The sequence below is a fragment of the Nannobrachium achirus genome, assembly GCF_963921795.1.
Source record: "Nannobrachium achirus genome assembly, chromosome: 12".
NCBI lineage: Eukaryota > Metazoa > Chordata > Actinopteri > Myctophiformes > Myctophidae > Nannobrachium > Nannobrachium achirus.
The window spans coordinates 51288849-51344813 of NC_137832.1; the positions used below are offsets into that span (position 1 = coordinate 51288849).

The following is a 55965-nucleotide window of genomic DNA, read 5'->3' on the forward strand; positions in this document are numbered from 1 at the left end:
TATCTATCGAGGTGCCAACTTGCTCCTTGGGCACAAATAGGAAGGCCATGTATGGCCTACTTGTGCGCCAGCAGAGCATGCCATGAGGTGCGCTCACCACTGGCATCACTATGCTGGTTCCTCATTTTCTTGTTAATGATGACGTTGCCAGAAATGATGGTCCCTGATTGGGCTACGGGCTTAAACACACACAGCTACCTACGGTACCTACCTACATACAGTACGCAGCCGAACGCAGTACTTGCGTGCTCAGCTGGCGAAAGTAATTATGGACCTTGATATGAAATGGATAGAAAACCACTGTTTCAAGTGAATGTCAGAGAGTCCACATCGACCACGCCACAACTATAACGACAACAACATGGATAACAATAGAGTTATATAAATGTATGGATAGATATTTACAGCACATCCCTGTTCAGTACAATACAGAATGTTCCGCTGATAACGTGCACACAGTTGACCCTGCAACGTAAGGACACCGTTCAATAGGAGGATTCTGCGTGCTGGGGAGATTTATGTAAGAAGGATGTACTGTAAGGCTTAACACATCCTGATATAAGACTCCCCTCCGCCCAGAATCTTCTTATTGAAAACGTGTCCTAGTTTTACCTCATCTGTATTAAAGCGGTATGTATTATAATAATTAATTCATAGCATTGCTGAGGTCTGCTTTAACAAACACGATGAGCCCCAAAGTGCCAACACTACACAAAATCACACAGGTTCACAGTTGAACACGTGATATTATTACTGTAAGATGTCGGCACTCGCTGCACATCAGTGATTTTCAAACCTTTTCATTTCCGGGACCCCCCCAGTTTGATTAGACCAGTGGTTTTCAAACTTTTTCATATCAAGGTCCCCCATTAGATTTTTATCTCTGGTCTCTGCACTGTAAAACCCTCAGTGTTAATGTGACCAAAAGGACCCAAACCAAAAGGACCCGTAAGGTTCCACTGTATTGCTGCCTTACAGACGTCACTCATGGAAAATAAGGAACCTTATACAACTGGGATGTTGTTGCATAAGGTTGGGGGAGCGCAATAAGAACCCAAGTGCCAGTCATGGTTAGCCTCCATGAATAGACATTCATTGTTAATTACACTGGGGAGTGTGCAGCCTGACAGGCATTAAGTGAGACAGAATGAGCTCCTCTGTATTTTTCCACAGTGGTAGTGTTAAGTCATCAGCAACAGAGCCCAGCACATTCACCCTTCTCAAATGAACATAACGAACAACTTTCAACTCCAGGTTGAAAGTGGCCCTATAGTTTGGGCAAGTTCATTGTAGTTAATCTTTTTAAATTTTTACAAAGAATCTTTCTACAACTTTCCTAAATCTAACACGCTAGCTGTGTTGCTTACAGGGCGGCAGCGGTTCATGCTTACAGGGCGGCAGCGGTTCATGCTTACAGGGCGGCAGCGGTTCAGGACGCAGAACGGTCGCTTGGTTTTGACCCCGGGCTGGGCTCTCTCACTGTGTCACTGTCGAAGTGTCCTTGAGCAAGACACTGAACCCCTAACTGCTCCCAGTGAGCAGGTTGTCGGTGCCTTGCAGGGATGTGCAGGGGGTCAAGCCCCCTTTGATGTCTATGTGTACACGCGCCTGGTGCCTTGCATGGTTTCCTCTGCCATCGTCGGTGTGTGAACGGTTGAATGTGAAGCATGTTGTAAAAAGTGTGGCTATTTTTTAACAAAGTAAAAAATGTGGCTATTTTTTAACAGAGACAAACAGAAGCAGTCCAAATACAGGGCCAATACAGGGTCCAGTTTGCTAAAGTTCAGACTAGAGGGTTTAAGTGGTTGAACAGTGGAGCTGTTTCATTTTCAAAGGCTGTGTAAAACTGAACGTTAACTCTGGACAGATGTCCCTCACAGACGCTTTCCGCTCCAAGGTGGCACGCTGAAAAAACAACCCAGTATTTCAGCTAAATGGCTATAATAATGTTATTGTTGGGAATTCCTTCAGAAATCCATAATATCCTCAGATTCAATGTTGTTGCTTTGGCTCCCTAGGGTCGAGGTCACGGCTATGGAGCCTTCCAATGGTTCCTTGGGGCTTTCAATTTAGAGAACATTGGCTTTGTGCGGTAAAACTCTAGTTGGAAAAGTGCATTTCTCTCAAATAATTTCCCGAGGGAAAACATTTGGTTAACACTCTTCCAAACATTCCTGATCCTGCCTTGAGGGAGGATCTGTGAAATCCCTCATATCCTTTTGGAATGCTTTGGACAATTAGATGCATATGTAGCCTAATATCAGTGTTTCATGTCGTCGCTGTTGGGTGGAAACGTATATCCTAATTCCTAAATCCCTTACTTTACAGGAAATGGCAAAAATAACCTGTGTTTGATCCAATGTAGTTATTATTTACTCACAAGTTCTATTCTCATCATGACCATATGAGCAACCATCAACTGGGTGAAGCTGAAACAAAAGTTTCCTCACAGGTGTTTTTGAACATTTTTAAACATTTGTCACAAATTTGCCCAGATTTTACCAGGCTTAATGTACTTTTAGTTTTTATTAAATTGTCATATTATTAAACATACAAATTCCCTAAATGAAATGTATGTATTTAATTCAGTCAAAAATAGAAGCAGGGATAAAAAACATATCCCCACCGGCCATACACAAAACATGAATGAAGGGGTGTGTGTGTGTGTGTGTGTGTGTGTGTGTGTGTGTGTGTGTGTGTGTGTGTGTGTGTGTGTGTGTGTGTGTGTGTGTGTGTGTGTGTGTGTGTGTGTGTGTTTGTGTGTGTGTGCGTGCGTGCGTGCGTGCGTGTGTGTGTGTGTGAGTGAGTGGAGGAGGGGTATCAAAAGCAGAGGCATGGACCCCCCTCCCCCGAATCCAACCCTGATGTAAAGTAAATGGAGCATGTTAACAGCATGGGCAGCATACTTTCATGTTTACAGAATGCTCTCTCTCTCTCTCTCTCTCTCTCTCTCTCTCTCTCTCTCTCTCTCCCTCTCTCTCTCTCTCTTCGTCCCTTTCTTTTAATTGAACAGAGGTGTTCAAAATGGATGCCATCTGTTTGGGTGAACGGTGCCAACGTCTGGCGCGCTTTGAGTCTTGTTCTTTTCAAAGGCGTCTCAGTCTGAGACACATGTTGAACAGTAAGGTACGCCTTCTGAAACGTGGCTTGGCAAGAGGCTCTTAATGTGGGGTTTCCAGGGGCTCCCCAGCTAAATGATTGATACTTAAGGAAACAAAGGACCCTTATGGGTCTCTGTGACTCTGAGAGTTAGATTTAAATTTAGATTTAGATTGTTCATTTCGATCCTCATTAATTGTTCATTCAAAAATACACTGTATACAAACATTATCTATTTCTCGTTGTTTTATTTATTTACTTTTAATACGCAATATGTTTAACACTACCGCATCATACCATACCCCTTAATCCATCAATTGCGTATGTTCTCCCAAATCTTTATGTTATTGTCCTCAAAACTGGACGACAGTACAAAGGCAGGGCCTTTAGCCAATGAGGGAGCAGCTTTCTTGGTGACATCATCAAACAAGTGCGACTTGATATAAATCACAACAACATCCACGTGAAATCTTTTGTAGTTTTTGAAATATTTAACTTTAATCACCCAATGCATTTCCAATGGGAAATTAGTCTGGAGAGAGAGGAAGAGAGAGACCCATTGACCCAATATAGGAGTCTCAGAAGTATTGTTGGAGTGCCCGTTGGGAAGATCTTTATGCTCATATATGGTGTTCCATGGTGGGGTGCCTGTAGGGTAGATCTTTATGCCCATACATGGTGTTCCATGCTGGTGTTACATGCGAGCCCACACTGTTTCGTAGGAACAGTATTTCTAGTAAAAGAATTGTTATTTTGATCAACGTTTGCCTGTTATCTCTCCCATGGTACCACAACAGTACAGCATGGAATTGTGGACAAAATCTTATCCAACAATAACAAAATATGCAAAGCTAAATGTCATCATGGTGGTCCGTGGCTGAAATGCTAATAAATAATGGACCGTGATATGAAAAGGGTGAAACCACTGACTTACAATATACCTTTAACACCAGATTTTACTGTTTACTCGCAGTTCTCTCTATTCCTCCCACTCCCTCTATTCTCCTGTGTGTCTCTCTCTGCCCGTCTGTCCTCCTCAATGCTCTTTTCAGTCTATCTTTTCTTTTATTTCTCTCTCTTCTGTCTTTGACTGTTTATTCTCATCTGTTCATGTGGGGCTGCGATAAAATCCTGAGTCCATCTGGACCTGTTGTGGCATGCCATTTGGCACCCTGAGCACAGGCCAGCCACAGGCCGCCATCTGTGCCACGCTTTGTGGCAGAGGCACCACCGTGGGGGCATGGCACATAATCCCCCCCCCCCCCCCCCCCCCACACACACACACACACACACACACACCCACCATCCAGCCTGCCGTCCATCCATTCCCCCGAACAGAAATTCCAAGACACAGACAAAAAGAGAGTAAGTTCTCCTAAAAGGAGAGGAAAGGAGAGGAGAGAGCTTTGACAATCCTGTGGGGACCAGTTTCAGCTTCATCCAGCTGAGTGCTGCTCTCAGAGCGTGGAGGGTGAAGCAGTAAGGGGTCAAGTGTCTCGCCTACTTTACCCATTGGTCTATAGCCAATTATAGACCATTAGATAAAAGACCAAGATTTTATGGACGATTAAAACGAGCAGTACTGAAAAGGAATATATATTCGTCCAGTTCGTCTAGTTTACTGCAGTGGTTCTCAACCTTTTCAGGCCGCGACCCCCAAAATAATCATATTTTAACTGGGAGTTGAGTTGAGGCATTACATTTTGTATAACACAGTTCTATTGTGAAAATAGCAGATCTAGATGCTCACAACGCCTCGCAATGTGAAGATAGCAGATCTACATGCTCACAACGCCTCGCAAGGCATTGTGAGCATGTAGATCAGCTATCTTCACAATTTCTGCCTCTATAATATTTGACAATTTGGCCAATGTTTAATTTGTCATTTTAGAGGTATTAAAATGTCCTTAAATTGTCACTTTAGAAATGTTCAGATACCCTCTATACACTTAAACTTTATGTTGGTTTGTTTACTGTTGAGTGGGAAAATAATGTTGCACATTATGTTAATCATCTGGGGACCCCCCCAAATAATTTGGTGACCCCCCCACAGGTTGAGAACCACTGTTTTACTGGACACAACTTCAATGCACGGCTGGGATATCTTGGTGATTCAGTGTCCACTCAGCCCACCTCGGTTTGGTATCTCCAGATCGCAACATCTCCATCGTCACTGCAGGAAGCCAGAATCCCTGCCTCCTTCGGGTGCCAGCTAACACAGTTGACGTCTTGCTTGTGGGCCTTGGCTGCACGGGCAGCCAGGGAAAACACGGGCTGCTCTGGATCAGTGCAGGGCTCGTCTTCTCGAAACACACGCACTGCGTCGTCACCACAGGCAGTCGCCAAGGCACCGGTCAGCCCGCACCAAGATACGTCATACACTGCCCGCGCATGGAACCCAGACAGAGTGCAAACACACTTCCAGGGCTTGTCTGCGTTGCCGTCCTCCGACCGACTCTCCCTCCAGATCTTCACAGTGCGGTCATCGCTACAGGAGGCCACTCTCTCTCCGCCTCGCTCAAAGGACAAGCTCCACACGGTGGACGTGTGTCCTTCCAAGGTGGCCCTGCATTTCCAGTCGTCGTCCTCTTCCTTATAAATACAGATGTTGTTGTCGTAGCTGGCGGAGGCCAGGAGCTGCTGGGTAGGGTGCCATTCGACATGCTTGACATCCTGCGTGTGGGAGTTCACTACGGCGACACACTCGCACTCCTCGTCCACCTCCCAGACCCAGACGCTCTTGTCTCGGCTGCACGTGGCCAGCAGGTTCCCTGAAGGTGCCCAAGCCACACACTTGACCTCGTTTTCATGTCCTTCCAGCACGGTCAAGCGCTCAAACTCGTTGTTTCCCTTTTTCCAGATACACGTGGTCGCATCGAAGCTGGCAGAGGCGAGATAGGTCCCGCAGGGGGACCATGCCACTTTCCTCACGGTGCGCTGGTGTCCGTCCCCGAGGACCGTCTTGCATTGCCACGAATCGCCTTCTCTTCCCCAGATCCGGACGGCCTTGTCGCCTCCGCACGAAGCTAGCAGCGTCCCGGCGGGGTTCCACGCCACAAACCAGCAGCGAGAGTCTGGATGTGCGATGAACCTCTGGACGAGCACCAATGCATCCTTCATATTCTACCTGGTAGCCAAGTTAACAGCATAATGCTGCCAAAACCTTACAGATGCCTGTTTGGAAACGTACTAATCTTCAAATACACTGAATTATACTGTCCGCCAGTTAAACGCGGACAGAAAAGCTATGTTAATGATATTTTGCCACTCGACTGAAAGCAATGCCTAATAATTTGTACCCATTTTGTGATAAATATCACAAACTTCTGTCCTCGACATTGAGTTCTTAACCACATTGGCCAAATATGGAGATGACAGACAACATAGTACTGATGTCATACATAAATGACTGAGGTAATAGACTGGCCAGTGGCCAGAGATGTTGTGACTAGACTACCCACACCCAGATTCGACTATGTCTGTGTGTGTGTCTTTGTAGGCTATCTGTGTCTAAGCCATGAGCCCATAGTCAATCAGAGAGGGGCAAAGGGTGACGTCATAACATCGAGGCATATATGGGCCACGAGAGGGGCTGTCTATGCCCATAGCCAATCAGAGAGGGGCAAACAGAGATGTCATAATATCGAGGCATATATATAAGGGACACGAGAGGGACGGTCTATGCCCGTAGCAAATCAGAACCGGCTTAAAATTCCGAGATACGGGGGGAGGGTGTGCAAACCTCTGGTAATTATAAACCAGAAAGATGGAATTGGAAATTGCAAGTGTGGTTGCCGACTTGCAGTTGACTCTAATGTGGAGCCATTTTGACTCTAATGTGGAGCCATTTTCTCCCAATACTTCAACATCAACTACAGTCTGATCGTATACGTATATGCCTTGATATTATGATCTCACTCTCTGATTGGCAACCACAGCCAACCTTCTAGTTCTTTGTTTTTTGACCACGACATGCCTGTATGTATGAGTACGGCCTCAACAGCTGCAATACCACTGGGGGACCTGTCTTCAAGTGGCGCTGTTGAGCAGCCTAAGGCACCGCTCACTCCCATTCGTGGGATTTTTCTCCAACTCTCAGCTTGAATTACAAGTCCCTCATTGAAGGCCTGCAGGCAAGGTTTGAAGCCCCTCCAAATGATCCAGAATACCAGGGCACACCTTCTCTTCAACCTCCATACATTTTAACCTTTGCCCCCTTACAGTGTTCTCTTCATTGGGCTCCGGACGCTGCCCGCACCCAGTTCAAAACCCTGCTGTTGACGTACATTACAGTGTTAATCACGGGCATGGCACCACTGTACCTTCATCAGGACATGACTCAACGTTACACCCATTACTGCCCGCTTAAATCTGCTAACACAGGAAGGCTGTTGGTCCCGTCCCTAAAACACTAAAACATTTATTTTGTGATTATTCTATCTATTCATTTTATGATTATTTGAATATTTGTGAAGCGAGTTTAAACTAGACTGCACTCTGTCGAGGTGCCAACTTGTGCTGCGTACCCTGACATGTATGGTCAGCAGAGTACTGCAGTGCTGTTCGGTACCCTCTGTATATTTGTGGGTGTGCAAATTGGCACTCTGTCGAGGTGCCAAGTAACTTGCGCCTTGTTATTTATATCAGGTCACACTTGTTGATGGGGCATCACCAAGAATGCTGGTCCCTCATTGGCTACGGCTTGGACCGCTGCACGTCTGCTCTCGTCCCAAATCCTTCCCAAAGATGACAGCCTGGGGCTTGGGCCATGGTTCACAGTGGTCCAGGCACAGAAGCACAGTGCATCGCGGGTTCGACTCCCATTACCGACAATCTTTATACTGCACGTCTCTCCCTGTCCCTCTACCCCTGTCGATCTCCACTTTCAAACTGTAAATAAAGGCAGAAAAGGCCAAAATAATATCTTTTAAAAAATATGGCAGTCTGCATGGGAGGATGGGATGGGACAGGACAGGACGGGACGGGACAGGGCGGGGGGTCCTTCAGCCTGGGCCCTGCTCTCCGCTCAGCGAGGAGTTACATAAACTGTTGAGAGTTACATAAATGGAAGCTCTCAGACACTAGTGTCCAGCCTCTCTCTGTGTGGCTTCGTGACTGGCCCGCTCCTCTGTGTCAATCTGTGTCTGTGGGTATGGCTGCATGGCGGGAGGAAATGTCACCATCTGGACAGGCTCTTATGTAATCCGGACAGATTAGTGTTGCGTATAGGGTGCCAGTCAGCTTGTTGTAGATCTGCTATTTTTGGCGCGGGACACGCGTTTAACAATGGAAGTATTTCGAGGCATTGGGGCTTTAATTGGTAATGTGATTTAGGGCTGGAATTAATCTATTAATCACTACCTGCAGTCTGTCCCTGAAATGTTCAGGAACATTTCGTCGCTGTCAGTTGAATGCTTGTATATCTGCTGTTTTTGAATAGCCTGAGTATAAAACTTGGATAACGTGGTTAACATTATGGTGATGCTAAGTTAACACATTTAGCTGGGGACCACCTGGAACCATCGGAAGGACCCCTGGGAAGGACCCCTGGGACCCCTGGTTTCTCAAAGTTCCCACTTTGAGAACCAATGCCCAAGAGTCCCTATTGGGCATGTCATAACGGGCAAAAATCCAGATCAAGATGGATCAACAGAACATTTGGCGAAGACATCTAGCTCGCAACGAATCACATCACGATGTTCGTTATTGTAATGATTATTAGACTACCGTATCAGAAAATGGAGTTTTAACTTTCGGTATTAACAAAACCCCTAAACATTTTAAACCAAGGGTCCATTTGGTTCCATTTGTACATTCTCAGAGTTAAATTAACATTAACACCGAGGATTTTACAGTATAGATTTTTTCAGAAATTAAAAAAGGTATCAACCTCCGTGGTCTGGGGTGGGGTCCTAGAGATGAAGAAGGTTGAGAATCACTAGAAGCCTGAACACACAGAGACCTTGACCTTCGACCCGTCCTTTGTCTGTGGAGGGAAGAGGTGCCGTGGGGGGTGGGGGGGGGGGGGGGGGGGGGGGGGGGCGGGGGGGGAGGGTTCAGAGGACAAGTGGGGTGGGGGCAGGGAGGTATGTCTGGGTGGAGTCCCATTGTTTCTCTGGCTTCCTTTAAAGTCCCTCCCACCAAACACTCTCTCTCTCACGCACGCACTCATTAACACACTCTTGCACCCACACACAAACACACACACACACACACACACACACACACACACACACACACACACTCATTTGATTGATTGATTGATTGAAGACTTTATTAGAAGTTTGCATAGGAAAAGGTACAGTTTCATGACGGTTTCACGTAAACTAAAAGGAGATCCTAGTAAGCGTTTCTGCTTATTTGCACAGGAAACCATTTAAGAATCTCATATAAATATATTTCATTCACGCACTCAGTCATGCACTCTTTCATGCAAGCATGCACACACTCATTCATGTACTCATTCACGCACTCTTTCATGCACGCCAAGCACGCACTCATTCTCGCTTGCACACACGCACTCAAGCACACACTCACTCACTCACTCACTCACTCACTGATACTATGAAATGGTATTTGAACTGTGGACCTCAATGTCCCTTTGAGAATAAATAAAGGTTTGAATGATGCAAATTCATTGAGTTATATAGGTCTACTTAGTTGCGTGCTAATATTGCTCACGGATATAGCCTAGAAGATTTTTGTCGCCTTCCTAAGCCAATAATTTGATGACCAGCACTAGTTTCCTATGGAGTGTGTCCATAGCAAACCACAACAAAAACATAAAGATATCCATGAATTCAAGTCTCCATGGGGTGAGTAATCGATAGAAAAAAGTATTTTTTCGGGTGAACTATCCCTTTAACTGCTCAAATTATTATTTTTATTTAATTTTTTGTCATAAAAACAACCATTTCTCTATTTCCTCACATCATGTCTATTTCTCAAATTCAAGGTCATCAAGGCCCTCACAAGAAATCAGAAACAGAGTCAACGTTATAGTGACAACATCACAGGTTTACAGATGAAAAGAAGTGGGTGAGATTCTCCTCCGTCGCTTGTAGTTTTCAGGAAAGGTAAGAAGAATGCCTGGAGATATTTATATAGAACGCAGAAAACAAGGGCAAAAAAACAGGTCAGATATAAAAATATTCCTGATATTGTGTACTACAAGCACATAGCTATAGTAATACACACACACACACACACACACACACACACACACACACACACACACACACACACACACACACACACACACACACACACACACACGTTTGTATTAATTACTATACTTGTGAGGACCTCAACATTTTAGGACAACATTGAAAATAGACGAACAATAGCTGAAATATAGCAGATATTGGCCCTATTAGGGCAGATATTGGCCCTAAAAACAAGGCTCCAAACAGCCCAAAACAAACTAATTGGGGTCCTGCTTAACCTTCCTCCTCGGGCTCACCTCACCGCCATTCACCATTCAAGTGTGGGGTGGCTCAAAGTAGATGACAGAGTACAGCATCTTGCAATGGGTATGGTGTACAAGATACACAACACCACTAAGATACCCATGTAACTGACAAAATACTTCCAAAACATGGACAAAACATTAAAAACAAAACTGTTTTGAGAAAAACTGTACTCACAATTCTCATATTCTACTATACTTTTCATACATTTGGTGCTCACAAGTATAGTAACATGAAAACACACCCACCCACACGCGCGTGACCCCTCCCCCTCCCCCCTGTACGCAGCTGCTCAGGTAATTAGGGGTGCCCCCGTGCAGAGCAGCACACCAGGCAGCCCCTGGGTGCACCTCTGTTGTCACACAGCTTAATGACACTGTGTGCGCGTCTGGGTGCCGTTGCAGCTGCTAACTCAAACACCGGTGGTGGCAGGTGGAAAACTGAAAATGACGCACGCACACACACTAAATGTTTATTTACAAGCTAGTCGGCAGTCTGCCTCCTACGCCCATGACCCTTAAATTGTTATATTTTTTTACTTAGCCTATGTTATGGTTTCTGTTAAGTACTGTATAAGTGGCCCGGATCACTGTTTGCGGTCCGGGCACTTTTGCAGAATGACAGCGTGTTGCGGGTTCTAATCCCAAACCCGATGACCTTTGCTGCGTGTCACTCTCTCCCCATCTCCTGTCAGTCTACTATACACTAAAGGCAGAAAAAGCCCCCAAAATAAAATAAAAAAAGTAGCAATACGACATGATTGTAGAACTCCGTTAGAAGTAAAAGGCCTGCGTTAAACATTTTTATTTGATTATTATTATTATTATTTTTTTAATTGAGTGCAAATAATTGGCATCAAAATATAGGCCTACTACGTAAGAAGTTCAAAATCCACAAATAGCCGATAGTGCTGCGATTTGATACGCGCTGAGCTTACGGTACGTCGACTATTTTCGAATAGTCAGAGTGTAACATAGGGTGTAAGCGGTTAATATATGGTTTTGTATTATTTTCAACAATTATAGTGGTATTATGGTAGTATCAAAACTGGAAATACCCAAGTAGAGTAAAAGTGCCTTGAAATTGTATTTAGGCCTAATACTTGAGCAAAAAAAATAAAGCAATGTTACTTTCCACCTCTGAATGACGCGCACACTAAATGTTTATTTACATTGCAGTGAGGAGTCTGTCTCGTACGCCATTGACCCATGCATTATGTTTAAATTGTGTGTACGTTGTAAGCTCACATGGGGACCATCTGACCAAGTACATACATAACATATCATTATATATACTGTACATACTGTAGTGAGTTAAACCCTATATCGTTGGTGTTGGGCAGAAGCTCTTATCTCCATATTTTAACAAAAGCAGAGGCGTAATTTCAGAAAGAAATGGGGGTTGTCAAAGATTAAGTTGAGAGCTATTAAATCGACTATTTTCATTATTTGTTTGGGGGAGAAAAGAGAGAATGTTTGAAAAGGTTTGCCTATAATGACATTCCCAAGATAGGTTTGCATTTGATTAATAAATTAATGGTTGCAAACACTTGAAATCAGATTAATCTGCTAAAACAATTCAGAGTTAGGGACAATTTGCATAAAATATCTGAATTTAAGGTAAAATGTGAAAACTAATGCTCAAATGACATCCCTGCACGAAAGCATCAAAGTAGCAGATCCACAAGCTCAAAGCGCTGTGCTACTTTTGCTACTTTTGAATTTGAATCATGAAAAGTCTCAGTTTTGGATATACAAGGTTTCCACCCGACAGCGACTATATACTTAGTCAACCGGTGTCCCCCAGAGTTCTATACTAGGCCTCCTCCTGTTTTCACATTTACCTCTTTAAATACCTTCACCGAAAATAGCCAATCTACTGTACAGTCCAAGCTCACAACGCATTGCGACGCGAGGGGTTGTCAGCTTGTAGATCAGGGGTCATCATCATGCTGGCTTGTGGTGGACATTTGTTACATTTCTATTTTTGCCACGGACATACAAAATGAGTACACAGACACATAAAGAGCTAGAGTGCACAAATAGTGTCCAAATAGTGTCAAAATTGTCCATTTTTACACTCTCAGATTTAGGGTGGTCCTTGGAAATAAAATGTCTGAGAGCTGTCCTGGTGGACTCATAATGTGCCATACATACTTAGTATTGTGGTAAATCAGTGTCATACATATTCTGAAGAAAACGTGGAGACTGACATTCAGTAATTGGGTCAAAATAAGAACTTTATAATAGCGTGTAAAAACTAAATGTAAAATTTGCTACGGACGCAGCCAAGTCTTTGCCGCGGACACATTTGTCTGTGTACGCCTACAGACATGTTGATGACCCCTGTTGTATATAGATCTACTTATAGATCTGCCTTTTGTACCAAATGTTCGGGTATTACAACACGAAACACAGCAAATAAACACAAAGGTTAAACACAAAATACATTCAATAGCTTACATCCTCTATGCAGTGCGGCTCGATATCTTTAGCTAACACCAGTGACTGTAGAGCTCAAGACCCTGGTGTTATTGATAGATAGGAGAGTGTGGAGGCAGCGATTCAGGAGTCTGACTTGGTGTTGATTAGAGACCACTGTTTCCCAACACTGGGTCAGGAGCCATTTGTTTTTATGGGACACGACTCAAAAAAATTCCATTTTCTTTTCCTACATTAAAAAAATGTATATTTTTCAAAAGATTTTTCTTGTATTGTATACATTTTAAAACAAACAAAGAAATGTAAGGAATACCATGAATAAAAAAATACTGTAATAATAATTAAGACGTAGTGAAAATAGATGAATTACAATCAACCTCGCGTCGTGCTATTTTCACTAGTATATGGTAGGTCCCGGGCAAATGTCTAATATGTGGGAATGGGTTGGTCCGGCGATTTGTCCAGAACCAAAAAACACATTTCTCTGTATCTGTCAGTCCGAGATAAATATTTAACACAACAGTCTTTGTGTGTGTGTGTGTGTGTGTGTGTGTGTGTGTGTGTGTGTGTGTGTGTGTGTGTGTGTGTGTGTGCGTGCGTGCGTGCGTGCGTGCGTGCGTGCGTGCGTGCGTGCGTGCGTGCGTGCGTGCGTGTGTGCGTGTGTGTGTGTGTTCTTGTCCGTATTTGGGAACAAAATTTCCTCCAATGTGGCACATGTCAGCAAAAGCTGTCAAATTGGCGGACAAAATTAGCATCCCCAAATTTTTACTGAATGTCACAGGGTTAGGGTTTGGGGTTGGGGTCACCCAAGACCACCGGCTCAGTGGCCTGAGTGTCCACTGTTGGAGGGTCGGGGGTTCAAGTCCCGACCGGGTCATACTAAAGACTATAAAAATGGTGACCCTAACCATCCCTGCTTGCCTCGGCACTCAGCATCAAGGGTTGGATTGGGGGCAACGTCGTAGGTCTATCTATACAGTATCTGTGTGCATGGGGGGTCTACTAGTGCATCATGCTGCCTCATGCTATGGAAAAAGGAGATAAGCTCCTGACCTGACCTACAGCAATGGTTCTCAACCTGTGGGTCGGGACCCCCAGGGGCGTCGCCAAATTATTTTGGTGGGTCCCCAGATGATTAGCTTAATGTGCAACATAGTTTTCTCACTCAACAGTAAACAAACCAACATATAGTTTAAGTCTATAGAGGGTATCTGCACATTTCTAAAGTGACAATTTAAGGACTTTTAATACCTCTAAAATGACAAAATTAATCATTAGCCAAATTGTCATATTAAAGGCTGAAATTGTGAAAATAGCCGATCTACATGTTCACAACGCCTCGCGTTGCAAGGCGTTGTGAGCATGTAGATTGGCTATTTTCACAATAGAACCGTGTTATACAAAATGTAATGCCTCAACTCTTAGTGCTCGTCGGGGTATGGGGTCCCCAGTTATAATATGATTATTTTGGGGGTCCCGGCCTGAAAAGGTTGAGAACCACTGTACTGTACTAGTGCATCATGCTGCTTCACGTTATGGAAAAAGGAGATCCTGACCTGACCTACAGTATGGGTCAAACGGCTTGGGAACCGCTGTTTCCCAAGGCTCCTTTTAGGGTTTGGGTTGGGGTCAGGGCATGGGGATACACATACACATACAGTAGCCTACAATGAATTGTCATTGCATTTTCCAGAGTTTGCTCTGTAAACATGTGCGTGTGTGCATACGTGCAATCACGCACACAATCAATGGGTATACATCAGATAGCGTTGTAGAGATGCGTGAGTGTGTGTGTGTGTGTGTGTGTGTGTGTGTGTGTGTGTGTGTGTGTGTGTGTGTGTGTGTGTGTGTGTGTGTGTGTGTGTGTGTGTGTGTGTGTGTGTGTGTGTGTGTGTGTGTTAAATGGTGTTTACAAGTCTGCAGGAACATTGTGTTAACTTCATGGGAGCAACAGCTGGACAAACAAACAAGCTTGCACTGTAAAACCCTGGGTTTAATTGAGCTCTGAGAGAGTACAGATGTAACCACTGCAAGGCTCTGTTTTGGTCCATTTGTAAGGGTCCATTTGTATATACACTCTGTGTTACAAATGGACAAATTAACACCCATTACACAAAACTTCAAAGCATTACTTACATACACGCACGCAGTACACACATACATACAGTACATACATAATTCACAGATGTCTTTCTCTCTCTCTCTCTCTCTCTCGCTCTCTCTCTCTCTCTCTCTCTCTCTCTCTCTCTCTCTCTCTCTCTCTCTCTCTCTCTATCTATCTCTGTTCTCTTCTATTACATAATAACAACATTGCACACAGAATCTTAACTCTCCTAATTCTGACATTCAACCGAACCACACGCGATTCTGAAGTTATGTCATAATCGATGCCTTTGATAACGTGTTGTAGAGCGAAGAGAACATCTCGTGATTCTCGTCCATCCATCTTTCTGTCAAGCTGTCTCCCTTTCTTTGTTTTCTGTTTCTCCCTTTCTTTCTCTCTCTCTCTCTCTTGTCTTCATGGCTGACCTCTCTCTCTCTCTCTCTCTCTCTCTCTCTCTCTCTCTCTCTCTCTCTCTCTCTCTCTCTCTCTCTTGTCCTCAAGAAAGCACTGAACTCTAACATGTACTGTAGATGTTTGCACACCCTCCGACAGCACATACACACGCACGCACGCAGCAAAGCAGCAGCAGCAGTCTCATGACCGTATAGTCTCTCATGCCTGTTACTTCACATCCTGTTTTTCTGCTCCGGTTCTCACTGCACAGAACATTGTGACTCTGGTTTGACCTGACCTGATGCTACCATGGGCCTCCAACAACATGTTCTGTATTGTACTGTAGCTACAGAGTACCTGCTGAGAGGGAGGGAGAGAGAACAGCTCAGTCTGTGACAAACATCCAGCTAATATCATACAACATCCCAGCAGTTTTTGTTGTTGTTGTTGTGGTGGTGGGAAATAAGTGATTTTTCAGGTAAGTAGCAGATCAGTGGTTCTCACCCTTTTCTGGGTCAGGGCCCGCTTCGAAAAGCTCAAAGGCGTTCCGTGGCAGCCAGTAAGTGGTCAGATGGGTGGGCCGTGTGCATTTTCAGAGTATAATTATTTTAATGATCAATCAGTAATACTATTATACTTTAATTTGTTATTTCACTGTATCACTTTTGAATATTAAATATTATATCTGTTTCTATGAGGCAGTGGTTCTCAAAGTGGGATCCGGCGACCCCCAGGGGTCCTTGGAGAGGTTCCAGGGGGTCCCCGGCAGAAGTAGTTCACATAGTAGAGTGTCCCCCCTGTGCTGGGAGGTCGGGGTTCGATCCCTGGTCGGGTCATACCAAAGACTCTGAAAAATGGAACCCATGCAGTGCCTCCCTGCTTGGCACTCAGCATCAAGAGTTGGACTGGGGTTAAGTCCTTGCGACATACTAGTCCAGAGGGTGTACTCAAGCAGAAACAGGAGAAAGGCTCCTTCCCGATGACCCCATTCATACGTTGGATATTCAAAAATACCAGATCTACAAGTGTGTACATTTGCTATTTTTCAGATGGGGGTCCGCGGGAGCAAATACATATCAATTTGGGGTCCTTCCAGGTTTGAGAACCACTGCTGGATAAGTATTATGAGGGACGTGGTTGAGTGAATGTGTCCCTGCCAGAACGCTGTCACAGCACTTCGTCACAACAACACGCGTCACAGGCTAGCGTTTCTCCGCTGTCATTACAGTAACATCAGGGTGAAAGATCTCTTTCATCCTTAATGATGGCTAGTTCGTTTAGTTTCACCCCCCTGGGGGACAGTGTCCTCGCTGTCATCATCTGTCACGCGGTTCCTGTCATCGAGGTCTGAATGATTAGCTTGTCAACGTGGGGTAACACCGCGGACCCCCAGAGGGGTCCTTGAGGGGGTTCCAGGAGGGACCTCGGTTAATTGATTGATAGTTGTATAGGAACCAATTGGACCCTTACGGGTCTGTTTACAGCTCCGTGAGTGAGAGTGTTAACTCTCAGAGATAAATGAACACTGAGGATTTTACTTAGTGTGGGTCGGGGGGTCCCATGCAGAGATTGTGTCAAATGAGGCGAAGCGCCGTGTTTTGAGCTTGTAGATCTGCTGTCTTGGAAGTTTGGGAACCACTCGTCTAGCTCAAAGCTCTCTGCAGTGGACATGATGTCCTAAGTGCTCCGTCGCTTTCTGTTTCCCCGAATGTTGTCTTCAATTGGACTGAGCGTTTGAGCTCAGCTGTAATCTTTAGTCACTAAAGATTATAGCTGAGCTAAAGTTTAGTGTGCCTCTGAACATGAAGCTTGGAGGTCCTTTTTCATCCACATGCAGCAGGCCTCATTACAGGCCTCCCTATCCACATGCACACCAGACACCACATCACAAGGTTAGAACGTTGTCCCGTTTGGGTTTGAAGTTTTCTCTTTAGCATACAAACACAAAAATCTATAACCAGTCTATAAGACATGTAAAAATATTTGTACTGTTGTTGAAACAATGAACATGTTTTGTACGTCTCAAAATGTAATAAGAAAAATTGAAGGAAAGAGAAAAGGTGAAACTAAAATTGTTAAAACTAATAAAAACTAGAACTGCACTCGAGGTGCCAACTTGCGCCTCACGCTCAAGCAGGCCACACATGGCCTACTTGTGCGCGAGCAGAGCGTGCCATGAGGTGTGTGCTGCTGGCCTCATGTCCCTAATGTCTTCGCCCAATAATGAAGACATTACCAAGAGCGACTGACTTTAATGTGGTCCTCTCCAACCTGTAAAAATATTTTGACAATATGTTTTCTGGAAGGGTCCGCGTCAATGTGCCAACGGGCCAGTGTTCCGTCCACCTAAGCCTAACTTTAACCCTAACCCTAACCTCAGTAAAACTAACACTGGGGAATGCTAACCTGGTGAAATGCTAACCTCGGAATTATGAGAGGACCCCCTTATGGATGCCACAAGAGAAATAGAAAAGAGGCAGACCAAGAAACACCTGGCAAAGACATCTGTAAAGAGATCTGATCATATGATGGGGAGTGGGACGGCTGGGGAAACCAGCCTAGGACAGAGATGGATGCCTATAGACTAGAACTTGTTCACAATGCTACAGGTCAGGCACATGCACACATAGACATAAAGGGGGCTTTAGCCCCTGCCCTTTTATTCTTCTGTAAAAAGTGCCCTCTCCAGACCACGAATGCAGTTTTTGCTATGGTGAAAGAAATGCAAATGCCCCCTTTCCATGCAATACCTGAAGAAAGAATTGCCCTCTCTGTGTAGAAATCCATGCAGTATGCCACATCTCCGGACCCGGTATTGGCTTGATTATGGTTAGTTCAGTGGTATCACGCAAACCTCCAAGCAGACCTCCAAGCTCACAGCGCTTTGCACTGTGACCCGTTGTGAGCTTGGAGGTCTGCTATTTTCAATATTTTCGCCAAAAGGCCCTTTAGGAATTTCAGCTATAACATTCTCTGCACGTCCATGCTACAGGTGGAAGTAAAAGTGTACTTAGGAAGTAGGAAAACTTGGATCTAAATGTAGAACAAAGACACACCAAAGACTGCTAAATACATTACATGTATTTCTGTCACATATCTGTGAGTAAAAAACAAGACCAAACTAAAAAAAAGCTCTATAGCTTCCTTATCCTAAGGTCACATTCCTCAAAGCCAAGTTCCTTTCTCTTGTGGCTTCTTATGGAAGCCACAAGAGAAAAGGAAAAGCGGCAGACCAAGAAACACCTGGCAGAGACATCTGTAAAGAGATCTGATCATATTGAGAGTGGGACAGCTGGAGAAACTGGCCCAGGACAGGGATGGATGCATGTAGACTTTAAAAAGTGCCCTCTCCAGTTCATGAATGCAGTTTTTACTATGGTGAAAGAAATGCAAATGCCCTCTTTCAATGCAATACCTGAAGGCAGCATTCAAGAGAATTGCCTTGTCCAAACTCTCCTGAACTTGAATGCAGCATCTTATGTTAAAAGAATTGCCCTCTCATTGTAAATACATGCCATACGCCATATCTCCGGACTCCGGTATTGGCTTGATTATGCTTAGTTCAGTGTGGTATCACGCACCGAAAATAGCAGACCTCCAAGCTCACAACGCGTCACACTGCGACGCGTTGTGCACGTCCCTGCTACAGGTGGAAGTAAAAGTAAGTCATCTGCAAATCCAGAGTGACTGTACACTCATTTCCACCTTGGATTCCTTCCCCTTTGCCCAATGTGGGCCGAGTAGGAAACATGGATCTAAATGTAGAACAAAGACACACCAAAGACTGCTAAATGCATCACATTTATTTCTGTCACATATCTGTGAGTAAAAAACAAGACCAAGACAAAAAAAAAGCCCTATAGCTTCCTTATCCTAAGGTCACATTCCTCTCAAAGCAGAGTTCCTTGCAGCCAAAACGAGGTCGTGAATTCTTACGTAAGGCCACCAGTGATTGTTTACACGGAGGGAATAATGGAATCAGGTCAGTACGGTCTGCTGAGAAATTGCCCAAAGGCTCTCCAATACACATAGAAAATCCTCAGTGGCAATTCATTCATTGGTGACTCAGAGAGCAAACAAATGGAACCAAATTGACCCTTATACGGGTCCCAGGGGTCCTCGAGGGGGTTCTAGGGGGACCGCATTTAAATGATTGATAGTCGGGAAACCAAATGGACCTCTACTGGTCTGTAACTCCAAGAGTCTATGCGAATGGAACCAAGTGGACCATTATACGGGTCCATTTGGTTCCATCGGTACCCTCTCGGAGTTGAGTTTGATTTTTACAGTGTGAGCTGTGCGAGTTTCGGGGCTGATGGCTGGTTATATCACAGGGTCAGCAGTAAGCCAGCAGGACACCATGTCTAGTAGGTTAGATGAGACTGACTGACGGAGTGAATGAGTTAATGAGAACATCATGAATGAATCCTTTGTCCGGCGTCCTGCGCTGTAGGACCCACCACGGAGGCTGCTGCACGGAGGCACGTCACATCCACGCCACTACGGTCAGTGACTTTTCTAAAGTGGCCCTGTTAGAGGACTGGTTCTCAAACAGTAGGTCGGAACCAATTGTGGGTCACGGACCAATTTTTATGGGTCATGAAATATCATTTTATTACTTTTATTCTGTGATAAGAGTTCTCAAATTCTTCCTGAACCCGACCCAACGTTTTCAGGCTGGGTAGGGCCTAAAATGTATGCTAATTCATTTTCAGGCCCGTTGAGAACTCTACTTGTGAGACATGGGGACTCCGTTCCACTCACGGAGGGGTTTCCCCAAACGCCATCTTGTCTGGGTCTCCACTAAAGGTTTATCTGCTTCAGTAAATCATTCCAAGGTTCCTCTATTGTCACCATCACCCAGCTCACCCCTCGAAGACCCCCGTCCCCCCTTCCCCCTTCCCCCAACCCCACCTAGGGATGTAACTAACCAGTTTGACTATTAACCATGATGTAAAACGTCATTAAATTAATGATTTAACCCGGAGAGGCTCGATATAACCAAAAACTTCTCTACTCGGGTCAAAAATAAATGTCGATCTGAAAATACTTTACAGTAGGTTACTATTTTTGTTTACTTACAAAGAGACGCGTTTTGTTTGTTTTTATGTTTTATTTTGTAATATTCATTTGTGTTTTGAAATGCAGCAACCGTTTAAAAGAAAATGCCAACAAAGAAATGTTATGGGGAAACATAATATAAGTAAAACCTCTAATTTGCTTGCATTCCTGTGATTTCATTCACATCCCTAGTGGTAATGACAACAACACAATAATATAATCATGGCAATAGTGAAATCGTGATTATTTATCAGACTAAAATCTCCCCTCCCCTCCCCTCCCCTCCCCTCCACACCAGGGACGTGCAGAGAATGTTAGAGTGGCAGGGGCTGAAATATCCAAAAGGGCTTTTTGGTGGAAGCACCGAAAATAGCAGACCTCCAAGTTCACAACGTGTCGCGCTGTGACGCATTGTGAGCTTGACACTGGAGATGTGGCGTAATGGCATGGATTTCTACACAGAGCGGGCAAGTATTTCAACATAAGATGCTGCATTAAAGTTCAGGAGAGTTTGGACAAGGCAATTATATTGAATGCTGCCTTCAGTTATGGCATGGAAAGAGGGCATTTGCATTTCTTTCACCATAGTAAAAAACTGCATTTATGGTCTGGAGAGGGCAGATTTTACAGACGGATAAAAGGGCAGGGGCTCAAGCCCCTTTGATGTCTATGAGTGCACATGCCTGCACCCCACCCCCACCCCACCAACCCCTTTCCTTTCCTTTTTGGATTCCCGGGAATTCTCAGCCCAGGACGTCATGTTCTCCTCCATCTCCGGGGCAACCTCCCTTTAGTGGTGGAGGTATGTGCCTTCACTCCTTCTGTACCTCTCTCAGTGTGTTTTCTCACTGGCTGAGTGGCTGTCTGGCACATGAACGTAAACCGATACGTATATAAGAGAAGAGACCACACAAGATGAAGACCCCCCTAACACCACCACCATGCACCCCCACCTCCGCCTCACCCCCATCTCACCAGCTAATGTCAATCAGTCGTCTACTCTAGATCACTATCAGCTCTCAATCATTTTCCATTTCAAGGACCTAACAATTTGACCCCAATTGTTCTTAGTGTAAGTCTGAGAGTGTGCAAATGGAAATCAAATGGAGCCCATTTGTACACCCTCAGAGTTACAGAGTGTCTGCTTGGTTCCTAACTATCAATCATCTACCAGAGGACTCTGTTGAAACACATCAAGGACCACAGCAGTTATATTAGGAAACAGTGCTCTGTCTGGAATCACCGGCTCTCTGCCTTTTTATTTCAACGACCCCCAGTTTGATAATGCAACTGGACCCATGTGGACCTGTAAGAGTCCATTTTGGTTCCATTTGTTCACTCCCTGAATTACAGACCCATAAGCGTCCATTTGGTTCCGTTTGTTTACTCTCCGAGTTACCCATTAAGGGTCCATTTGTGCTCTCTGAGTCAGTGGTTCTTAAAGTGGGGTCCGAGGACCCCACAGGGGTCCTTGCGGGGGTTCCAGGTGGGTCACAGGAATAATGTTTTAATATCCACCTGTTTCCGCAAGACTTTACTGTAGCATTATCTGCGGGACACTTCCGGTTAACAGCAGACATAAACACATCGCGTCGCAGATGCAACCGTTGTGAGCTTGTAGATCACACTCGGCTGCGATGCTGGAAATGCCGCTCGCCTTCTGCACAATGCAATAGCAGATCTACAAGCTCACAGCACGCCACTTAGTGCCACGCTGTGAAGCTTGTACACCTGCTATTTTAGAAATGTTTTGAACAATAAACTGAAATGTTTGGATTGTGACGGATGCGTGCACGCACCCATGTGCGCGACCTCACCTCTTAGGGCGAGGCCGCTTCTCGCCCTTAGGGTGTCTTACTGTCTTTTATAATGTTTTTTGGGGGTGGCTTTTATGCCTTTATTTGATAGGACAGTAGACTGACAGGAAATGGGGAGAGAGATGGGGAGTGACACGCAGAAAAGGTTGTTGGGATTGGGACTCAAACCCGCAACACGCTGTCAGGCATCGGAGCCTATGTGGTTTGCACCTGGACCGTTAGCCCAGCAGGCGCCCCTTTTATAATGTTTTTAATAAAAATCCTCTCTTGGCAAAACCCTTTCAGATGGGGGGTCTGCAGCCAAACACATTTCAGTTTGGGGGTCCATGACATGAAAAAGTTTGAGAACCAATTTGCTCTGAGTTACAGATCTATAAGGGTTCATTTGGTTCAATGTCAATGATTTACGGTAGCTGCGGGCGCCCTGGAACATCCTCAAGGACCCCCTGGGGGACCCTGGACCCCCATTTGAGAAAGGGGGTCTTGATGCGTGGCTTGATCAAAACCACATGGGAGAAAATACGTCTGGACCTTAGAACCTGCTGGTTTCAATTGACCCAAGAAGAATGTGCTTATTATATAAGAAGTGTTAGAATGCATGGGCAGATCTCATAGGGTTGGATGGGGTATTATTTGGTCCTTCGTGCCGACTAATATTACCGACCATAGACTGAGAAAGGATGGTCCTTGATGGGGTTCCTTCAGAGTTAGGTGAACGATGACGTTAGTCATGTTCAATACGGACCTGTCCGATTTTTCATATTTCATCCTGATGAAATGTTTGTGTTTATTTTGAGGACTTTGTTCTTTCCTTGCATAATGAAGCCATGGCTTGTTGAGCAGGTACGTGCACACATAGACATTATTTATCCGTCTGTAAAAAGTGCCCTCTCCAGACCATGAATGTAGTTTCTACTATGGTCAGGTGAAAGAAATGCAAATGCCCTCTTTCCATGGCACGCAGCATTCAAGAGAATTGCCTTGTCCAAACTCTCCTGAACTTGAATGCAGCATCTTATGTTGAAAGAATCCGCCCTCTCTGTATAGAATCCATGCCGTTACACCACATCTCCAGTGTTGACTTGATTATGTTTAGTTCAGTGTGGTGTCAAGCACCGAAAATAGCTGACCTCCAAGCTCACAGGCGACGCGTTGTGAGCTTGGAGGTCTTGGAGGTCTGCTATTTTCGATATTTTCACCAAAAGGCCCTTTTAGACATATCAGCCCCTGCCTCTCTAACATTCATTGCACGTCCCTGGTCTTGAGATTGCTGAGACTGTGTTGGTCTTCTCCTGCATTTTCCGCTGGGTGTGTGACCTTATGTAAGAATTCACGACCTTGTTTGGTTGTAAGAAACCTGGCCTCTTGAGGAATGTGCCTTTTGGATGTTTTTACCCAAACATATATGACAGAAATAAATGTGAGGGTACAGTACCCTGCCCTGTACATACCATCCATAGATAGTGTGCCTTTGTTCTAGATTTAGATCCAGTTTCCTACCCGGCCCACGCCAGACAAAGGAGAAGGAATTCAAGGTGGAAATGAGTCTACAGTCATTCTGGATCTGCAGATGACAGTGACTCACTAAAGGCTCACGGGGTTAGTGATGTGACTGCAGTGTGTGTGCGACCAAGCACGATTCTTTCCACGGCTCGGCCTCAACGGCCACTGATAAATTATAATTGTCTAATGACAGTGCAGCTATAGAATATGTCAAAATTGTGTCGAGTGTGTGTTAGAAATTTAAAGATATCCAGGCATGCTCTCATTGTGATCCTCGTCTGAGTTCTGATAAACAACAATGCCTCCATGTTCCTTGCTCGTCTTTCTATCTCTATTCCTCCTTGCTTTCCTGAAAATGATGGAGCTTGTACAAAAAAAGAGAATGTCACCCACTTCTTTACACCTGTAATGCCTCTTTTATATATACAGTATATATAACTTTTATCCTACGATTTTGTAACCCATTTTCACCCATTGCCAAGCCCAATTGCCTATGTAATCCTGGGCTCTGCTCTCCCTCTGCCGCGCCTGCAGGGAGACAACGGACTATGACCTCATGCTTCCTTCTATGCATGAGTAGTCCAAGTTGCTTCTTTTCACCTGACAGTGGGGATTTCCCCGGTTTGGACGTAGCGCGTGGAAGGAACACGTTATTCCAACCAGTTCCTTTCCCCTCCATCAGGTGCCCCGGCTGGCCAGGGGGAGGCATTATAGAGACCTGGATTACTGCATGTTTTTGTGAGGGTATCTACCCTAGGAGACACAGGGAGAACATGCAAACTCCATACAGAAAGGCCCTTTCGCCACCTGTAATGTCTCTTGTTGAGATTCTGAATTCTTAACCCCCCTGACTCCCCATCCCCTTTGTTCAGTGACTGATTAGACCATGCAGGACCAAGGGTTTATGATCCTTTGAATAAGGAGTTTGTTACTTGGTCATTTGTAAATTTCAATACATTATTTAGTGAAACTTATTGATGTATTTAACTGATAGTTGTAATTCAATTCATTATTTCCAATAATTGATTTATTTAGCTAGTGGCTTTGCTGTCCTGGCATATCCTAAAAAAACACCAAAGGCCAAGAGTCGGTGGCCCTAAAATGATGAATGCCAGGCCTGATATTTTGTATTAGCTTTACTGTCTTTTGCTCTTGTTTCCCTTTGTTCTTTATTTGCTGAAGCAAGCCAAACAAAAATAAGTGTGTGTTGTGATGTGTTACACACATCTGAAAGTAATGTGCGTTTTCTGAGTGTTTCTGGCCATGGGATGCTTTTCCCAGAGGGCTAACGGTACTGTACTGTACGTGGTATAGCTTATAGGATGCACCGTGAAGAGCTTAATGGTTTACCATACATTCGCTGTCGGTTTAAAATGGCCTCAGCAAATTGGTGGCTACTATAAAAGTGTGAGTCAATTAGAGGGCGGAGGGTTCTGTAATTGGGGCAAAGGGACCATGAAATAAGGCTGACTACTCTGGAGGCGGAAGGCCTCGCATTCCCACATCACAAGCTCAGAGGAGCCCTTTTTGGGGGGTGGTGGTGGTGGTGGTGGGGGGGTTCTGATAAATGACCTGCAGTACTCTTCGGTGTTCGGCCATGTGTGTTTTCTTGAAAGGTTGTGGTTATATCCTCCCACGCTGCGCCAGGGCTGTATGTTTCACAGCTGCAAAAAACTGATATGGCAAAGTGCGCATTTTCTGGATGGCTTGCTATACCATCAAACCATAGTGGTAATGCAACTATGAAGAGCACAATTTACAGCAATCACAGTTTGCAATTTAGAGGCAATTTAGTGGACGCTCATATTCAGATACATACAAAAGAAAATAATAAGCAGAGTAAGCATGAAGTATAAGCAATCAATTCCATTTTTCTATTTTCAATTCAAAAGAGAAAAAAGAAGAAGAAGAAGAAGAAGCTTTATTGGCATGAGAAAACCCTAACCCTAACCCTAACCCTAACCCTAACCCTAACCCTAACCCTAACCCAAAGCAAGTGTCAAAATATAATAAAAACTGTTGAATACGGTACATGAGTTTACACAATACTGTAACCCCTCCGACGCGTTAGCATAGTTTTTCTTAAAGCGATTCAAAGAAAAGCTTCCGATTTGAGATGTATTTAAAGGTAGCAGCTCTGTTTATAAGTGCAGCAATTACAAAGTAAATAGTCACATGGACTGCAGATCAGGGAGAACAATGTAGTCAGTGAATCAAAAAAAACTATAGGGTAGCAGGTAAACAATGAACCTAGCATCTGTCTAAATCACATTTTAACATTTGTGGTCCAGTGAATAAAATAAAACAAACAAAGTGTAAAAATGGAACCATGTGTGCCATTTTTGAGCGGTGGTCACACCGTCTCCTTAGCGTGACTGTGTGTGTATGTTTGTTAGTTTGTTAGTAACTTTGTAGCATGAGCTGCAATACCGCTGTTGAGTGCACACGCACGCATGCACGCACACACACACACAGCCACAGGGTATACCGTAGATTAACTTAAGGCCTGTCCATACTTTGACCGAAACCGCCGTTTTCGGTCAAAAGGTCCTTTTCTACCATAAAATTATATCCCTCGGGACTTCTGAAAAGCATTGGACCGAACGAGAGTTCGGAAATTTGTACGTCGGAAAACACAACTCACCGAACATTTCGGTCGAAGTATGTATGGAGAGGTCTAAATGAACTCACATCCACCGCTCACTTCAAACTTGGTTTGATTTTTTACAGTCTTCATAGTAGCAGAAACACTTTTGCATAAGGTTAACAACATGGCAGGCTAGTAAGCAACACAGCTGCAGCTATAATAAAATTAATAATCGGTGTGTTAGATCTTAGGTGTGCAGTGTGCTAATGTGCAAGCACAGACGGTAATAACGGTATTGTCAATGTTAGCACATTAGCACATCTAACACACCCATTATTAATTTTATTAGGTGCAGCTGTGTTTTGCTTACATTATGGTGTTGTTGCTATAAGGTCAGTCAGCCTGCTACAACCAACTACAAACTCAGCCTAGGGATTTTCATACCTCGGGGTCAGGCAGTGGTTCTCAACCAATGGTCCAGGGACCGCCTGTGGTCCTTGTGGGGGTTCCAGGTGGTCCCCAGTTAAATGATGGAGAGAGAGTGGAGGCTGAGAGGCTAAATCTCATCAAATGGTGGTCCGTGGCTCAAATTCCAAATTCCAAATGGACCAAATGGATGAAAAAGGTTGAAACCCATTGGTCTAAGGCTTGTCCCGCATGCTATAGAGGGATTGTGATTACAAACCGAACCATCTCCCCTCGGCTCATCATGCATGATTGTACATCTTCCTACATCAGAGGTTTCTGCAAACCTGAGCGAGCGCGTGCTTCTGCAGATAAATGAACCAATTTGGCTGGATTTGAATTGGAAATGATTGCTGGGATTCTGTTATGTTTCTGCAGCTTGAGGTTAGTTTTGGGGGGGAAGGGAAGGTGCAGGCCAGCATCCAGACACTGCACAGGGGCATAGCTTTTTAAATAAACTTTATTGAGAATTTGCAGTTTTACAGTCATTTGTTTAAGCATTTACATTCATAGGAACAAATCATAAACAGGCATGTCAATACATTAGGGTGTAATTACATTATAAGTACCAAAGATATAAGGGCATTACTTTTCTTTTTTTTTTTCTCCCTCATCCCTCACAGGGGCATAGCCACCTCCAGCCTGTGCTGACATAATCGGGCGCGTAGTGATGTTTATATGTGCCGTTGTTTAGAGCAGTCAGTAGCCTAGTCTGAATCGCTGGTGAACGCTAACCTGCCGTTTTGGGTGAACGCTAACCTGCCAACGGCTAACCTGCCAACGGCTAACCTGCCGATGCAGGTTAATGCTAACCTGGTGAATAAGTCTAAACTTTAACCCTAACCGGAGTACTGGGGATTCGAAACAGCGGGACAACGAAATATCGAGATGTTGCCGACATGATCTACCTCCCTCTTATTAGGAAAGGAAAGGAAAGGAAAGTAGTCAGTATTTTCTGATCCCATGCAGGGAAGGGGAATTTGCTTTAAAAGCTGCTCAGATTTATTTCTTTATTTTTTTACACAAAAAACCTAAATAAGTAGAAAACTAAAACATCAAAATAAATGAATAAAACATAAAAAAGGATAACGTCTCTTGCTCAGGGACACTACAGCGAGTAGGTTGAGCCAGGATGGAGGAATCAAACCGGCAACACATTCCCAGAACGGCCCCTCTCTACCCACTCAGCTATAATAGGTCGCTGTTAACTGTTAACTGTCTCTCAGTTTGAGCTCATTAACCTGCTCTCCTGCATTTTTTCAGATCCCAAGATCTCCAAGCTGTCTGTCTCCACTTCAGAGAGAGGGACAGACAGACAGACAGACAGACAGACAGACAGACAGACAGACAGACAGACAGACAGACAGACAGACAGACAGACAGACAGACCAGTTTTCCCGCACTTACAGATGCCAAGATCTCGGCACTGTCTGCCTCCACTTCAGAGAGAGGGCGGAGCAGAGGAGAGCACAGTGTGCTATAGCAGATATTACAGGCCTCGGGCGCTGACGTTTATTACAGTCATATATTACATACCCAGTCACCGGTGAGGGAGTTCTCACTTGTTTGCCAATTCCCCTCTTTTGTTGTCATGCTGATGTTGCTATCCATTATCCTTGTTTTTTTTCCTGCTTGCTTTCTCTTATCTTATCTTTATTCTTCTTAGCTTAATTATCGCTGTTGTTAGGTTGATGTTGCACAGTAATTGCAGACTTCACTCACTTGCATTTCACTGCCTGCCGTACCGGTGCAAGTAGTGAGTAGCAATTTTAAATTCTTCTTCCACTACACAGTAAATCCCAGAGTGTTACTGTAATTCAACTCAGGCCCTTAACAAGTCCATTTTGAGTCTCAGAGTTGGCATTGTCAGTAAATTCACTCTCTCCTGGGTAAGGGTCAGAGACAATTGCATGCTCTAGTACAGTAGCCTACTAATAAAGGTGCAAACAAAGGTGCAAATATCCACGGGCCTTCTCACTTGATATCATGTTGATAGCTGCAGGCAGTGATTTAATGAGGAAAACTGTGGATTCTGCTATCAAGTCTGCTGTAGATCTGCTGTTTTTACAAGACATGTGCATGAATATGGATGCTAGAGCAGGCACGGCACACATCAAAGGGGGCTTGAGCCCCTGCCCCGTCTGTAAAAAGTGCCCTCTCCAGTCCAGACCATGAATGCAGTTACTTTTTACTATGGTGGAAGAAATGCAAATGCCCTGCATGCCATACCTGAGGGCAGCATTGATTGATTGATTGATTGAAGGCTTTATTAGAAGTTTGCATAGGAAAATGTACAGATTCATGACGGTACAGTTCACTGGTACAAGGTCTACTAAAAGGAGATCCATGAAAAGACTAAGCTTATTTCAACAGGAAACCATTTAAGTATCTCATATAACATTGAATGACAGACAAATAGAACACAGTACTATGCAGTAGACATGTAAAGAAAAAAAGAAAGAAAAAGAAAACAGTAGGTCTATACAATCAGTAAGTACAGTATATACAATATATACAAGGAAGGGGCAGGTAACAGTAAGTCTAAACAATCAGTATGTACAGTATATACAAGGAAGGGGCAGGGAGGGTAGGGTTGGGCTAGGTTTTTACCAGTTGTGAACGGCTGCTGCCTGTAAGTGATTTTTTAGGGCAATTTTAAAGGATGCTAGTGATCCACACTCCTTTATGGCCTTCGGTAAGGCATTCCACATTTTTGTGGTATAGCAGAAGAACGAGTTCGACCCTTTCTTTGAGTTGACTCTGGGTTGAACGTGATCTGTGGCACTGCCTCTGGTGTTGTAATTATGGACATCCTTAACGTTTATAAAGTATTTTGACAGGTACTTGGGTATCATAGTATATCAAAAAGTTAGTTTAGTATCAAGTACCAAAAATAGCAAGATAGAAGTAGAAGAAGCGCTACGTGGATCCGTAGGTAAAGCAAAAAAACTGTAGTGTGGACAGGTGCTCTTTGGAGAGGGTATAATGATGGACAAAAAAATCTAGTTCCATTCCATTGTATAAAAGATGTGTAAAGATAAGATGGCGAACTTAGACAAGATCCAAGGCAACTCTGTTACTTGCAGGTAGAAAACTATTTTATTTAAATCATGGCAGCAAAGTTAAAAAACGACCGAGGTCTGCTACCAAAAATGGAGGTCTGCTACCAAAAATAGCAGACCTCCAAGCTCCGAGCTTGGAGGTCTGCTATTTTCGATATTTTCACCAAAAGGCCCCTTTAGAACATTCTCTGCATGTCCCTGTGCTAGAGTTTCCCAAAACAGGTTCTCTAGATGAATGATCGTTCGATAGCTAATTTTTTTTTTCAATTTTAGTAAGTGATGGTTATTTTCTTTAACCATAGCGCATAGATTTTTAAATAACTATAATTGAGCCGTGCTAAGCGCTCTAATGCGTGACTTTGTGTGTATGTTGTATCAAATACTCATGTTATATATCCCTCTCCGATTGTTCTGATTGAACAATATAATGATGAGCACATCTATTAATTCAATTCATCTTAGTGTGCTACTCGAGCCCACACTGTTTCTTCAGGAACAGTATTTTCTACTGTGAAGTGAGCGCCGCTCACTTCACACCGATGCGATTCTTTTTTTCTCACATGCTGTTAGCTGTGAATGTGTTAAACACTTGACTGTCTGAACCCTGTGTGTGTGTGTGTGTGTGTGTGTGTGTGTGTGTGTGTGTGTGTGTGTGTGTGTGTGTGTGTGTGTGTGTGTGTGTGTGTGTGTGTGTGTGCGTGCGTGCGTGCGTGCACAGTACAAGCATGAAAGTGGGTCTCCCAGTGTGTGTCCGTATATCTGTGTCAGAGTGAGTGACGTCACCAGGTCGGAGGTGTCATGTGATTGGTCTAGAATGTGTGTGTGTGTGTGTGTGTGTGTGTGTGTGTGTGTGTGTGTGTGTGTGTGTGTGAGTAATGACTTGAAGGGCCAGTCAACTATCTTGCCCTCTGTAATTACCTACGCTGTGCCATCCTGTGCGTACGTGTGTGTGTGTGTGTGTGTGTGTGTGTGTGTGTGTGTGTGTGTGTGTGTGTGTGTGTGTGTGTGTGTGTGTGTGTGTGTGCACGCGCGTGCATGCGTGCGTGCGTGTGTTTACTAGCAATTATCCCTGTGCTTATTGTTGCATAAAATAGAACCCAGCTTGCAGTTTCAGGGTCTATACATCCTCTCACTGATTGGAGGTCTACCTACTGAGGAGACAAAGTCACAACGAGGCCATAATATTTTATGGCGCCTCAAAGCAAAGGGTTTCTGCACATTACCGTTAATTGACTCGAGATATATTTCCCCGAAACATGAATGTTTTTTAAACACCAAGAAGACACAAGAAAGTGGTAGATGACTGGTGTCAATGAATTGAGTACAAAGGACTCCAATGTAAACAAGCCATAGGCCTAGTGCTTTTTTGCGTTTAAATCATATTTGTAGACCTTTGAATGGTCATGTATTTTCCTTTGCGAAAGTATTCAAACAATCAATCAATCAAAACGTGAAGAATACACTGAATACAAAACCCTGATGCTGGCCTTCAAAGCAGCCAAAGGTACGGCTCCTCCATACATCCAAAGCCTGATCAACCCCTACAACCCCACCAGTTCACTCGGATCAGCCAAGATAGAGCATCGCAGTTGAAGCCCCACCCCGTCCTCACTCTGGTGTCGGAAGCGTTTTCCGTATTCATTTCTTCCATAGACATTTCATAAGTATTTATTTAAACGTTTTTAAGCCTTGGACAAAGCCACCTCGGCTGGAGAGGGATCATGTCAATATTCACATTTTTTTGAATGCAAAGATTAATTAGAAAGCTGAAAAAAAGGGCAGGGTACAAGACTGTGTACATCATTATTTTTTTAAATTGCGGAAACTACACTCCCAGAATGCATTGCGAATGTTGTTGTTGTTTCCTGAAATAAAGCCCTTAAATCACGCTCAGTTTAGTTATCGAGGCCAGCATATGGCCTGAAATGTAGTGATTGTCATCTCTGTGGAGGCTCTTATCGTCATCCTTAACATAGTGCATCATATTTGTAAAAGAAAGACGATCGCTCACGGAGTTCTGCTGAAGTGCAATAATCCGCCGGGAAGACAGGGGGCAGTAGCTACTTCCGCGGTAACCGCAAGATATGTGAAAGAAGAAGAAGCTAGACCAATCACAGACGTCGATTTCACCGGATGTACATGTTTAGCAGTATGGGAAATGCAGTTCTTCTCCGTGCGATCTTGATTAAAACGTGTTTTTACTAAAACTAGAGTGATTGCATACATACTCGGGGGTTCTACAGGAGCATATAGAACCATTTTACAACCACCAGCCTAGTGGTAAGTGTACATTGAATTGCTACGACTTTGTGGCTGATAATGAAAAACCCTATGGTGAAAATGAATGGAAAATGGACTTCCGACACCTCACTGCGATGCTCTATAGGGATGCTGACAGAACCCTCACTAAAAACCCAATGACAAAAGTCCACTTGTCCTAGACAATTTGCCCTCCTGGCCCCCAAACTGTGGAATAGACTCCCTGTTGCACTTGTACGACAGACTCACTCCATAGCTTCTGCTGTGGCCTGAAGACTCACCTCTTCAGACTTCACTTAGGCCCATAGCACTTACCTACCCCCCATTGACCATACATGAAAGCTACATAGTATTTTTATATAAAGCTTTTTTATGGACTAGGTGCTTGGTCTACCTACAATATTTTATCTAGATGTCTATGCATTTGATGTACTGATGTTGATGTATTCATGTATTACCTTGCATATTGTATTGATGTATCGTATTGACGTATTACCTTGCTTATTGTATTGATGTACTGTATGTATTACCTTGCTTATTGTATTGATGTATGTATTACCTTGCTTATTGTATTGGTGTATTTATTACCTTGCTTATTGTATTGATGACGTTACCTTGCTTATTGTAAGTCGCTCTGGATCAAGCCGCCCTAAGAGTGCCTGCTAAATGCCTAAACTGTAAACTGTAACGTAAGTTAACTGCAAGTGTATTGTACTTCATTGGCTTCCGAAGTACCACAGGACCATTGGATCAGCACTTCTGGTTCTGGCTGGAGCAGCTCCTCTTGTGACTGTGTCCAATATGGGATTATTTCCATCATAGGAAACGTTGCACTTCATACTCCATTTGACAGCTTTAGTTATTTGCAAAGGTGCCAGACGTAGATTGTTTTACAAAACATACATTAACTGATGAATCATGTACTGTATAGGTTAAGCCCAGCAGGTTAAGCTACCCGGCTTAGGTTAAGCTACCCACCGGCTGCACATTTTTATTCATTACAATCAGACCCAACACCTTTTCCAGGTGCAACGTTAAAGTGATGAACACATTAGTGCATTGCTAATTACAATCCAATAATATGATTGTGAAATGGGCTGTTCTGCATATCACATGCTTTTATGTTTGGCACTGTACTGTAATTATAGGCTATTTGATGCCAACATGCATTTTAGTGCACTACTTTCACTCAAGTGACATTTTATAGAACCTTTACCTGTAACAGAGTATTTCATCCTGTTGGTGTTCGTATATCTGCGTTCCTACTCTCACCTATGGTCATGAAGTGTGGATCATGACCGAAAGTATAAGGTCGCGGGTACAAACGGACAAAATTAGTTTTCTCAGACGGGTGGCTGGTACAGTATCTCCCTTAGAGATAGGGTGAGAAGTTCAAGCACCCGAGAGAGACTTGGAGTAGAACCACTGCTGCTACACTTGGAAAGGAGTCAGCTTAGGTGGTTCGGGCATCTAGTACGGATGCCTCCCGAGTGCCTTCCTAGGAAGGTCCTTGATGCACATCCCACTGGGAGGAGACCCTGTAGCGGACCAAAGACCAGATGGAAGGATATATCTCCAAACTGGCCTGGGAACACCTCGGTATACTCCCAGAGGGAGTGGAGGAAGTTGTTCAGGATAAGGACCCGATTCCGGATAAGCGATTGAAAATGGATGGATGGTGTTCGTGTACTTTTACTCAAGTAAAACCACTGCTGAGAACAGCATCGGTTTCAGACCGGAACATTTAAGCTTGACACTACAATTGTATTGGTGTTGCTGAGAATAGCAGATCTATAAGCTGTGCGACGCGTTGAAACCTTGTAGAATGGTAAGTTGTGAGCTTGTAGCTCTGCTATTTTCAGCATTAGCAGCACTGTGGAGCTCCCATTAAAACCCAGGAAAGCGTCCGAGTCATTTCAGAGTTTTGGCTATGGCTATACACAACGCCCGGGATATGAACTCGAAGTCCAACATTTTAACCACTATACCAAAGGGATATCCCTATGGCCAGGGGAGATACTAGACTTTTGAGGACATCAGGCTGAGGCAGTGAGTCACTTTGCTACAAAAATAGCAGACAAGCTCACAGCGCGTCACTTGATGCCAAGCTTGTTGTACATCAGCTATTTTTGAACATTTTTAAAAAAGATCTCGAAAGAACTACTGGTTTAGAAGGCATTTAGTAGAAACCGGCATCACGTCTGGGTTAATTGCTGTGTGTGTTTGTGGATGAAAGGCTGCGGCAGCGATGCAGTGACATGGAACAGTGGAACAGCAGGGCTTAATGCCCTGGGCAGACAGTCCAAGAATGCACCAAATGAGCTCTGCCTTCAGAGCTGTTTTGCTTCTGCTGTTGTTGTTCGAAGATGGGAACAATTTGTGTATTTTTCCTTATTTTGTTTCATAGTTGTTATTTGGCATCTATTGATTTGCACCAGCAATTCATAACTAGAAAGGTGCAATCCTGGGAAATTGCAAGTGTGGTTGCACTGATGCACTGAGTCGCAAGGAATCCGCTGGGAAAATAACGTGTATTGTTCCTGATGAATTCCGTCATTTATTGTGATGTCACATGAAGCTTGACCAATCCTGTCTGTCTGATATATTTTCAGATATATGTCTGGATATTATATTGTCCAGTCAGAAAAGGAACAGAAAAAGTCCATTGAACTCAATGGACCATTGGGGTTACAAAAAAGGTTACAGAAAAAGAAAAGGTTTACTCTAGAAATAAAAATGGACAAGAACAACAATAGTCTGGTGGCCTACAGAAACCACACTAAATACAATTTACAATTTAGGCATTTAGCAGATGCTTGTCAATAAGCAAGGTAACACATCGTCGTTGTCGGGTGGAAACCTTGTATGTCCAAAACCGTTAGTTTTGTATTTATAATTTTTAAAATGATTTAAACTAGTGAAAACAGCCGATCTGCAAGCATTCTAGATCAGCTGTTTTCACTATTTTTGTCCGACGGCCTTGTGTGATGAAGCAGTGCTTTACTTTGCGAAAACATTTACAAATTTGAGACTTGGAGATACGAGGTTTCTGCCCGACAGTGACGACATACCTCAAGTGCAGAGAGACAGACAGTTTAAACTTCAGTAAACTATAGGAATTAGGAACACACAGGTAAACCAAGAACCTCAACCTAGCACCAACCTACCAGCACATGACATGATGACACAGTAGCAGCAGCCAATCTAATCTTTTGAAAGCAATTTAGCTGTCAAAAAGATTACATTTTAATCGGATTAATCACATGTTAGCTGTGATTGATCACTAAACCTGCTCAAAATATGCCCATTTTCTCTAGTACTGTTGTGGGAGTTTGTTTATTATGACGTGTGCGTCCTTGGTTGTGCTACTGAGGGAAAAGGGATAATTGTGAGGTTTAACTAGAATACTTACTTATACAGTAGAGAATGATGAGAGTGTGTGTGTGTGTGTGTGTGTGTGTGCAGCTGGATTTGGCGTAAATTCTGACTGGCCGGACTTAAATGACTTATGCAACTGGAGCGACGTCTCCATTCACTGGAGACGAGACGACGCGGAGCCGGTGCGCGCCACGGAGGCTGTAATTACTGACCAGGCAGTTTCTGTGTGCGCAACAGTGTGCCGGGACGACGGCACGTCGTGCGCTCTGCCTATATTAAGCGCGCGCGCGCATCTCCTTGCGCAACGGGAACAAAAGCGGAGACAGCGCTGGACGGGACTTCGGCTGCAGGGGAAGGTTGCCTGCCTTCAATCAGCCGACCACTCAGTGTCCCACTCATTCCTCAAAAACGCAGCTATTGATGAGGAAATCCTCATCTTCACGGTGAAAGCACGTCTCCAAGTACTGCCCACCAAACTCAACCTTTCCATCTGGTATCCCAATAAACATGACTCTTTCTGCCTACATCATGGACAGCAGCACATGATAGAGTCTATGTCTCACATCCTCAATGGTTGTCACTTTTATAAAGGACTTTACACAGCCAGACATGACAGAATTGTCAACATAATAATGAAATCAGTTTGTTCCATCTCTCCTCCTGCTGTGTTCCACTCTAACATCCCAGTGAAACCACACATGTTTGAAAATAGTAACCCCCATGCTTTTGTAAATATTTCTGCTAATACACCTGATATAATCAAAATTGATGAGGAACGCAGGGAAGTCGTCCTACTGGAAGTAGGCTGTACTTTTGATTTCAGCCTGGAGGAAGCCTTCCTCACTAAACAGCTGAAGTATCAGCCACTAGTACAAGCCATTACTCAGATGGGTTACAACTGTCAGCTTGTTGTCTTTATATTTGGCAGCCTAGGCCATGTCCATAGGCTAGTGGTCAGGGGCCTTAGGATTATGGGGCTGACCAAGTGCAGAGCAAAGCAGCTGGCTAAGTACTGCTCAGTCTCCTCCATTATAGGCAGTCGCTGCATTTGGAGGAGGAGGTGTTTTTTGTACCCATAAAAGTGATGTTTTCTTTCTTTGGTAATTGCATGCAAATATCCTGCTTGATTGAAAATTGCGATGCATGATCTTAATATGAAGTATACTTCATCAGGCAACTGAAAGATTTGAGACCTTGTTATGTATTTTATAAAATGTGGACTCAAATAAAGAATTAAAATGTGTGTGTGTGTGTGTGTGTGTGTGTGTGTGTGTGTGTGTGTGTGTGTGTGTGTGTGTGTGCGTGCGTGCGTGCGTGACTGCGTGTGTGTGTGTGTGTGTGTGTGTGTGTGTGTGTGTGTGTGTGTGTGTGTGTGTGTGTGTGTGTGTGTGTGTGTGTGTGTGACCCCTGCCCCTATTCTGGGTTAGGGGTCATCACCATACCACATCTGTTTTCTATTTTTTGATGGACATACAAATTAAGTCAATAAGTCAGTATGAAGCATACTGAGCTATAAATGTAGTAGTGGATGCATAATGTGTGTAAAATCACACAGAGCGGTGCCTTTATAGGCTATACATGCTCAAAACACATAAGGACGGACATACATACACACAAAGCCAGATGTAGGAGCACTAAGCACCGCTCAAAAATGACTTTATAAGGTTTGCTAGGTAGTATTTTTGTATTATTAAGTTAAATAGCAGTTCATATCTGTACAGTAAATACTTTCATCGCAAAATTAGGCTACATTAACAAAATAAGAACATTATAAGTCTTACCACGGCCCGCCCCACGGACACATTTGTCCGTGTCTGGGAGCCGCGAATACTCACCTGTCAACGAAATATGTCAGGTTTGAGTGGTTGGATACTTTTATTACCTCCTAAAAAGAAAAATAACAAGGTTCAGAACAGTATTGATTGAATAGCCTACTTTATATTTGCAGTTTGCATATCGCCAAAGAAGCCTGGGTTTCCGAGGCTATTTGCATAGGAAAAGCACACAGATACACGGTCTATAAATAGGATTTAAACCCAAGAAGAAAGCACCATGCTGTTTACATTGGGGTCCATTGTACTCATTTCATTGCGATATTAGATGACAGACAAATACCTATGTCTTTTGACAATTTTCGAGTTGCACTGCAGTCACATACAATATACAGCATGTTTAGTATTTTAACAAAACAGAAGATAACATTTAGAATACAAAAACACCAACATTATGAATAGAATATGATGGTGAAATATTAAAGTTCAACTTGCTCCTCGTGTTGTCAGGTATCCATGGCAACCATGGAGCGCTCTCTCTCTGCTCTCTCTCCGCGGTGACGTCACGCACACAACTCCAGTCAGACCGGAAGCAGCAGGACTCACTGTGGGTGGACTGTTGATATTGTTTAGATCTGTGCACATCAGTCAACATGAACCCTCCGATCTCAAACAACTACAACAACTCCGTGTCGACCTCTTCCAAACGTAAGAACGTCAACAACGCCTCTTTTCTTTCGCTGTCTGTCTGCAAAACAATTGTGTTTAGTTTGTGTGGAGAGTCACACCATGAGTCACACACAAAACAACAAGCCATGCATACAAGCGTTAGCCATATGCTGCTAACTGCTAACAACACAGCTACAGAAGACAGTGGTTCTTGAAAACACGTTCATGTCAAAGTCAAGTTGATGTCATATCTATGGCCGTGGACATGTTGCAAGAGAGAAGATTTGTGTTGTTATTAATCTTTTCAAAATTACTTTTGAGAATAGACAAAGTATAGCTAAGTTAAGCTGATTTTGAGGGTAGTTTTTTGTATTAATTTAGCTAGCTAGCTACATAAACCTTATGGAATCACCTCAAAGTGTGTGTGTGTGTGTGTGTGTGTGTGCGCGCGCGCGTGCGTGCGTGCTTGCGTGCGTGCGTAGTTTACAGACATACTGTACATAGAAACATTCACACACACATATACCCCCCTCCCCCACCACCATTAGATTTTTTTATTTTGACATTGTCAAAGCTATACGAGTAAAAGTCAGACTAGAGAGATAAAATACCTGATCCACAGCTATCACCAAGGACCCATCATCCTTACCCAGTTTAATTTGTACACTGACTTTCTGAAAGTCACAGAATGACATTAATGTCACCATAGAGCGTCGCAGCGGAAGTTGATTCCTGGGGTCACTTAATATTCCCCATTCATTTTCGCCATAGACTTTTACAAATATATTTATAACAATTATGTTAAGCCTCGAACCAAGCCATCCAGGATGGAGGTGAATCATGATCATATAACCTTTGATCCTATGTGAAAACATATTTTAATATTACATTATTTGATATACTACATTTAATAACTACCCTTTGTTTAGCGATTTTCAAAATGTTCTTTTCATAGAAAAAAAGGTTATATGATCATGATTCACCTCCATCCTGGATGGCTTGGTTCGAGGCTTAACATAATTGTTATAAATATTTTTGTAAAAGTCTATGGCGAAAATGAATGGGGAATATTAAGTGACCCCAGGAATCCACTTCCGCTGCGATGCTCTATAGCTGTCATACAGATGACAGAGAGTATAGCTGTGTTCTCCTATCTATACTATGAACCATCTATATTATTCAGTGTCTCGTATAACGGTGGTTCTCAAACAGTGGTTCGGGAAATGGAACCAAATGGACCCTTACAGGTCCATTTGGTTCCATTTCATGCTCTCAAGTGTTAAACATTTAGGTTTCACTGTTATCTACTATTGGTACCAACATCAATACAGCATCCATGGACTTGTGGACAAAATCCTATCTGAGAGGCTAAATCTCATCAAAATGCTGGTCCGTGGCTCAAATGCCCAATTAGGGGTAGGCGATATGGAAAAATACAATATCACAATATTTTCCCTGTATCACGATACACGATTTTATCACAATTATTTTTTCACGTTTGTTTTTTGGTTGTTTTTAAAGTTACTTGACAAAAACTAGACTCTCTGGGTTCCTTTTGGGAGGTCTAAATTGAACTTTACAAGTATGTAACTCTGACAGTATACAAATGAAACCAAATGGACTCGTAATACTGTCAGAGTTAAGTGGAGACCTTGACATTTTAAGGTTTGAGAACTACTGATTTAGACCAAAATGCAGGTTTAAATTGAATTCTAGAATAATTCAGTAAGCCCAATAAATAATGGACCTTGACATGAAAAGGGTTGAAGACCACTGTCATATATCGTCATCACGTTTGGGGCTTGCCAGGAGGGTGCCAGCCATGCCCAGTTGCCCACATATACTGCAAAGTCCCCTGGTTCTGTTCCGTGTTTTTCTTGGAAACCTGTGATGCATGTCACACCACCCTAGAACCCCCCCTAACTTCCTGTATAACTTGATATTAAACTGTTGTTTAGGTGGGGGAAACCCCATCTAAAAAAATCCTCTTTTCTTTTACATCTCACGCAGGCCAGAGGCGACTCTTGGAAATTTGACCCATAAAAGCAGGAAAGCACCAAGTCATTTTAGATTTCTTTGGCTTTTCAAAAACATTTTGCAAATTTGTGCGAATCTTTTAATGTGTACATGCTATATGAATATATTTTACATTTTTAACTAAAATCTTTGCTTCTGGGGGTCCCTGGAACAAAATATTTTGATATATGACACTGATATATATAGTAAAGTGACATACGTTTTTCTGAAAACTGTTAGGATCATTTAGAAGACATGTGTAAACTTAATGGGTTAAGCCAGTCGTTCTCAAACATTTTCATGTCAAGGGTCCCCGAAAGCATTGTGTATTTACCTCCTGAGCCCGTGCTGCCCTGTTAAAGGAGAGTTAGAAAATGAAGGTGTATCAAAACAAAACCGTATTGATGCTAAAGGTTTATGGATATGTTATGAAACAGATCCACTCACACACAAGGAGAGAGAATGAAATGAAAGGGGCTTTTTATTGTGTGTATCAGATCGAAACTACGGTTGGGAAATTACATATTTACGGAGGACAGCTGTGCCCACACCTGAAACAGGGGTGTTAAGTTACAAAACCCAGACCGAAAGAAACAAACTAACAAAAGAAGGTGAGAATGAAAATGAAAGTAACCTTCCCGAATGTCAGAGCATAAACCTCAAACTTGCAGCCGATCTATAATTTCATTTTGGGAGTCCTCCCTCCTTGGCACAAACAAGGTTTGAGAACCACTGGTTTAGAAGGCATTTGTAGAATGGGCCTCTTAACAGGTTAATAGTTTACTCATTACGCTAACCTAGTAACCCTATTCTTACCTCTATCATTGTGTTTTCATGCTTATTGCGGGCTGTGTGTGATGACACATGCATCCCCCACAGGGATCAATAAAGGTCTGTCTATCTGTCTCAGACGTTGACACAAAGGGCCTATGCAAGTATGCATAGTCCACTTTTTTTTTTTTTTGAACTTTGTTTTTATTTCAGTTTTGGCAACTTGTACAAATATAATAAACATATTTTCACAACTGTTTTTTTTTGTTTTTTTTTTCTTATACATTTTTCAGCTGTATACCACTTGTAGAAAAAAAAAAGGAAATAGAGATTATTTGGCAAAAAAGCAAACGAACAAACAAACAAACCAAAAGCACACTCGAAAAACGCACATTAGGAATAGATGATACAGTAGAACAGTGTATTCTATGTGAATTCTATGTGAATATGGCAGAGGAGAGAGAGTCTAAGTGGGAAGGTATTGAGAGAGCTGGGGCAGAATGAGAAATCAAAACATTTATATTTGAGGGAACAGAAGAAGTTTGATCCATCAAAATTGGTGTAGCTGGAGTCCATCTTTTAAAGAACAAGTCCGATTGAAGTCTTAGGGCGTAAGTAATTTGTTCCACTTGATAAATTTCACGTACCTTAGCCACCCACATGTTGTATGTTGGAGGGTCCGGTTTCAACCACTTAATTGTAATACATTTTATGGCCGCTGTGAGTAGTATATGGAGTAAATATATTTTGGCTCTGCCCTCTATTCCCTCAGGTACCATTCCCAACAACATTACCATGGGATCTACATCAAAAGCTTGACCAAAGACTTCCATCAGTGCCTCAGAGATCTCCTTCCAAAATAGTCTTAACTTGGGACAGGTCCAGAATACATGAGTGTGGTTACCAATATGTGCCCCGCAGTCCCTCCAGCACCTATTAGAATGAGTCGGTCCCATTTTAGCCATAATCACCGGCGTCCTAAAAAATCTAGTTATCACTTTCCATTTAAATTCCCTCCAAGTATTCGAATTAGTTACCAAGTGTGCTTCACTGCATATCTCTTCCCATTGATCTGATGGTATGTCTATACCCAATTCGGCTTCCCATTTTTCCTTTATATATATGGAATTGTTAGGAGACAGATCTAGAAAAAGTTGATAAAAGTCTCTAATTACCCTCCTCTCCTCATCAAATTCAAATATTAACAGAAGTTCTTCTATTGGGGTGGGTTTCATGGCATTCTTCCAATCTTTATGATTTGTTAAAAAGTGTCTTAGCTGCAGGTATCTATAGAAATCCGTCTTAGGGAGGTCAAATTCAATTTTCAGTTGTTCAAATGATTTAAGGCCATCCCTCCCACATAGTTGGTGTATACTTGTGAGACCATGTGCTGTCCAATTTCTAAAACCTGCATCTAGTTGATTGGGTATAAACTCCTTTATATATCCAATATGTGTTAATGAAATGATCTGTCCAGATACTCCAAAGGACGATCTTATTTTCTTCCAGATTTTAAGGGTGACTCTAGTCCATTCACTCATTTGTTCCACTTTCAGTGGGGCCTCTAGGAAGGGCATAGCGTCAAGGGGAACCGTACAGAGGCTCTTTTCAATGTTCAGCCAACGGGTATATGTTGCATCTTGGAGCCAAATGGTCAATGGTTTCAATTGTGCTGCCCAGAAATAGTGCCTTAGGTTTGGGAGTTTCAATCCCCCATTCTGTTTAGATAGTTGTAGTGTTTTTAGTCTTACTCTTGGGCGTTTCCCCTGCCATATACATTTTGAGATCAGTCTGTCCAATTTATCAAAAGTAGATTTAGGGATATCTAAAGGGAGCATCTGAAATGGATAGAGCAGCCTAGGCAAAACGTTCATCCGTATACTTTCTATTCGACCCAAAAGTGAAAGGGGAAGCACTGACCATCGATTTAAATCTTCACTGATTTTCCGAATTAATCTTGTATAATTAGTGTCGTATAGATTATCTAAGGATATTGGAATATAGATTCCAAGATATTTAATGCCATCACTAGGCCATCTAAATTCGCTCTGAGTCTTGAATATTTGTGAAATTTTTCCACTAATATCCATCGCCATTGTTTTATCAACATTTATTTTATATCCTGAATAATACCCGTATTTGGAGATAAGTGTTTTTAGATATGGAATTGTTGTTGTAGGCTCTGTCAAGTAGAGTAATACATCATCGGCGTATAGTGATATTTTGTGTTGTTCTTCATTAATCGTTACCCCTTTAATACTATTATCGTCTCTTATCAACTGCGCTAATGGTTCAATACTTATCGCAAAAAGTAGAGGAGAGAGGGCACAACCTTGTCTGCAGCCTCGTTCTAATGTGAATCTGTCAGCTAAGAAGCCATTAACTTTGACTGCAGCTTGTGGACTAGAGTATAAGGTTTGTATCCATTTTAGGAAATTAGGTCCAAAATTAAATCTCTTTAAAGTTTGAAATAAGTACTGCCAGGAGACCCTATCAAAAGCCTTCTGAGCGTCGAGGGACAATAGCATCACTTCTTTTTCCTTTACTTTAGGGTATGTCATTATATTTAGTAACCTTCGGATGTTATCTCCATAGTATCTTCCATTTATAAATCCTGTTTGATCAGGGTGGATAACGATATTGATAATCTTGTTTACTCGTCTGGCTAAGATAGTCGTTAGTATACGCATATCAGTATTCAGAAGTGAGATAGGCCTATATGACTGGCATTTAGTAGGGTCCTTGCCCTCTTTATGGATCACAATTATTGTTGCCTCTCTCCAGGAGGGAGCCACCGTTCCAGATTCTAGAGCGTGATGATATGCTTCTAATAATAGAGGTGCAACAGACTCCTTAAACGTTTTATAGAACTCATTAATGTAGCCATCTGGGCCTGGGCTTTTATTATTTTTTAAAGTGGAGATTATATCCAGTACTTCCTCTAACTCAATTGGGCGATCTAATTCTTTAGACATGTAGTCTGATAACTCTGTTAGTTTTATATTTTCTAGAAAAGTTTCCAATTCCTCATCGTTTTCGCATGTGTCCGTGTTTGTATACAACGTTTTATAAAATTGTGCAAATGCCTTTGATATCTCATCTGGTTTTGTGATTGTTGAGTTTCCTTCCTTCAATTTCTGTACTATGTTAGTCGACTGTTGTTTTTTTAGTCTTATAGCCAGTAATCTACTGGCTCTATTACCAAACTCATAGTACTTTTGATTTGTAAATCTTAAATTGCCCTCAATCTTTTCAGAGAGAAGGTTATCAAGTTCTCTCCTTGTTTGGTTGAGACTGACTAAAACATCTGGGTTGGGTGCTCTTTTATGTTGTTGTTCAAGCTTCTCTACCTTGCTCTCTAATTCCTGTCGTTTCTGTTCCCTTCTCTTTCTCTTTGCGCTAGCATATGAGATTATGTTGCCCCTAATGTATGCCTTAGCACAATCCCACAATATGAGAGGAGATGTCTCAGGAGAAGTATTCACTTCAAGATATTTCTTTAGTTCAGAGTTAACAAGGGCGACAAAGTCCTTATCATTTAGAAGTGATGCATTCAACCTCCACTGTTTTGTAGTAGGTCTATGGCCAATGTCCCACTCCACTGAGACAGGTGCATGATCTGAGATAGTTATTGGTAATATTTTTATATTCACTATCCTGTGTATCTCTGCTTTGGGTGTGAAAAAATAATCTAATCTAGAGTAGGACAAGTGCCTGTTTGAGAAGAAGGTGAAGTCTCTAGTTCTAGGAAACTTACTTCTCCAGACATCTATTATCCCTGTCTCTGAGGACATGTGTTTTAGCATTTTGCTCATTCTAGAGGGGGGAGTTTTGGGAGTAGGCCGTTTATCCATAAACTGCGACATTACACAATTAAAATCTCCACCCTTTAAAAGAATGCCAGTGCTATATTGCAGTGCCGTATTGAATATTGTCTTAATAAAATCTGGGTCATCCTCATTAGGAGCATAGACATTCATGAGAGAAATTTTTATCCCATCAATGGATCCATTTAATAAAATAAACCTTCCCTCAGAATCTTTGTGAATTGTATCTAATGTGAAATTTATTTGTCTGTGTATTAAGATTGCTACACCTCTTTTTCTACCGGATTCATGTGATGAGTAAAACACCTTATCTGCCCAAGATTTGTTTAATTTTTCATGTTCAATGTCTGACAGGTGTGTTTCTTGTAATAATGCTATTTGGCATTTATACTGTTTTAACTGATTTAGAATTTTCTTTCTTTTCATAGGACTGTGGAGACCCTTAACATTATAGCTAACAATATTAAGTAACCCCATCTGTTGTTGTGTTAAGCTGTAGATCTGCTAGCATAATTATTATAAATATAGGTGGGACTTTGCAAAGTAACTGTGTAGTAAGTGTACAGTATATGGGGCGCACATAGGGGGGGCCAGCTAAGTTACATCGATTATATGTAATCGGATGATATATATACTCTTGGTTGGAGAAGTGAGAGGCAGAGAAGGAATTACAGTGATAATCAAAGGATACTATACAAGTATTATCTGTATAACATAATGATTCTACAGTTAATATAACAGCTGAATTATTTAAGAAATTATTAGGTGACAAAAATGAGCAAATCTTCATATATAGTTACAGAGTAAAGACAAGGATTTGTTGTTGCCATCAATCTTACAATGAAAACCCCGGGGAACGTGGGGGTTCGAACAAAAAGGACTGAACACAAAGAAAAATAGGCCCTGCACTCAGACAGGTTCAATGTCTGGACAGTCCTTTGGGACCGAGTCCCAGGCTGCAAGGCTAAACAAGCAGCTAATCGAACTAAGGTGTTCGGCATTGCTTAAGCAAAAACCCAGAAGGTGAATCAAGGGTTAAGAGCACTCAGGCTCCCACAGAATCAATTAAACTGTGAATTTAGGTTATTACGGCAAACAAATATCTATACATTTTGTGGGTGAACGAGAGATTATCAAATTTAGATTACGGTAGATGGGTCAACAAGGCAAGGAAAGGTGGAATGAACTGATAGTAATAATGACAGCAAGAACAAAACAATATAAAATAAAATAAATAATGGAATGGATAATTGAGTAAAAAAAACACTACTAATTATATAACCGTATTAACAATAACAGACAAAAAAAGTGTTTACAATGATTGGCTTTGAATGGGAAAAGAATGATAACTCAGAACATCTAATCAAAGTAATTCCCATAGAATATATGGAGAGATGGACAAGAGCCCACTCTGACAAATATAAAATAAAATAAATAATGGAATGGATAATTGAGAAGAAAAAAATAAATAAACACTACTAATTATATACGGTAACCGTATTAACATTAACAGACAAAACAAACAAAAAAAGTGTTTACAATGTTTGGCTTTGAATGGGAAAAGAATGATAACTCAAAACATCTAATCCAAATAATTCCCATAGAATGTATGGAGAGATGGACAAGAGCCCACTCTAAATGATGCCCAAACCCCCCCACCCCCCCCCCCCCCCATTCACAGTACACTACAGTAAAGAAGCGGGGGTGGACTCTAGATGTGAGCGGCCCGAAGGGCCGCGAGCCTCCAGTAACGTACAACCACGACACACAAACAAGCACACACATAGCCCCACACATAAGTACGCACGCACACACACACACACACACACACACGCACGCACGCACACACACACACACACACACACACAGACAGACACCAGCAAACACACACACACACACACACACACACACCCACCCACACACACACGCGGTCGTACAAAGCATCACTCGCACGCCCGTTCCCGTGCGTGCGCGCGGCTCCACGAGAGCGCGCCCACACTCACCCAGCACCATTTCGAGGGGAGAGAGAAAAGAGAGGAGAGAGAGAGAGAGAGAGAGAGAAAAAAGGGAGGATGAAAGATAGCGCAGCAACACTAATCTGCTGTTGATCATAGTTTACCGTTATGAGTTTACAGAACTAATACAAATAGCTTAAGATAAAAAATAAAGAAAAGGGGACAAGCAGAGGAAGGATCAGCATTAAACTTGTATCAGTAGACCTTATTAATGAAATCAAATATGTAAAAAAAAAAGAAAAGAGACGTTCTGTCTACTCCCTTGCTGTTTAAAAGACAGCCATAACCACAGTGGATATATACAATAGACACTCGTGGGAGTAAACATCGTGTACTAAGCGTTATTGTTGGATTTAGTCTCTTTTATAAGGATACATAGTTTCATACTGTACTTCAGGTAGACGCGGGCGGGGGTGGATCGTCTGCTGCTGCGTTTGCAGCGTCAGTGATTGACTTGGCATGGGTCATAGCTGCAGATGCGTCCAAGAAATGTTTCTCCACATTGTTGTGTGTAATTCTGAAAGTAGCGGGCCATTTTATTCCGTAACGTACATCGCTGCGTCCTTTCAGCAATTCGCGGACCGGTGTGAAGCTACTTCTGGCTTTAGCGATGATTTCTGGATAGTCTGGGAACACTGAAATAGCCCTGCCTTTGTACTGGAGCTTTCTCCCGTCCCGAGCCTTCTTCAGAATGTCCTCTGCATCTCCCTCGTCGTTTAGCCTTGCGATGATCATCCTTGGCTTGTCTCCTGGCTTCTTCTTTGTCAGACTTCTGTGTGATCTTTCAACGCGGATATCTCTATCAAGTTGAAACACTTCTTTTAGTAGCTTAGCTACTTCCACGGGTGAACTTGAACCAGGCGTTTCTCCTACGTTTAGTATGCGCACGTTTCCCCTCTTCATGCGTGCCTCCATTAACACATAGTTCTTACTCAAAGTCTCCACCTGTCCTTCAAGCATATTAACAGTGGATTGGAGAGTAGTAACTTCATCTGACCACGTAGATAGCCCTCCCTCGACGTCCCTGACAGTTGATTTCACTGAATCAAGTTCCGCACGAAAAGCACTGTGACTGTTTGTAATTTCTGTTCTAATAGCCTGCATTTCGTTTCTCAGTTTATCAAAGTCATCGGACAGGGCACTCTTTATCTCTTCCCTTAGTATCGTGGATATATCACTTCTCAGGGCGGCGATGATGTCCGCTTTTAGCACTGTGGTATCCATGGCCGAACCTTTCTTGGGAGTGACGGCGCTGGGTTGATTGAACACGGTGTGTGGGTCACTTTGATCCGAGGAGGCGTCCTTGCCTGCAGGCCGCGGCGCAGTCGACCGAGTAAACTTGAATTTCCTCAAATCATACGCCATTCAGGACACTTTCCCCTCCACAAACTTGACACTGTACTGTTAATAACTCTGTTCAACAAAAGTTTGCGTCCTAAACGCCGTTTAAATATATTTTTTGACTAGATTCTGCGGGAGCTCTGACAAACAGGTCTTACTCTGTACGTTGCTCCATAGCGCCCCCCATAGTCCACTTTTTGAGCCGAATTTATTTTGGTTCGGTTCGGGGAGTCACAAAATCTTGGCTGCACTGAACAGCCGAATTAATGACGGTACCTGCCCCCCGAACCTCTGAACGACATCATATTGTAGTTTAGACAGAGCCAAACTGAAATAAATGTATTTGGCTCTAAACGTGAACGTGAATGTTGGTTGCCCGTCTACCCCTGGCAGGTAAATAAAAATTTCGGGCAGGTGGAGTTTGAGAGGAGACACAACTCTATAAACACAACACGAGATGTCTGTCTAAAAACACCTGAACGTGGCCAGAGCGCTCTGTCTTCTGGTCTGTGGAATGTAAAATAAGAGCACTGTTTACTACTTATGTGCTGTTTTCACTGTTATTACACTAAAAATATAAAATAACAAGTGTGAACCCATATTCATAGCTATTTAGGTATTTGGCATAATATTTGAGGTATGACATTTTTTAATCGCATAGTCCCAGAAAGTTCAAAAAATAAAAAAATGAATAAATAATTGAACGGTAATTACATTTTTACCTATAATTCCATAATGGACGATTTACTTTTCGGGCAAGTGGGCATGACCTGTACTTGCCCGATGGGTAAGTGCCTCTGAGACCTTAGTGTCGACCCCTGACTTTCTGTCTGTTGTCACGCAATACTGCAGGGAAGCGCGAGGCAGAGCGCTCCGTCAACTGGACCATGGAGGAGACCCAGGTGCTGCTGTGTGCCTGGAGCGACGAGCGCATCCAGAAGAGCCTGGCGGAGAACCTGCGCAACCGCCACGTCTTCAAGCACCTCTCCGCCCGCATGTGCGAGCTGGGCTTCTCCCGCAGCCCGCACCAGTGCAGGCTCCGCGTCAAAACATTAAAGGTAGGCCAACAGACAGATAATAATGGGGTCAGCTTCAGATGTATGTATTGTACGTATATACTAACTATCCATTATATAGGTCAACAATATGATTTGTATTTAAAGTATAATCATATGGATTATGGAAATGACTTGGAAAACACAGCCACTGCCAGGTATTAATTAAGCGATTCATCCGCCTCTGCTTTCGGCTTTTCTGTGTTTTTACCTTTTTTTTTCCTACCGGCAACAGGAACGCACCATGCTGCCAGGATGTAAACAAAGAGCACATGGCCAGGGCAGGCAAAGCAGACTGTTTTTTCCTTCCTCTTCTTGTGTTTAAGAAAAACTATCTACATGATGCGTTCCTTAGTTAGTTGGGGTCCGCAGAAAGAATCTTGTTTGACCAAAAACTAAATCTGGGAAAAGAATTTGAGATAAATGGATTTTTCCTAATCCATTAACCTGGAAGTGAATGAGTGAGGAATTAGCATAACTAGCAAATTTCAAAACCTTTTTTTAATGCTCTGGCACGGTTTCAGCTGTTAAATATGACATGTTGTTTATATAAGCCAAATTATAATATACTGATCAATCTAAAAAAAAATAGAATATTGTGGAAACGTTATTATTTTCCGTAATTTCATACGAAACAATAACTAGATACATTGTGCATGCAGTGAAATATTCAAAACCTTTTCCTGCTTTAATTTTGATTTGTATGGCATACAGCACATGAAAATCTAAAATCCATACCTACAAATATTACAATATTGCACACGACCACTCAGCCTCCTGAAGTCAGAGTTGCTTGAAGTCCAGTGTAAAGTTTCCGCAGTCAGTGATGATTTGCGGGCGCTATACAATATATATATGTTTTTTCTTCATTTTTCTTTTTTTCAGATGGACCTACTTACGTTTTTTCACATTATTAGATTTTCCAGCATTTATACACTGATCTTTTCTGTCTTTAAAGGCCAACTACGTGCGGGCCAAGCTGCAGCAAAGTGTGGACCGCTCGCAGCCCTGCACCTTCAAGTACTTCGCCGAGATGGACGCCGTCCTGGGGAGGAGGTCTTCGGAGGCGACGGGGGGACCCGGCGGGCGTCACCCCCCCGCTCCCATGGAGGGCTTAGTGGTGGCATCATGTCACTTGGTGAGCTCCGCTCCAGAAAGGACAGGAAGTCTAGGCTCAGACGCCGCCAGCAGCCCTAGGATAGACGTAAGAGGTGGCGGCCATTTTGTCTCGTCGTTGGGGACAACAAACGGGAGACAACATTTGGGTTCTTTCGAGGACAAAGGGGGCGGCGGTCGCTACTCGTGGCCGCTGAACTCGGAGGTGAAGCTGGAGGAGGACGACAGGGAGGATTCCACTGAGGAGTTTGAGTTCAGCGACACAGGGACGTCGCAGCCCCTCCGAGAGAGACGCCACAACGCGTTTCTAGAGTCGACTATGCACCGTGAGCCTGGGGGTACGTACTGTGTGTGATGAGGTTTTATCATTCATATTTCATATCTCTGCTGTCGGGGCAGAAACCAGCTGGAGAAAACTCAAAATGTTTCGTTTTTCAGGAAATTAAAAATGTCCAGTTCAAGTGGAGTTAAGAGGTTTTGGCCGAAGTGCTTTTTACTTTACTTTTTATTGGTTCAAAAATTTTTTTTTATCAACCCACATACGTAAAGGGTGTTCAATAGCACTCTAATGTATGAAGAAAAAAGTGCTTAACGGGTGGAGTTAGCTGTTTTGAGAGACCAATGGAGTTCAGTTACTAGCTGGTTTAGTCAGAAGCGCTTAATACTTTTCATTGGTTCAATAATATTTTATTGAACCATACAGACGTAAAGGGTGTTCAACTATATACAGTATATATAACTGTGTGTGTTTGTTTTCCTGTTACTGTTGCTAACCCCATTTTGCTGCCGTTGTTATTCCTTGCAACACCAGGTAATCCTCAGGAAGATGACCTCAGTACTCCCTCTCCGCTTGAACCTCCACCTCCTCTTCTTCCACCCCAGCCTGGGTTTCCTCTGCCTCCGCCCCCGGTCCACCCCATCATCCTGGGGGGCTGCCCTGCCCCTGCCCCCCCTGCCTCCTCCGCTCCTGGCCACCACCAGCCCCTCCTGCCCCAGTTCTCCTCCTCCTCCCTGGAGCCCCCGCTCAGCCACCTGGCGGAGGTCTTCCAGGGGCTGGTGTCGGAGACGCGGGGCCTGCTGCTGCAGCTGGAGGGCCAGAGGCAGGAGCAGGCGCGCTGGCACCAGGACCTGCTGGCCCACTGGCTAGAGAGAGAGGAACGCAGGTATGGGCCAGGTTTTGTTGTTTACGACCGGAGGCCGATTCTACCGCGCGTGTGGGTTTCCCAACTGGTCTGAGCACAGCGGTGGGGGCGCGGTGGGTGTCAGATGTAAGGGAGCGCTTGTTTTCGGTGGAGACGACATAGACACACCGTCTCAAGCGAACTTGATCCACGTGAGACACCGCCGACGAGCAAGCTAAAGCGAGCGAGTCGCCGTGTCGAACGCTGCAAAGTCCGCTTGAGCCGACTCTGCGCCGTCCGAGTTATGTACCGATAGGGACAGAATCGAAAATCTTCGGCCCCTGACTTTCGGCACCTCCACACAGTCCAAGTGAACACAGCGGAGCGCTCCCTACCTCCGGTTCAGCTAAGACCTGTTGGCAAACGAAAGGTCCCGTTTCTACCATAGACATAGAAAGGTAGACGCCTCTTCCAGCTCTGGGGCGTCTCTGTAAAAAAGGGAAGGCAATCTTTAAGGCAATGAGGTATCTAGCTTTTTATTATATCTATGGATTCTACAAATGCCCTCTAAACCAGTAGTTCTTTCTGTTTAAAAATAGCAGATGTACAAGCTTGCAGTGCAGTACAAATATGTATATCTGCTATTTTTTAATAGCCAACACTAAAATCTAAAATTACTCTTGATGCTATGTTATTGCATACTTTGGCGCACAGCTATGCGCGGTGAAAACCACTCCTACGCTTTACTTTGTGTGTGTCAGCCAAATAAAAATACACACAAAGTAACTGACGTCAAGGACTGAACCGCCCATGCAAGGAGATATGCGCGTGTGCTCATTTCGCACAGGTGCGATATTCTTAAAAAGATTTAAGGATTTCCGCCAAAAATTAATGCCCAAAACAGGGATCGATTATTTATTCCATATTCATTCTCGAAATGAGCGACAACCGATTATTGTTTTTAGTCGGGATAAAATGATGAGTTCAATGAACTATTGCACCCCCTCCCCTGAACGCAGGCAGCGGGAGGCGGCCGACAGGGAGGAGCGCAGGGAGAAGGCCCGCATGGAGCATGAGATCAGGGTTCTGGAGCTGCTCACAGGCCTGGCGGTGCAGCAGAGGACGGCCGGGACGGACCACCACTGCAGGTGCAGCGCTGACGCCCACACTGTAGCGGAGACAACAGCTGCTCCTCATCATAACACTGAAAACTGAATCCAAGGAGTGTCAGCAGGTAGAGCGGCCGCTTGGGAACGCGCAGTTCGATCCCGGACTCCCCCAGGGTTAGTGTCGAAGTGTCCTTGAGCAAGACACTTAACTAATTGCTCCCGATGAGCAGGTTGGTGCCTTGCATAGTTTGGATGGCCATCAGTGTATCAATGTGTGTGTGAATGGGGAATGAAATGCACAATCTATGTGCTATGCCTTGGATAAAGGCGCTATATAAATGCACCATTTACCATTTTACTGTGGAGCTAACAACACTACAGATCTCAAGACCCTGATGCTAAGACAGGAGGGTGTGGAGGAGACCATTGATTCTGGAGCCCAGAGTTGGTGTCGGCTAGTCCGCTGTCGCATCGCATTATAAAAGTGCAAATACACACTCACATACAGACCGACGGTCGCTCGACAGTCGACAGCAGTGATGGCCACAGAGGTTCGGGTTGAAACATTTGCCCGCAACCCACATGTCTCTCCTTCTCATTTGCATTAATTAACAACTTAATTATTAATTAACAAGCTCTATTATACTCTGTCAGAAGAACCATAGCGGCCTATGAAGTGCATCCTCTTCGCAATCAGTAGACACTGGTCAATCTTCATTCTCTTAATTCCAAAATGATGAAGCCTATTTCAACACCCCATAACCGGAAGATAGGGTCGCCATGTGTTTTGAAAATCCAGCAGAGGAAAGTCGCCACCGTATTTTACATTTTTAACACGCACAAGCAGAAGCAGACTACGCAGAGAAGACTACTTACACCACAATGCTCAGAACCGCAGCTGGCGTTGTCCTGGGCTATTTTCCTCAACGGCTTTATTTATTTTTATTTTTAAACCCCCGCCCTCTCCGCACCCCCCTGGTGGCCCCCACATTGAAACTATACTGAGCTGGGTGACCATGCAATATCTGTGAGGGAATTTCTTAATTTTCGACATTTTCAACCGATCTTCGTCATATAAATTGAAAGATGGCATAATTTCTGTCCACTCACTAGTGTCTCAGAGGAGGGGCCGTGGACAGTTCAGAAACCTGCCTACCTGTGGTACCCGTATCGTCAGTTGGAAGGTTTATTAATGCAAGAACAAATGTCTTCTATTTCAGCATGCTAACTTTCCAGGAAGAGAGAATGTCTGTAGTTTCTATTAGCTTGGAATCCCCATCAATGATGCTATTTTTAGTCCGGTTTCTGAACTGTCCATAGTCCACCGATGAGATGCAGAGTTAGTGGACCTTATCTTGATAAGCAGACCTTTTATGAAGATGTGGTTGAAAATGGTTGAGGTGCTCCTTAAAGCTAAAACTAAAGCTAATGTTAGTACTGTACTGTCTTGCACTTTTATATAAATAAAAGTGATATTTAATGTTTCCAGGTGGTGTTGTTTTGTTTTGTCTTGGTGAGTGCAGCCTTATCAGCTCTGATGGATCAGTGTACAGCCGTGATGATGCCTTCCTGGCTGGTCGTCCCTATTCAGGGGCAAACAGAACCCATTGCAGTACAGTGGTATACAAAAATAGAAAACTATGCTCTCGGACACTGTGTGTTTTGTGCATGCGTGCGTGCGTGCGTGCGTGCGACAAATGGATAGGTAAACCTACAAGTAGCACTTCTACTACAACAGTATGTGTGATATTGTCTCTATCGCGAGGAGCCTTCGTGTAACATGTTTGGATAAGACAGGGGTCTTCAACAGGGGGTCCGGGACCCCTAGGGGGTCCCCAGAGTTACTACAGGGGGTCCTCCAAATCTTTGAGTGATAGAAACTTTTTTTTTATATTAACCATTTGAACCCTAGCGTCCTATCCTGAGAACTTTAGCCAAAAATAGCAGCTCAAGGCGTTGTGAGCTTGTAGATCGGCTATTTTTGGCAAAGTGCTTTGGTGTAGAGGGGAAAAAAGAGCAGACTAAGTACAGAGTGAAAGGTCATGTTTTTAATTATTGACAGTTCAAGTGGTTAAATATCGGAAAACACAAATTGACATAAATCCAAAATACACTGATGATTGTGCTGTCAAACAATGTAATTATATGGAATCTGAAAAGGTTGTGGGGGTCCCTGCTTCATCTCTCTCTCAACTAAGGGATCCCTGGCCTGAAAACGTTGAAGACCACCGGGATAAGACGTTCACGTCCCCACTCCCAGTCCAGGCTTGCGGGGAAAAAAATCCTTTTATCAGTTAAGAATAATGTATTTATTTACAGAATACAAGTGATATAGTGGCGAGAAAAAGAACTTCTGGGAACTCAGATTGCAAGTGATACAATCGCACAGAGGTGCTGTCTGCTGTCCGCAGAGACAGGCTTATTCTGAAGATTCCTCCCTTATACATTGCGAGCCTGTTGGTGAAGCAGTGACTGGGGGCGTCAACGTTTTACCCAAACCAGTTACACAAAGGCTCCTTGTGTCTCTTATCAGGCAGAAATCATATCTAGGCCTGTCACAATTATTACATCATCGTCTAATCGCCAATCGACATAATCTTAATTATTTTGTTATAATCATTTCCATATCGAAAAATGTTCATTTATTTGAATATTTAGGTTATGTGCCATATCTGCCATGTGCAACTTCAAAGACTACATGCCAAACAGAAATGTAATTGTCAATGACAAAAACACAATTAAATCACAATTATTTGAGTGACAATTAATCGTTAATGTAAAATGTCATAATGACAGCCCTACTCATATGTCCAAAATGGTTTACAGGAAATGGAGAAAAAGGATGTGTGGTCCAATGGATATAATGTAGTTATCAGACCTACACCTACAAGCCAAGGTTACGACGCGTCACAATGCGTGCCTTATGAGCTTTGTAGATCAGCAATTGTTTTGCCACTTTTGTGTGACACTGTAGTTTGACAAAGCAGGGCATTAAAGTTCAGGGCAAAAAAGAATGAAATATAGAGAGACAAGATATGTAAATCAAACATTTTTTAATTCCCCATTCCTAACTAGGGTTGACAGGATTACAAATTTAAGTTGACGATTAATTTTCACTGAAATAATTGCGATTTAATTGTGTTTTCAGCATTGAGCATTGGAACATATGAATACAAATGTAATTTGTTCCTTTTGGTTTTTAGGCTTTATAATCACACTGGGCAAATATGTTAGATTACTTAAATATACAAGACATTACTGACACTTTCAATAATATACTTCAGCTCTTCAGATCAGCTCTATTTCTGCTATTTTCTGGAAAATGTTTGAACATTTTTCAACATTGAACCTATTTAGATGATTATGCAAAATGATGATAGATGATCATCTCAAATAAGTGCGATTAGGTGATTATGTAATAATTGCTACAGGCTCATTCCTAACTGGTATATTTTGGGATGCATGGGGAATAGAATAATATTGTTCAACGTGTTGTGGTTGTCAGAACTCTTCTG

General features: G+C 43.2%; 3 protein-coding genes across 3 annotated transcripts in view; 2 read left to right on the top strand and 1 right to left on the bottom strand.

Annotated features, from left to right (window-relative positions):
* Positions 1-2096, top strand: part of LOC308295681 (A-kinase anchor protein 7-like) — a gene marked incomplete at both ends in the record, with an annotated part of 5595 nt that extends 3499 nt beyond the window's left edge. Inside the window, 1 exon segment of the mRNA XM_080738731.1 lies at positions 2019-2096. Coding sequence (XP_080594857.1) covers positions 2019-2096 — 78 coding nt within the window.
* A 3127-nt stretch (positions 2097-5223) lies between these two features.
* On the bottom strand, positions 5224-6219 carry LOC308295682 (putative cytosolic iron-sulfur protein assembly protein ciao1; the record flags this gene model as incomplete). Its single annotated transcript, XM_080738732.1, has 1 exon — positions 5224-6219. One exon carries the CDS (start codon positions 6217-6219, stop codon positions 5224-5226), a length of 996 nt encoding a protein of 331 aa, XP_080594858.1.
* A 31786-nt stretch (positions 6220-38005) lies between these two features.
* Positions 38006-53868, top strand: LOC308296160 (uncharacterized protein). The gene is made up of 5 exons (XM_080739315.1): positions 38006-38118; positions 48902-49107; positions 50063-50558; positions 51032-51383; positions 52361-53868. Exons 1-5 carry the CDS (start codon positions 38064-38066, stop codon positions 52554-52556), a joined length of 1305 nt encoding a protein of 434 aa, XP_080595441.1. The 5' UTR covers positions 38006-38063; the 3' UTR covers positions 52557-53868.
* The last annotated feature ends 2097 nt before the right edge of the window (positions 53869-55965 follow it).

Bases quoted from the DNA above. Each gene is read 5' to 3' on its own strand.
- LOC308296160 (XM_080739315.1), top strand. From the start codon at position 38,064: ATGAACCCTCCGATCTCAAACAACTACAACAACTCCGTGTCGACCTCT. The intron at 38,119-48,901 runs GTAAGAACGTCA...GCAATACTGCAG, and splicing joins CGTGTCGACCTCTTCCAAAC to GGAAGCGCGAGGCAGAGCGC. The intron at 51,384-52,360 runs GTATGGGCCAGG...CCCTGAACGCAG, and splicing joins CTAGAGAGAGAGGAACGCAG to GCAGCGGGAGGCGGCCGACA.